The sequence below is a fragment of the Gossypium arboreum genome, chromosome 9 (assembly GCF_025698485.1).
Source record: "Gossypium arboreum isolate Shixiya-1 chromosome 9, ASM2569848v2, whole genome shotgun sequence".
Taxonomy (NCBI): domain Eukaryota; kingdom Viridiplantae; phylum Streptophyta; class Magnoliopsida; order Malvales; family Malvaceae; genus Gossypium; species Gossypium arboreum.
Window position 1 is genome coordinate 75,012,670 of NC_069078.1, and position 71,145 is coordinate 75,083,814.

Sequence of the window (71,145 nt, forward strand, 5' to 3'; positions counted from 1 at the left end):
AAAATTCAAAATATTTAAAATATAATTTTTAATAATTTCAATGATTTTAGTTTTTAAAAATAATTTTTATTTTTAAAATTTTAAAATATTAATTAAATGATAATGTATCATTCACATGTATGTCACGTCAACAAAGTTAAAATAAATTATTTTTTATTTATTTTTGGATTATTTGATAAAAAATTCAAGTTTGAGGGCTAAAATCGAAAATAAAATAATGTTAAAATGACTTTTTTGTAAAAACTTATTAAATTGTACTTGTTTATTCTCTTACTGAAAATTTTAAATTTCTTTTTTTTAATATTAAAATTTTAAATTTCAAAACATCAAAATCAATTAAATAAATTCTTGAATTATTTTATTTTTTAATAATGTCAATTGATTTATAACTATAATATTGAAATTAATTAATTTAATCTCCTAAATTTTGAAAAAATTTACTTTATATTTCAAATTATCATTAATGAAATCAATGTCAAATACTCATATTTAATAATTATTTACAAAACTTTAAAAAATATTTTATAATCTCGAATATTCTATACTAATTTAAAAGTAAAGAAAAAAAACTTTTTAGTTAATTAAATTAATTGTTTATTCATTGTTTATGAAAAAAGTGATGAAAATATTTATGAGTTTTGTTTGGGTATATAAGATAAAATTAGTTAATTTAATTAATTAGTAGGACTTTTTTTTTTTTGCTTTTAGCTTATAATGGAATATTTGATATCACAAAATGTGAGTTTAGGGTTTGGGTTTTGTAAACAATTATTAAAATGAGATACTTAATTTGATTTTAGTTTGGAAACATAAAATAAAATTTAAAATTTTAGAATGAGATTAAATTAATGAATTTCAATTTTATAGTAATAAGTCGGTTGATACTATTAAGGGATTTTTTTAATGTTGACCAAAATGAAAATGTAACTATAATGTGGACATAAATTGAGATGTACAGTTACCATTAATTATTTAAAGCATAGATGATTAAAATGAAAATTGAATGACAAAATTAAAATGATTTTTTTGTATGTGTGAACAAAATAAAAGTATTCTAAAAGTTGAAGTAACCAATTAGATAATTAACCTTTTTAATAAAAAAAAATAACAGCACGTAAAGCTAGGTAATTCAACCAATACTCCCTCTTAATTCGTCCATTTAACTATAAATTTAAGCATGAAATTAACCAAGATAACAGGAAGCATTAACAATAAAAAACCATAATATGAAAATATCATGGTAAAGGTAAACATTTCAACAATTACAAACCCCAAAGCATAGCAATATCAAATATCCAAAGTATCATCAAACATATAAGAAGACAAGAAAGAAGCTCAATAGAAACAACACCAACCAAACCAAACCAACTCCATCTCCCTCTTTTTTGCTCATAAATGCAAATGCATTAGAGTAGCTAAGCAAGTAGTGGAGTGCCCTCACATTTATTTGTTGGTTTTGTAGTAAATTACTTTCTAGGTAAAATTAGGTGATCCAATTCTAGTGGGGCAAACTACAACCATAGTCACTTTTGTTTGTCTCAGATTACATTTTAGTCACTTATGTTTGAAATGTTACGTTTTAGTCACTTATATTATTATTTTTATTACGAAGTGATCACTCTTCCGTTAAGTTTTGTTATCTCCCTAACGGTAATCTTATGTGGCAGTCCAACTAGATTTTAAGTGTCAACTTGGATTTCCTAATGGGATGAGAATAGATTTTTAATTAAATAAATTTAATTAATTAAAAATTTTAAACCCTAAATATTAGTTAAAAAACCGTTCATCTCCCCTCTTGTTTTAGTTTTTTTTTTTCAATTGACTAAAAAAACTATTATCATCAAAAAATTTTATTCATCTACAAAAACAAAAAAGAGGATTCAATGGAGGGTCCAGATATGTCTTCTTCACCGATAAATTTATGTTCTAAGACTTAAAATGAAGTGGTTGTTGACAAATAAGAAGATGGTAATCGTTTTTGTTCCTAATCATTGTATTTTCCAATTCTTCACGTTCTTAAATAATTGGTTTCTTAATCTGATTTTTTCTAATTTGAATCGGCTTGTTTGTTCACAATCCCTTTGTGGGTATCTCTTTTTTCTGATTAGAAATTCTTTTAGTTGTTAATATTCATATCAAGAATTTTAATTTAGGGTTTTCATTAAACAATAAAAAATCTAATATTTTATTTTTCAGTATTGAATAAAAGAGATAGAGGAATGCAAAGAAGACATACCTAAACACTCCATTGAATCCATCTTTATGAAGCAGCCAATTTGATATCAACTATTTTGATCTTAATAATAGTTTTTCCACTCAAATGAAAAAAAAACTATTGAAAAAAAGAAGAGACTGAAGAAAAATAAAAAAGATGAGATGAACAGTTTTTTTAAGTAAGGTTTAGATTTAAAAAATTTAATTTTAAAAATCTATTTTCATCCCATTTAGAAATTCAAGTTGGCATCTAAAATCTAAAATCTAGTTGGACTACCACGTAGAATTACCGTTAGAGAGATAACAGAATTTAACGGTAGAGTGATCACTTCGTAACAAAATAGTAACATAAGTGACTAAAACATAACATTTCAAACATAAGTGACTAAAATGTAACCTAAGGCAAATAAAATTGACTATTTTTGTAGATTATCCATTCTAGTGTCCATATTTATTTTTATTACTAATAATAACTTTATCTGATAAAAAAAAAGTTAAATAAAAGAGTGAGCATCAGTCATCAATTGCTGAAATAAACTTGGCAACGATATTTATTCGAAACTATATAATTCATTTCAAGACCACTTTTGCGACTTAAACATGTAAAAATAAGTCATCAAGATATTAAAAGCTTGCATGACTCTGTTCTCTGATGACCCTGTTTTATACTAGTACATCTAACAGCAATTTTTCCGTCAGAAACCTCCAAACTCAAACAAAAAAAACAAAAAAAAAAGAAGCAAAAATGCCAAGCCAAAGTTCTTTCATGAGGCAAAAGAAAGTTGGAATAATTCTAAGTTTCGACCAATATATCAAACTTTGAAAATATGTGTTCATTAAGCTACTTGGTACCGGCGGCGTACCAACAACCATGGTTTTGATTAAGAGACAGGGAGAACCTTGACATCATCCAAGACAGGCCCACACATATGGCCAAAATCATGCAACTTGGTATGGTAATAAGCACTGTAAAAAGTAATCCTTGTTCTAGCAGAGATAGCTTGGAACCTAAAACTCGCGGTCTTGAATCCACCCTTTCCTTGAGAAACATATGGGACCTTGAGAGTTCCCTTACCAGCAAAGGCTTCGACCATCATTGATCCATGGCAATCGTTCTTGGCATCTCCGACGGTGAAAGTGAGGGTATAGTCTTTGTTGGGAGCTGTTCTGATGACTTGGGCAATGGCGCTCTCTCTTCCCGCAACCATCTCGATGGCGAACTGTCCTGAAGGAACCGAGAAGTGCTTCTTGTCGATGAATTTTACGGGTTTTAGAGATTCAATGATCCACCCTGGGAGTGGTGAAATGGTGTCTTGCTTGTGCGGAGGCAGGAGGACCCCTGTTGAGAAGTTCTTGAAGGTATGGGGACCAGTCTCAAACCCACTGTTTTTTACTAGGTTTCCTGCTTTCGGAGACATCAGGATATTAGGTACTGTTGTAGGGTCAAATTAAACTAGAGTCGAAGGCCAAAATGACAATCCACGTGAAAATTTAAATGGAAAAGGAATCCAGTCACATAATCTATCTACTATCAACATAAGAGGAAAAAAAAAGACCAATTGATATTGATGCAATGAATTGAGAAATTAAAAGGGGTAATAGTATAATATAAAATAAACCATATATTTATAAAGATGTTTATGTTTTGTTATTATTTTAAATAAAATCTTAGAAAAAAGATGTATACTTAATTTTTGTAATCACCTGTGTCGTTTGAACAGGGCACATTTATTCAGACCCCTCTGCTCTGTGTAAAGGGAGCTCATTAAAAACTGCACCTACTTTAATTAATCGCCTTTGTAAAGGGCACACTCCTTAAAAACCGCGTCCAATTGCATGATAAATCGCAGTAATTATATATTATGTACAGAAAGAGAAAATGCCTAGCCTAGGGGACTGCCCGCATTAGACTTCATTTAACTTACGGATTTGTGGTCATATTTGTATGTTTCTGTTTTGGCTTCAAATCAAAGACTGTATTCTAGTGATTGTGGACCAAATGCAGCAATTAATATAGAGGTTGAAAGACATAAAAAGAAGTCCATGGATTTACCTTCGGTATAAGTTAGAGGAGGCATTTCTTTGATGGCAATGGCATCCAAGAGAGGTCCACATGTTGGATCTTCTTGAACCCCAGGGTTATGGAAGGTGACCTTGACTACTTTAGCGGTAGCCTTGAAAGCAATAGCCATGGTGTCACCACCATCCGTGCTGTAAAGGGTCTGAATGGAGATGTCAGTGGTCTGAGCAGGGACAGAGATCCTGAGCACCTCATCTTGGGCGCAAGTCCTTGTGGTACCAAATGTTATGGAGTAAATGAAGCCAGGCTTGACATTCACATTCTGAGAGATGGACGCCTCGTTGCCCAGCCTCACAGCATGGGCACCACGTGGAATGGGGAAGTAAAACCCACCAGGTTGAGGTCCCCCTGACATGAACTCCACCGTGCCATCGATTTCCCATCCTGGAAGCGAGTATTTCCCCAGTATCACTGTTTTGTTGAGGTTCTCTTTCTTGGGTGCTTGCTCGAAGTTACCATTGGTCAAAAATCCTGCACATAAATATTACTTAAATCATAATACCATATAATAAGAAGAAGAAAAGAAAAAAAGTAGCAAAGTTGAGTATTTACCATCAAGGGATGGGGAAATGGGTGGCGTACGAGAGGCATTACACAGACAGAAAACGAGAGTAAAGCAAAGGGAGAGTAACCAAGCACAAGTAGCCATTGTCTCGATGTAGAAGAAAAAGCAGCTTCTAGACAAGTCTTAAATACAAGAAAAATGGGAAAGTAGGCATGTAAAAAGGGTTGGCAAGAAATAATATTTACACGTAAAAATACAAGGATAAGGAAGGAAGCACCCATGTTAAAGAAGCGCCAAATTAGCCGGGAGATGTGTGGCTTCGGCTCTATTTTCAAAACCCAAGTTGCAAATTTTCTACGTACTTGAGTTGGACCCCATATGATGATACTTTACCGTGATTTGCTCTAATTTTCTTTTCTTTTTAAGACTTTAGAATTTTGTTTTTTGAAAATATTGGCTCTGATTTTGGGTCTGGTGTATTTTTTTGTTTGAGGCCAAACCCATTTGGTATGTCAAGAGTTCAAAAATCTTACTCATTTTCATATTCATTATAAAATTTGAAAAAATTAGAGAGTAAATGAAAGATGGTTATTGAATTTGGTGATATTAAGAGGAGTGTGAGTCATGTGAGATGGCGAGGTGATTCCTTCCTTGTGTTGGAACATCAACAAATTAGGGGCTATTAATTGAACAAGATGTACATGTTTCCTTATAAGGTTTGACTTCTTAATAGCGCCACGTGCCGATCTACAAGCAAGCACCCATTACAGCGATTTATGATGTCTGTTGTGCTTGCATCCTCCTTTCTTCCTACCGCATTAATCACTTCAAACAATTTTAAATGCAAATTACGATTAGTGGTTGTCTCGTAGGCATACATACGTTTTCTTCTCTCTTTTTTTTTTCCCCTTAATTTTGGTAGTTAAATATGCCTGCATTATTTTCACTGTGTTCACAAAAATAAATTTACAACGCTGTTTTGTCATCTAGATTTTCTTGTTCACAAAATTAAATTCATAGATCTGATATACCACTAACTTCACCCAATCCCACCCCAACCCTGAACCAAATATTAATTTATCTCAACTCAAAAAATTAAACCTATATTTCACTCCTCATAATTTTTTTTATATTTTTATCGAAATAAAATGAATTTTAATTTTTTATTTTTAGTAACACTATTAATGATTTTCTAGGTATAATTATTTTTGAGTAAATATTAACATAAAATTTATTATCATATATTTTAAACTAATATTATATATAGAAAAAGTATTTTGGTAATTATTTTAAGGCAAGGCAAGGTAGATTTTTCTTTATTCTAACTCTCATCCGACCCAAAACCTTATATTTAAAAAACTCAAACTCTATTAAATCAGATCGGGTCGGGTCGAAACCCATTAAGTATGATTATTCTTGCCATCCTTATGTGAAGAGATTGTTGTGTAAAAAGGATGGCGAAGTCTCTAAGTATACTCACTTGACTTGTTATAAAAGTTGGAAATCTCATGACAATAGAGTAGCGACAGAAGTAGTTGTCTACTTAGGGTCAATGTTGTATTAGACGGTGATGATTGATGGTGGTGTGTAACTAAGGTATTTAGGTCAGACTTATGTTGACTCGATTTGTAACACCCCTAACCCGTATCCGTCACCGGAATAGGGTTACGAGGTATTACCAGACTTATACGAGGTATTATCGGACTTATACACTAACATTTATACAAAATCGAGTCATAAATTTACATTCCAGATCAATTCTTTTCAAATTTCACTATAAAGTCCCTAATATGGGCCTATGGGGCCCAATACATGCTTTGGAAGTGGTTCGGGACTAAACTGGCAACTTTGGAAAATTTTCCTTGAAGATAGGGGCACACGCCTGTATGGCCTGGGACATGGCTGTGTGGCCAACCCATGGGGTTTCCATGGCCGTGTGGCCAGCCCGTAGGCCGATCTGACTTACAAATTCTTAGGCATCAGAGGGTCACACGGCCTAGGCACACGCCTATGTGGCTAGGTCATGTGGTAATCTGATTTTTCACCATTTTTAGGTCATTGTCATATAATTTTGACGCACGACCATACTTAATACCCGTGTCCTTCACACGGCCAAGACACACGGCCGTGTTTTTTGCCCATGTATTATCCTGACTTCACATTTAAGGATGTAAGGGACACACGGCCTATCAACTTGCCCGTGTGCAAGCCTGTGTCTCACACGGTCTGATCACACGCCCGTGTGCCAGGCCGTGTGGACTCAAAATGAGCCTTTCGTCTCAAGTTTACCAACCCTGCATAACTTAAGCTTTAAGCTAATAATTTCCTCAACTTTTAATTCAACCAAAACTCAATTAAACACACTTAATACATGTCCAATTAAACATTAAATCATCTAACCAACGTACCGTCATGGATACCACAATTCATATTGAAATTATACTACATTATCATACTAAACAAATTCATATAAATTTACCTTCCAAAATATGCATATTTCATACCATGCTTCAACATCTTTCATGTTCATTCACTATCATGTACAAAATAACACCTTAACAACTTAGGTACATGCCATTTTACCAAAAGAAAAGTATTCACCACTTTGAGTCCGGGATTGGCTTGGATGCTGAATCTTTAGCTTTCTTTCGTACCAAGTCCTACGCACAGAAACAAACCGTACGCTGAGTATGTACTCAGTGGTATTTCTATAAACCAATACTTAATTTATGCATTTATACTTAAACCTTAGATTTCAATGAATAAACACATCATGAACATTCAATTAATTGTCTTCATGTCATAATAACATTTATGATTAGAATCGAAACCAGTAAGATATACAATTCAGTCAGTATCATTCAGTCTTCAGTGCAGTAATTTACCCCTATTAATATAACTCGAACATGGACGGATACACGGATCCAACCCACACACCGGGATAATGTACAATGTTTCATTGGCTGAAGCCGGAATACACCGTAATGATATGATACTTGATAAGATGGCGGTACGAGTACCTCATCGAACGAATCCGAACGATGAATAATGAAGGCGGCACTTATAGTGTCTCATCGACACAAAGTCGGAATATCCCTAAACACTTCCAATCCTATGGCATGCCAACTATATCCGACTAGCCCGACACTGTTAATAGGGTTTTTATTTCACTTTCAACTCATCATCAAAAATCAATATACATTTCAATTCAAATATTCATAAATCAACACAATACCACAATATCAATACTTACCTTAATTTCAATAGCCATACATAATATCAATAATATGTATCAAAATAACTATTAAGTTTGGTTATAGAAATACAAACCGCAATTCTCGAGTTTATTCGTTATCTTCGCTCACTTTCTCTTTTCCCTTCTTTGATGACGTTTCCGGTGCTACGTTAGCTACGGAAAAATTAACATTTAAAATCATCAATACATATTACTTAATAACACTCTCTTCAATTTTCCAAGTAACTTTTACAAAAATTCCAATTTAATCCTTCCACCATAACCATTCTTTTTCTTCAAATAAATCTCATATTTTCATTTAATACCTACTTTAAACAAGTTTCAGCTCTTCATATTCAATATAAAACATCAATTATACAATTAGACAATTTAGTCCCTACTATAACAAAACTTATATCTCTTTTTACAATTCAATCCTTCTCCTATTTCTAACTTGAATTTCTATCACTTTATAACATAATTCATCTATTTATTCAACTTATTTAACATCTAAAAATCCACTAACTTTCTAAATTTCAACATAATTCAAGTAGAGCTTTGTTCTAGGATTCCAAAAACATAAAAATTACAAGAAAAAGGATTAAATTGACTTACCAATTAAACTTGAAACTTCAAAGCGCTAATTTTCCCTTTTCTCTTTCTTTTCCCTTTTCCTTCTTTCTTTCCCTCAATTTTCGTTACTTCTCCGTTCTGTTTCTTACTTTTGTTTCTTTATTCTTTTTATTATTTCTTTTATTTATTTTACTTTATATTATTATATATATAATTATAATTATTATTTCTTAAATAATAAGCAAATACATATATATACATACATTTGAACCAATTAAAATAATACACATTTATTTATATTTACCACACACTTGTCACATAAGGCTTATTTGCTAATTTAGTCCCTTCAATTTTCTTTAGCCTATAATTAAACTTTTACCTATATTCAATCTAGTCCTTTCACTAAATTAGCCTTAATTCAAGCTAATTCACTTAACCAAAGTCTAATTAACTACACTACTAGCTTCGTAAATATTTCTAATAAATATTTATGAATTTATTTTGTGGAAAGTATGACCCGAAAATTTAAATTTTCGATACCCGTAAATTTTGGGTCGTTACACGATTAAATAAAACTCTCAAGACCAATTATATAGATTGACATGAAAATTGTCAAGAATATTCAATTGGTCAAAGTTTCATTAGGTAGGCTAGATGAAATGATATGTTTTAGTTAGGGATTGTAGAAATTCCTTTCATAAAAATAGGAGAATGATTTTAGAAGAGGGTAATTTTAAGTCATTATGTAATTTTTTTTACCAAAATGCAATAGAAAAATAGGACTTTTACAACAAGATTGACATTGATGGTGATTAAAGATTGAAATTTTTTATTTTTATCCATCCACAAAATAAAACAACTTACGATGGCTTCTATGATGTTATTAATTTTGACATGACTTATTGAACATATATAAAATTTCATTTACTTCATTTGTGGGAGTTAATCACAATAGTTAATTTATCCTACTTAAATGTGCTTTGACTTTACTCAAAGATGTTGGGTCACTTGGGTGATTATTTACAATAAGATTGTCTACTTTAGAGACATTCACCCTCACTACACTTTAGCAATCTAATGCGAAAGCAAAAGTGCAGTGATCAACGAAATGATGCCTAACACAACCTTTAGATTTTGCGTATGGAACGTCTGCACTAAGCTATCTATAAAGTTGGAGGGTCTTGATGATTATAATGCAACAAAGAAGGCATTCAAGGCAATTGTCCAAGCAAACCTAACTATAGTTGAATTCGAGGTTGGCTAAGTTTATCACTAATCATGGCTTGAATGACAATGAATTACTCTTGAAATTGTATGATGAAAGGGAAATTCAGGTTCCTCTTTATCTTAGAAATCTTTTCTAAGCTGAAATGAAATCAACTCAAACAGACGAGAGTATGCATGCTTATTTTGATGGGTTTGTGAACAATGGAAGCACACTCAAGAACTTTGTGCACCAATACGAATTGGATCTAAGAGAAGAGCATGAGTCTAAGCTGAAAGTTGAGTTGAAGTCAAAGTAGAATGAATCCAATTGTGACTATGAATTCTCACGGGAAGTGCTGCTGAAAAGTTCCCTGACATAAAAATATATTTAAGTAGGGTACATAAGAATTATTGAAATGATATCATTGTGAGTTGAGTGCTCTCATGGATGGCTTAGGAAATACATTGTGTGCATTGTGGATTATAGATCGATTGATCAATATTTTGACTGCTACTGATAGAGGAATTATGCGCTAGTACACCATGAAAGTGTCGGTCCACCAAAAGGATTCATGAACCGGATGATAAGTATATAAAGAAAAGATGGAAACATTGGTGCATTCACCTCACTTAAGTAAATTCTTTAAAGAAGAATGCTTTAAAATATATGTGGAATATAAAAAATACAAATAGCTTCTCGATTACTTTGACAACATGTTGGTGTTAGACGAACATAATATACGGATGCAACAACGGTTTCCACCATGACATGAATTCTAGTATCTTTATTTCTAAAAAAACATACAACTATTGCTTTTTATATCAAAAAATAAATCTGCATGACATGAATTCTAACATCTTCATTTCTAGGAAACATACATCCGGTTAAAGTTGGTTTGTTTCCATGGGATTGAGAAAAAGATGGTAGTAATGGTAGCTTAAAACTTTATATATTCAATATGTTCATTGTAACACTTCTAACCTGGATCCGTTGCCGGAATAAGGTTATGAGGTATTACTTGACTGAACAAAACTTCTATAAGGTCAAAGATACTTACCAGACATAAATTATCAACAATGCAAACATGTCTCATTGATTTTCCATAAGAGCTCTTATAAATTTCCAAAATGACTCACTATCAAAACATAACCGAATATCTAATAACAAATTAACTACTATCAAGTTATAACTAAAACATTTCACCACATTAGTTCAATTATAAGGCTTTTCTAAACAAAATGAGCAAGCCATCTTCGCATGGCTATAATGTATACAAAGTCGAAATATCATTCTACCTATAGTCTATCCTATACATGCCTTAAACCATAATGATATACAATCTTCTCAACTCACATAATGACTCGATAGTGTGATGATATCTCCGGCCCTTCCAACTCGAGCTAAAGTATATACCTATAAGAAATGGAAAAGAGAACACGGAGTAAGCTTCAATGCTTAGTAAGTTTTAAGCAATGCAAACAATTAATTTACTTATAGATCGATTATTCAAATTTTCAAGAAATCATTCCTAGATAATTGCCATTTTGGCCAAGTATCCATGAACATAATGCATATTTAGCAAATTCACCTCACTTGAATCTGAACTCAATTAAAACCAAATATTGAAATTACAAATAAGATCATAAGAACTCGAAAAGCATCTCATTAACAAGTTTTAACCATGTTTGCAACAAAATCACAAATTCACTACAAGCTGTCTTCCTGAGCAATAGTCACTAAATTATTTATAACTGGAGCTAAGAAACACCAAATCAAGTGCCGTTAATTTTTCCTGAAAATAGACTCATATATCTTCCATCCATCAAATTTTCAGAATTTTTGGTTTGACTAATCAATACCAGATTTTTATTGAAGTTTCCCCTGTTTCACTATTTGACTAATCTGACCACTCTTCACTACGAATCAAATTTCTCATTATACAGAATTCGAAATATGTTATCATTTATTTCATTTGAAACTATACTCATTAGGGAGTCTAAGAATATAAATTTTATCTTATAACCATTTTTGTACCATTTATAATGATTTTCTGAAAACAGAACAGGGGACCTCGAAGTCATTTTGACTCTGTTCCACGCCACTTCAAATATCTCATTATTGGCAACTCTTTTGCTTACACGGTTTCTTTTATAAGAAACTAGACTCATTAAGATTTCATGACATAATTTATTCAGCCTCTAACTCAACTTTCACAATTTATGGTGATTTTCTGAAATAACGTTACTGCTGCTGTCCCAAGCAGATTTATTACCCTTTCTTTGGATTCATATTATTTAACATGTATATCACCAACTCAATTTCATATAACCTTTCACCATAACCGAATACACACATACACATATGAGATTTTCACATATACTTCTCATTTCGCATTCATAATTCAATTTCGATCAATCTAACATATAAAAGTATATAATACATACCTGACCAACTTAATGTATTGAACATATTCAATGGTAGTTTACTACGAACATTCGAAATCATAATCTTACTCCAATCATCGGCATTAAGTCTGCTAGATTTAAAACCCAAATCCAATCACCACCACAAAGCATGCGGGACTTTAAGCCCGGATATAATACCAGCACAAAGCCTGCGGGACTTTAGCCCGGATATAGCACCAGCACAAATGCCTTCGGGACTTAGCCCGGATATAACACCAGCACGAATGCCTTCGGGACTTAGCCCGAATATAATACCAGCACGAATGCCTTCGGGACTTAGCCCGGATATAACACCAGCACGAATGCCTTCGGGACTTAGCTCAGATATAATTCTCCATTATCATGCACACATATATATATATATCATAACACATTAGCATTTCATTTACATTATTTGAACACAAGCACAACATGCTTATCAACCATTCCACTTTCGGCTCAATAGCCACATACAAAGAACACGATTTCGTTTCGCTATCCAACATGATTTCTATAACCATTCGGCTACAAGTCATATGCACAAATTATTTATCCCACTACGTAATTCAAGTAGAACCAATAGGTCACAATTTATTTATTATGCTTATATACCATGATTTTATCAAATCATAAGCTAAGTTTCATTACTCAAAGACTTACCTTGACTGTCGTCGAATAACTACAGATATGCTATTCGGTTAGTTTAGCTTTTTCCCTTATCCGAATTAGGCTCCTTAAGCTCTTGAGCTAGATTAAACAAATTCACTTGTCACTAATTCATTAATCATGCCTTTATTCGGTTATATTATAATTCGCTCATAACAAGAATTTCAAACTATTACTTAAAAATGCATTCGGCAGCACATACATTTCAAAACCAATATAATTCTTTCATTCATGAACACATTCGGCTATGTTAAAATAAATTTTTAACAATTTAAGCATCCTCTTCTATCAACTAATATGAGATTTCGTACATTAACATTTCACTCAATTGGCCTATTAAATATTTTAACCCTCCTTCACTACATGACAACAAAACCTCAACCATTTAACATATAACAACAATTTTCCTCAATTCATCTCCTAAGTTCACTTTCGGCTCTTACACAACAAATAAATAATTAACTTTTAATTTCAATATTTAGCAAACTCAAACATTATCTTTCATCCATTACTAATTCAAAACATTAAAATATTCAAGATCCAACACATAGTAGCCAAAACCGAATATCATAACCTAATGACTTTACCTTAAACTAACTTATTAAGCCTTTAAATCAACTTCTAACCATATCACATTTAAAATTATCCATCATCTAATCTTCATGCTTACATGCCATAATCGTATGGTTCTTATCACACTTGGACCACAAAATGCATAAATTTCACAAATTCTAATTACTATCATAAGCTCAATTTCGGCTAACACTCAATTAAATACTTACAATTTAGCACTAATTTAGCATTTCAACATAGCCGATTGTCATTAAACAATTAAGCCACAAATATTAAATTTATCAAACTCAACCAATTCAAGAATTAACAAGCTCAAACCTTATCCTTCTACCATATCTATTTCAAAACATTAACACACTATCCATGAAGTAGAAAACTTCCATGGCCGAATATACATGACAACACCAAACTTAAAATTTACACATGGGCTAAGTAAAAGACTTAGCAACTATCTCAAATTCACTAAAATTTTAAAAGCAAACTCATGGAACATACCTTAATTCAAGATATCTAAAGGACCGAATGCTTAGCTTCAACCTTTCTTTCACTTACGGCAATGGAAGAAGGAATATGGAAAACATTGTTTTTTTTTGTCACCCTTTTTCCTTTTATTTAATTTTATTTTCATGTTTTAAATTCATTTCATTTAATAATGTATATATATATAATACATATATTTAACTCAAGCAATCAACATGGTCGGCCACTAATTTGGAAATGGCAAAATTGACATGCAAATCCTCATCTATTAAATCATATAATGTTTGGCCATTAAAAAAAATTTAACCAAGCACATTTTCTAAGTTTCCAACTTAAGTCCTATTTAATGATTTCACATTCAAATGATAAAAATCATTGCATCAATTTTTCACACATGCATTATCTCATATAATAGACATGAAATTTAACATTTAATTATTTTCATGACTCGATTTTGTGGTCCCAAAACCACTTCCCGACTAGGGTCAAATTAGGGCTATTACATTCATGTCATGGCTAGTGAGAATATTTGGATAAATTTGAATTTTCCAGCATAGTAAAGTGGTCATCTTCTTTCTTCTAGGATAGTTATAATTAAGCCTCTTTTAAAATAACCATTGTTCCTTTGGGCTGGAAGTAAGTGTTGTTGATATGGTATGCTTGTTTTGATTCTTTTAAGTAGTCAGATGGGGATTATTCGATTTTACACAATACATGCTTTCTCGGTATTGCAACGTGAGTTGATTTGATTTGGGTTTCACATGAGGTGTTCATTGCTCGAGGGCCTGCTTGGCCCAGTAGGCTAGGAGTGATTTGGTCAAGAATTTTTCACTTCAACTTAACTTGATTTAAAATTTTAAATTTAATTATGAAATTTATATAAATATTAATATTTATTAAAGAGAAAATATTTGTTAAGTGTCCTATAAGGATATAGTAAAATACTAAAAAGAATAGATATGTGGCAATTTTTAAAACTGTTTTAAGAATATAAATATATATATTGTCGTATATCAAATACATGTTGTAAATGTATCAAATATTAATCATTTATTAAATATATAACAGACCTTAATTGATTAAGTGATAAACAGTATAATTTTTAAAAGAATGTTGGTATAGATGTCAAGCAAAATCTTTCAAGTAATAATTTGACAGATATTAAGTGAAAAGTGATATTCTCATGAGAGAAAGTAAATATGAGTTGTATTAGTTTTCTTTTACTCGATTTCTTTTTATTTTAATCAGATTCTCTTGAACCCCACCATCAAAAGTGAGGATAATTGATCTTGTTTCTCTTGCTTGATGATTACATGTTGCAGAATCATCACACTTTCAGCTAACTGTTTGTTCACAAACATTGCATTCATTACATACAATATCAACTCTCAAATAATTATAATCACCATGGTCAATTAACACATTCATTCAATAATGTCTTTTAGTTCAGCCTGGTATCATCAATCACCATCAAAGATATCAACTCCGAAATAGTTAGAATAAACAATATTTGTACTACAAGTACTTCATTCAAAGGAATGAAATTCTCTATTCTTCCTTCTTTCTTTATTTATATATTTCTTGCCCCTTGTATAACATATTCACAGTTTATTTTCTTTTCTATTCTTCTCTTTTCTTTCATATTAGACTTATGTGTCAATTAGTTAGAATGTTTATGTTAATAGGATTAGCCTAGAAAGTATTATATGGTTATATCCTACAATATTACATATTGATTTTCTCTAACAATAAAGATATAATTTCTCAAAAAGAGAGATTAAGTCGAGGTAAAGATGGCTACTGGGTTGAAAATGCTCCAGTGTTGGTAAAAACAGTGGCTGTAGACTATCGTCTTTATGAACCTCCATAGAAAGGTTGGTTTTCTTGGAAGGGTGGTGAGGATTTGCGTTCTAATGACTTCAGTTCTTGTTTGATTGTTTTCTATCCAATATTGTTAATGATCTTGTTTGAGTAATTGCCGGTAAGACTCTCACGATCAAGAGATTCGTTTTAGTATTTTCCTTGTAATTGTTAGTTCTTTTAATTGTTTTTTTTCGTTCCATTCTTTAATAAAGAGGTCGTCTTTTGAGTTAAAAAAACTTCTCAAAAAGAAAATCCTATCTTTAAAAAAATCATTTTTCATGAAATTTTATATTTTTTTAAAATAAAAACCTTGAAAAAATACTGAAAACGAACTTTCTAAGTCACAAACGGAGCCTTTGTTGTACAACATTTTATGTTTATATATGAAGTTTGAAAGTAATAAATGGTCGCCAAGAGTAGCAAGTAGCAACGTTGAGGCAAGATAACAGGTGAGATCGGGAGGTGTAAAGGGTATTGGGCTTTTTATCTCTCTACCTTGAATCTCTTTCTCCCTCGTCGGAAAAACTCTTCCCCTCCACCGTTGACTGTACGATGGCCTCACACCATTCGGACATCCCAAATACTAGTAACCCCCAAACATTGCTCATCTTGTTCTTTCTTCTTCTTGTTATTATTATTTTGGTTTTTACATGATTGAACCCTATTGTATTGCTATTGTGTTTGCTTGGATCGTTTTCTTACATGATTGAACCCTATCTTGGATTGCAACAGAATCTTTATTTGGGTTCTTTTTTCCATGAAAAATGATCGATCGGATCTTGAACTCCCAATATGTTCATTTCTTTTTTTTCCCCTATGTATGCCATAAAGATAAGTAGAAAACTCAATATTCTCAGTTTTTTTTAATGGAGCAAGAGCATGATATGTTATGCAACATGGAATCCTCAGGTGCAGCAGTGGTCGGCAACGATGAAATCCAGCTCCCAAGGGGAAATCAGGTTTTCCCTTCCGACGAATTCCTAGCTGACTGTTTGATGAAAAGGTTTAACGGTGAACCCAACCCTGACCACTTTCATGACATTGATCTCTACTCCAAACATCCTGCCCAGCTCACTGGTATTTATCTACCTAAACCCTACCCCTTAACGTAATTACTTTCCATGCATTTCTTTATCTCTCTCTTTATTATCTCTATCTAATGGTTTCATCAATTTGATTAGGTTTTACAACAGTTTGGATGTTCAGTCTCTATACACTTATTTCAGAACCATTCTCGTTTTATTTTGATCCTAAATAAAGTATATGTACTTACTAATTTTTTCTTTGAAAGATATTCTAGACATTGACTTAATAGTAAATTTTGGTTTTCCAGAGTAGGGTAAAAATGCAAGTTAGTACTTATAATGATTGAATTTATACTGGAAATTACTGATTGAGGGTTAACTAGTTTGATATTAATATTGTTAGTATAAAAGAATGTAAATTTAAATGCGCTTAAATACAATTTATCGTTGTCATTATATAAAAACAAGTTGAAAAATATAAATAAAGGAATATATAAATTCACAACATGTTACAAAAGATTTTAGTGAAGTTGATAATTTGACCGTGTAAGATGGTGTTTAGGTTTAAATCTCAATATTTATGTATTTAGTTGGGTTTAAATATTTTTATAAAAATAAAATCATCCAAATTGATGACTATAAATATATGGTGATCGATCAGAAGAGTTGGAACCAAGTACAGACAATAAGTGGTATATTTTCACTCCGAGGTTTAAAAAAACTCTAGGTACAAAGTTAAGGCCGGACCGTCGTACGCCGAATGGATATTGGTGTACAACCGGAGTTGATAAAGCCATCAGCGTTGAAGGTTCTACAAATCCTGCAGCATTAAAAAATTTCCTTGATTTCTACGAGGGAAACCGCCCCGATAGCACCAAAACTGAATGGAAAATGCATGAGTATAGGCTTAGCGACGCTGTCAAGAATACCCTAATCAACTCTAAACCCAGGGGTGACATGACCGTAAGATCTACTCATTGCCTACTCATATTTATGTTACAACTTTTTATTGTAGAATAATTATACGGTATTGCTGTTCCCCCACAAAATCTAATGTAATAGTTGGTGTTGTAGCTGGATAATTGGGTTTTGTGCAAGCTATATAAGAAGAGGGAAATGAGTAGCAGAAGCGAAGCATCAACCCCTACAATTATAGAAGCGCAGAATAATGAAGACAAATCTTCACCGCAGGCGGGAAATATGATAATTTTTCTTTGATGTCTGGAAACCATGAATATCAGCCAATGCAAGGGAGTTTCTATCCCTCGAGACCAAATGAAGGAGCATTCGACGACAATGAATAAAGGTTTTGACTTTTTTTGGGGGGAGTTGAAATTCTATCTAAATACAAGTGCTATTTGCATGCCTTTAAGTGAATTTCAATCGTCTTATTTAAGATTTAGTTTTTTTTTTTCCGAATATTATCTTGAATTTCACATTAAATTTGAATCAATCCATTTAAAAAAAATTATTTTGATTTGAAATTTTAAAAACAAAAGTTATATTTTCATCTGGATGTCTGCTTATATATTGAAAGTATATAATTCATTGAACAGGTACACGGGAAAACGTCTATCAAATAATACAGCCATAAAGTAAAAACAAAGACTGATAATCAAGGTAGAAAAGGCCACCCCTCAAAAGACAATCACCAACAGCGAACACTCACAAAATAGAGAGGATGTCATGGCCAGACTCGACACCAGCCTTGGCCAAACTGTCTCCTTCCCCATTCACCGATCTCGGCACATGCGTAATTAACCATGTCTCATCGCTAACCAGCCTCGTAAATGAGAGAATAAGCTCTTTGAGAACACTCAGGGCTCTGCTAGGACTTTGAAACCATTCCACTGCAACCTTGCTGTCAGACTCGATGATAAGTTTATGCGACATACCCCAACTCGAAGCCTTAACATGTTCTGGTGAAGTTAGATTTTCTAAATGGAGCGGTAGGCTAGGCCGAAATCAACAGTTCAATATTGGTAAACCCAACCCATCCACTATCGTCCAAATCATATGATTAGGCAGCCCACGGCTATGGCTTAGTACAATTTTATGTTTGATTTTGAGTTCTATAACTTCCAAAACACTATCACTGCTCATCAGATCGTCCTTTCTTACCAAATCAATGCATACAGTTCCTGAGGGTGGGTGAGTTTGATATTCTCAACTTTCATTCAATTTCCACTTATTTGATAAGGGTTTTACAAAATAATATTATGGGTATTATGAGACTTAAAAAGGAAACAAAAACTTAACAATTCCTATTTGTTGCGATTAATTCTCTTAATAATATTATCTCTAATAATTAAATTTAAATTTTCTTTCTTTAGAAATAAAATGTGTTTTACCATAAGTGTGAGTAAAATTCATATATAATATCAAACGATATTATAAAAATAATTTTAATAGAATTGAAAGAAATTATATAAATTGTGATTTAAAAACATTTTTATGTTTTAGCCAGGGTATATTGAGAATAAGAAACTCTCATATATCTTATTAAATAGCTTTTAAGATTATATTTCATCCTATTAATCTAGTTAAATGGTTGTGGAAAATAATTTCTTGTTTCAGAATGAGAAGCTTGGTGATGGACTAATTTGGTTTTTCTTTTTTTCTTTAATTCTAGTGGAAAGTTGTGATATAAACTTGAAATAGACAGAAAGTAAAATAAAAAGAAAAGGTAGGAGAGTGAAAAGAAAAAAAAAAAAAAAGAAGAAGAAAAAGGACCATTGATTGATGCCCCCAAGAAGGAGAGACAGTCCATGATACAAAAGTCATCATCATGTCCTCTAAAGAGAGACCCCAATCTCAATCAATATTCAATACTGATCTCCCACAGTGAAATCCTAATTTGCGCCATCTTCTAAAACCTTATGTACTCAATAGGGTTTTGATTAAATTTGAAGATAAATTGGATTAAATTTTGAATGGAAAAAATATTTTTTATTATTTATTTTAGTTTAAAATAGGGAATATCAAATCTTAAACCTTAAGCTATTATTAATGGAGATTGCTATATTAGCATCGAGTGAGTTGGTCATTATTAATAATCATGTCAGCATAATAATAATTAAAAGTGATTTTTATCGATGAAATGTTAATTCGGAAACATTTTTAACATTATTTTGGTGGTAGCATAAAACTGAGAAATACCAAAAAGAAAGTTGGGAGGTTTACCCCACAAGCCATCTCCACTTGCGCATGCCGTTAGTTGGAGTATGGACGGTGGGGCGATGCCGCCCTTGAAATGTTTCGAACAAAGGAGTGGAGGAAAAGCCAAAAAGGAAAGTGTAGCTATGCCTGATTTGATACGATTTTCTACTACTTTTGAAATTAATGTAACTCTTATGTTAATGAAATATTTATTTAGAATCTGCTATCTAATTTCAAGTAGAAGACATACGGAGTTTATGCATGTACTGACATATACACCCAAGTATTCCACCGGCATGCAAATATATATATGAAGAAATAATGCGATTATTGTTGTGGCTTTAACTGAAGTTGATAATATATTTGGATAGAATTCCACAATAGGAATAGTGTTAAGAAGGGAAAATATAGATTTGATTGTAGGGTAGGGTTGGGTTGGGTCTGAAATGATGGGTTACAGTTGAGTTGTTTGTAAATTGGAGCAGATTGAACCCTCACTTCTCCTGCACTGCACCACCCGAACGCGGCCGCACGCACCTGACCATGCCTTGGATGCTGCTACCGCCCTCCCAAAAGTGTTTTGTTTCCTAGTAAAATTTCAGAACAAAGAGTCACTTTCCACCCTCCCAATACCAAGACTGAAACAAGAAAAAGGTGAAACTAAACTTCAACACTACTGTTCATTCATGATTCATGTCGTTGACTGTTCAAGCCTCGAGGGATTATCTTCATATCAATAATTACAACCATTTTAATTATGTTAAGCCTATGCATCTTTAATCCATAAACCTTTATTATTGTAATTACAATCTAATAAATATAATCATGATTAATTATGATTATTGATGATATCTATGTAAAATAAAATAAAAATTGCTGGTAGCTGTAATTAGTAGATACATAGTACCATTTAATATTTGTTTAATTATTAATTTATTTTGCTTAATTTAAAATAATAATAATAAAAAAGCTTTGCATAGTTGGAGACATTGGCTTTACAAGCAAACATTCCTAAGAGAAAAAGCCTTTTTTTCTTTAAATTTCTTTTTTTCATGTGAAGTCAAATATATGGTGAGAGGCTACAATTGAAGCCATCATCACCCCCTATTGATTTTTCTTGACTTATTGCTCCTCTATAAATCACACCATTATGCCAAATTAGAAAATTTTATCTGCTCATAAATCTCGCCAACTTTTTCTTTAAAAGAATTGAGAGTTGAAAATTGTGACTAAAAGCTAGGGAGGGAGAGAATTGTTGTTTTCTTTTTTGAAGGAATAGTATTTTGATATTTGTTTTTCAACCATATGAGCAAAAAAGTGATAAATATTATATGAATTTTATGAGAAAGTATTGTATGAAATTGTGATTTTATATTATTTTTATTTTTTTAATAAGAAAATAATAAATTAGATTTTTTCTGATTTTCAATTTTTCTTCTTGCAAGAATATAAATTCAACTAAAATACTAAAAATTAAGAGAAAAAATGTAATTTATCATTTTCTTATAAAAACAAGGATAACATCAAATAATAATTTCATACCATTTTTCTCGGTGTTGTATTTGGTTTTTTTTTTTTTTTTAACCTTAATGTCTATCTTGTTTTAGAACGAATTTTGAATGTTGGTGACATTCTTTATATATATATATATATATGCAATTATCTAATGTAACACTAAATCTATGATGTTTACAGAAGATGGTGGGTCAGCTTAGCGTCAAGTAGACAAGTCATGTCCCCACTTGTCTGAAATATGTCGCAATTAAAAAACAAAAACAAAAACAAAACCCATTTTTGAGGTCCCACTTTCCTGATGAAATAATTCATCTAGCTTAGGCTTTTCCCTCTTTTTTTTTTTTTTTAGGAAAAAAAAGGGAAGAGGTTTCAATTTCAAGGGGACATTAGCTTCATCAATAATTTAGATAGTAACAAACAAGAAATCACAATATTTGACCACAAACCTGTTGCCCAAAATATATATTTGACAGGGAAATAAAAGTTTTATTGTTAATTTCACAGCTTTATTATCTTGGATTTTTTATATAAATAACTCAAAGATATTAATTAATTATAAAAATAATTTAGAGAAAAATTATATATAAAAATAATTCGTTTATTATATTATCAATCAGTGTTGCCTGATCAATCAATAGCATCATTTCTTTTTTCCTAATCATGATCCAATCATCAATTAAAAAAAAATATATCTTTACTGTGTCGAGAGGCACCCTATGTTTTTTTAAAATATCCACGAAAAATACGGATATTCATGATGAAGAAAAAATATATTTTTTACGTGGGCGTTGTCGATTTGTTAGGCAACCCAAGTCCAGTTTTTTTTAAAAAGAAAATTGTATCAATGAAAAAAAAGAAAAAAAAATAGGCAACCAATTTCTAATTTCATTATAAGTTCAATTAACATTTTATAAATGTCAATTTCATAATCAATTCACCATTCCAATACCTTATATAACAAATCTCAACTCAATTTTATATATCAGGTAAGCCATGTAACTTTCTATTCTTCTTAATTCAGTTCTTTATCTCGATATATCATATCAATCATCTCAACTTAACTTATACAAGTATTATATTCTTACCTCATGACTAAGTCATGCAATTTAACATGAATAAGCAATAATTATATTGAATCAAATCATACAAATACAAACTGAAAGCTTGCGTCACTCGTCGTCGACTCTCTCCTTTCCTTTCTCTCTCGACAGTCCTGCATCGTCTTTAACTATGAATAATAGTTCAATATCAAATTCCATATCAAAATACATTCGATTTCACAGTATATATTTTACAATTTATTCAATTTAATCCATAAAATCGGGACAAGCATAACTTCCAATTTAAAACTCCAAATTGAAATCCGATTTCAATATTACCCATTAGAGACCTCTTATTTCTTATTCCTACAATAAATTTTATATTTTATTCAAATTGGTCCTTATGAACAAAACTAACAATTAAATTTTACAATCTAGTCAATTTTCTCATCTAAGCTTAAAATCTATTAATTTAACACCAATTTCTTTAAGAAATCAACAATGAAAACTTTTAAAAATTTTAACAATTCTACAAATTGATACATGAGCTAGCTAAATCAAACTCTCACATTCTCAAAAACATAAAAATTTTAAGAAAATGACTTGAAAACTTACCGATTTGAAAGGCTGAATAGTGTGAAACTCAAAACTCTTTTCTCTTTTTTTTCTTACACATGAATGGTGGAGAAGAAGAACATGACAATTCTCCACCATTTTATCTTTTATATTATAATTAAAATCTTAATTACTTAATTAAATTAACTTGATTATTCATTAACAATTATGAGTGGATTCAAACATCATATTCCACTATCTATTAATAAGAATTGCTTTAATTACCAATTTAGTCCTTTAGCTAATTAAAATTTTATAGCGATAAAAATTTTATAATTTAGTCCCCACACATTAATTAACTGTTAATTTAACAAAATTATTGGACCAAACTTTAATATATTTCTATATTAACCTCCTAAATATAAATATTTAACATTTACGTACTTTCGAACTACAAAATGGGATTTCAAAACTATATTTTTAACATTTCTAACTTTCAAAGCGTTACATAAATTTAGTTCTCAAAACCTCAAATTCATAAAATTACAAGAAAACGACTTAAATTTACCTACCAAATCATGGTCGAATGGTTTTAAGCTCCCTTAGGTTTTTCTTCTTCATGGAAAGCAAATGCGATGAAGATAAAGGATGAATTTCACATGTTTTCCCACTAACTTGTCTGATATAGTTTTATTAAGGTTTAATTAATTTAATTTAATTAACATAATCATGGTTTAATTAACTTAATCTTAACTTTAATCAACTTTAGTGGATTTTACCATCATCATCCATTTTCTCTTAAAAATGGTCCAATTTCCATTTAAGACCTTTGACTATTTGCTATTTTAATCCTCAAGTTGTTTGTTAATTAAAAATCTGTAGTGATTGGAACTTTACAATTTAGTCACTAAACCTTAATTAACTATTAATTCGAAAAAATTATTAGACCAATCTTTAATATATTTTTATATTATCTCCATAAATACTCATATTAAATATTTGCAGACTCAATTTACAGAAATGGAGTTTTGAAACCGCATTTTTTGATACTACTGAAAATCGAGTCATTACAATATTCACGTCCGTTTGATGCAAATCAAAGTCAAAATGGGCAACTAATGTCATGATGGTATAAAAGAAATCCTTTTTGGAGATAAGAGAAAATGGTTCTTTATAATCAATTGTTTTTTTTTTGAGTTAATCCATTAGCAACAAGTCTAGCTTGGTGTCTTTCAATGTTGCTTGTTGAATCCCTCTTGGTCTTAAATATTCATTTACAACCAATGGATTTCTTTCCTTAAGGCAAATCAACAAGGTCTCTAACTTGATTATTTGACATGAATTCCATCTCATCATTCATAGCATTGTATACAATTTAGATTTACTAGTTTCCATAGTAACAAATGTAATCACATAAATAACCTTGTTTTTTTTTTTTTCTAGCCAATTGCGCAGTGACCTTAGGTCGACAATCGACCTTCCTTTATCCCTAACCATCGTCCTTCTATTTCCCTTTCCCCTTTCTTTTCCTCCCCCGTTCCTTTACTTATACGTTTTTGTTTCCTTCCTTTCTTGTCTGACGACAAGGCTGCTAGAACACCTCTAATGACACTATTTCGTTGGTAGCAACCTTGTCCTTCCCTCTTCCCTTTTCCACCCTTTCTCATTCTTTCTCCTTATTTTTTGTATATGTTATGTTTGTTTTATAATCTATATTTGGATTCGTGATTGCCCCTTCCAATAATATCATCTTCAAAGTATAAACTTACATTCTCTTCTTGAAAATGCAATATGCATTGAACCCAAGATGTGCTGATTTTATGGCTTTATGTCTTTGATTGTAAAAATTTCACATATCAATGAAATTTTTTCTAAAAAAAAAAATCACAATTAATTAGGTGTTTTATTGCCGGAAAAGTGTTTGTTGTTTTTGAAATAATTTAAAGGTCTTATTCACAATTTAGCCTCCAAACTATATTCATTTTTTATTTTGGTACATAATCTTTTTGTCTCATTTTGATACTTAAACTATTGCTCCATTATATTTTTTTTTTGTCAAAAAGTTCATGGTGTTAAAAATATGTGGCAAGTTCAACCAATCAGATCATGCCATGTGTCCAACTTTGACAGATGATGTGGCTAATAACCATCGTTGACCACTGTTGACCAATAGTTTAGCTAAAAATGGAAAAAAATTAGGAGAAAAAAATTATAAAATAGATGTTTTTAATAAAAATGACATGATAATCCATAATGTAAATTGTATGTGCTTTATAAAATTATTAAAATTAAAAAATTAATAAATGTTTTTAATAAAGGTTTTACTTTCGCAGATAAATTGTTACATAAATTGTCACGTTAATATTGTATTTTAATAGTTTAATTAGTTTTTGCATTAAAAGATAAATTTATTAATTTTTAAAAATTAAAAACTAAAATAATCTAAAAAACTTAGGACAAAAATAACATTCAAGGTTAAATTAATGATGATGAAAGTAAAAAAATTAAAATTAAAATTAAAATAATATTGTTACTTGTGATTAAAATTAAGAGCTTTCATAAATAAGGTTATTTAGTTAGTAAAGAAACAAAGATTTAGTTTGAAGAAAATATAGTAATTATAATATATTAACATTCCATATTTGAAGACTGACCAGACAGATTATCGAATAAAAAAAAAAAAAAGAGACCTTGGCAGTATCATGTCTGATGACACTTATTCAGTTTTCAGTATGAGAGAGAGAGAGAGAGTGCAGTGCAGCCTCATTCACTCACCCCTGCTCTTTTCTCGTGACAAAGCCCTTTACGTGAACTCCTCGTTTTTCTTTTCTTTCTCAGACCACCTCTCCTTCCCTCTCTTTTGTTTCTGCGCAACAATATTACAAACCATCTTCTTCTTCCTTCTATAACCAACATGCCCATCTACCCTCTTCTCTCTTTTGTTTCTTTCCCTTTCTCTCTCATTCAACCCTTTCTTTTCCTAAAACTATGGGCTCCTCTCCTTGGATTCTGATACTATCTCTACTGGGATTTCCTGCAAAAAACCTTTCATCTTTTTTCTGGGTTTTCAATCTCCAGCTTTATCTCCATTCTTTTTCTAAGCTGTGATGTTTTTAATCCATAAGAAAGTTGCTTTCTTTAGCTCCAACCTCACTGCTTCTTCGTCTAAAATTTGAGATTTGGAGCCAAAATTGAAGGGAAAACGTAATGTGGGTTCTAATCAGCAAGTGATTGTATTTGTTGTTGAATTTTCATTTGATAAAAAGATAAAGCTCATATAATGGCATATTTGTACTTGTCATTTTTGCTTGTTTGGTTTCTATCGAAATCATTTCTTGGGGAGGCTCAGCTCAATGACCAAGCTACATTGTTAGCCATTAAGGAAGAGCTTGGGGGTGTAGCAGGTTGGGGTGATAACGAAACAGATTACTGCCGCTGGGAAGGTATTCGTTGTGGCTTGAACCATTCCCTTGTTGAAAGACTGGATCTTTCTAGGCGTATGCTTAGAGGTAATGTTACTCTCATCTCTAATCTTAAAGCATTGAAGGAGCTCGACCTTTCTTTTAATAACTTCCATGGACGGATTCCTTCAGCTTTTGGGAATTTATCTGAGCTTGAATATCTGGATCTGTCATCGAATAAGTTTGAAGGTTCTATTCCAGTGGAGTTGGGTGGCCTTAGAAACCTTAGATCATTGAACTTGTCAAACAACTTTCTTGTAGGAGAGATACCTCAAGAACTTGAGATGCTAGCAAAGTTGCAGGATTTTCACATTTCTAGCAATAGATTGAATGGTTCTATTCCCCATTGGGTTGGCCGTTTGACCGATTTGAGAGTTTTTACAGCCTATGAGAACCAGTTAGTTGGTAAGATTCCTGATAATCTAGGTTTGGTTTCTGAACTGGTGTTGCTAAACCTTCATTCAAACCAGCTTGATGGGTCAATACCAAAAAGCATATTTGCCATGGGGAAGCTTGAAATTTTGGTTCTCACCCAGAATGGACTTACTGGTGAGCTTCCTGAAGAAGTTGGTAATTGCAGAGGCCTTTCTAGTGTTCGTATTGGGAATAATAAACTTGTTGGCACCATTCCCAGGACCATTGGAAATGACACTAGCCTCACATACTTTGAGGCAGATAACAACAACTTCTCTGGTGAAATTGTCTCGGAGTTTGCGCTGTGTACTAATCTTACACTCCTAAACTTGGCCTACAATGGATTTACAGGAATAATTCCGCCGGAGATTGGACAACTTATGAATCTTCAAGAGTTGATTCTTTCTGGAAACAGTCTGTCTGGGGATATTCCGAGATCAATTCTGGAGTGCAAGAATCTTAACAAGCTTGATTTAAGCGAGAACCAGTTTAATGGTACCATACCAAATAAAATTTGTAATATGACAAGATTGCAATACTTGCTCTTGGATCAGAATTCATTCAAAGGGGAAATACCTCATGAGATTGGGAATTGTGTGAAACTGCTTCAATTGCAGCTTGGCAATAACTTTTTCACTGGAAGTATTCCTCCTGAGATCGGTCATATTCGCAACTTGCAGATAGCTCTAAATTTGAGCTTCAATCGTCTCCATGGTCAATTGCCATCGGAATTAGGGAAACTAGATAAGTTGGTCTCTCTGGATGTCTCCAGTAATCAGCTTACTGGTAATATTCCACTGGCACTTAAAGGCATGTTGAGCTTGATAGAGGTCAACTTCTCAAATAATTTTCTCACTGGTCCGATCCCGACATTTGTACCATTCCAGAAGAGTCCGGATTCAAGCTTTCAAGCAAATAAAGGGCTCTGTGGGGAGCCATTGAGCTTCACATGTGCAAACTCTGATCCCGCGGACTACCACCATACTGTCTCTTACAGGATCATACTAGCTGTGATCGGTTCAGGTCTTGCGGTGTTTGTATCGGTCAGTGTAGTGGTGGTCCTGTTTATGATGAGGGAGAGACAAGAGAAGGCCGCAAGAAGCGTAGAGATTGAAGATGAAGGAACCAGTGACCAGCCAACCATCGTAGCAGGGACTGTGTTTGTCGAGAATCTCAGACAGGCTGTAGATCTAGATGCTGTAGTCAAAGCCACTTTAAAGGATTCAAACAAAATCAACAATGGGACTTTCAGCACCAGTTACAAGGCAGTTATGCCTTCCGGATTGGTTTTGTCGGTAAAGAGACTGAAGTCGATGGATAGGACCATAGTTCATCATCAAAACAAGATGATTAGAGAGCTGGAAAGACTAAGCAAGCTTTGTCATGATAATCTCGTACATCCTATTGGTTTCGTCATCTATGAAGATGTCGCTCTTCTGTTACATCATTATTTACCAAATGGAACACTTGCACAACTTCTTCACGAATCGTCGAAGCAGTCCGAGTATCAGCCAGACTGGCCCAGAAGACTATCAATAGCCATTGGAGTAGCAGAAGGATTGGCTTTTCTCCATCATGTGGCTGTTATCCACCTTGATATATCTTCGAGCAATGTACTTTTAGATGCGGACTTTAAGCCATTGGTTGGGGAGATTGAAATATCAAAGCTCTTAGATCCATCCAAAGGTACTGCAAGTATTAGCGCTGTTGCTGGTTCCTTCGGCTACATTCCCCCAGGTAAATTAACCTTACTGTATTATCCTGTTTCCTTGTCGCCATTTTTATGTAATTTTGAATTTGTTTATCTGTTTTTATTTTTCATCCAGAATACGCATATACAATGCAAGTCACCGCTCCAGGAAATGTGTATAGCTATGGTGTGGTGTTGCTTGAGATCCTCACCACACGATTGCCAGTGGATGAGGATTTTGGGGAAGGAGTAGACTTAGTGAAATGGGTTCATGGTGCTCGAGCAAGAGGGGAGACCCCTGAGCAGATACTTGATGCAAGGCTTAGCACGGTTTCCTTTGGGTGGAGGAGAGAAATGCTTGCATCTCTGAAAGTAGCTTTACTCTGCACTGACACCACACCCGCAAAACGACCCAAGATGAAGAAGGTAGTGGAAATGCTCCAAGAAATAAGGCAAAATTGATCCACAATTATCTTATCTGCTTTCTCAGCCATTTAAGACGGGAATATATCCATATTGAGGCTTGGATATGTATGTCCCAACCTACTCCATTTTGAGTAATTCATTTATCTAAACAAGTGGGCAAAGGGGGTGGCAGGAGGGCGGCTCAAACAAGAACAACCTACCTTAAGATGCCTTCGATTGTAATATCCAAAGTTTTTGGTTTCCGAACTTGTTAGATATGATTTTCTTTTCTTTAACGGAGTTTCACTCGTATACTAAATTATCAAAATCAACATCCTCTGATTGTCGCATTGCAATATGCTCTCTGTCAAAATACCAAACAGTTGAGACATAATGCAGGGAGTGACTTAACTTCGGATCAAACCAACTCGAAAGTGTTGTACAACTTAATATTATAAACAATTAAAGTAATAAACAACCCAGCCGTTGGGTTGTCCACCTCGATCTACTCAGACAACTACAATTTGTGTCCAAACACAAATGGGAGAGTTGTAATTGATGATAGATGAGAATCCGAAACAACCCATTTATATTCATTCATTGACTATATATTTAGGAGTGATCCCACATGCCTTCATTAATGCAAACCAAACTGCAAATGATTTTTTCCAGTAAACACACTCCAAGCATTTGATTATACGAGGCCGAAGGTCATTATTTATTTGCCTTGCAATATAAATGGAAGTAATCAGCCTTCTGTTAGAGAGCAATTTACACCATTAAAATTTGTTTTGTCAATGAAACATGGAATGCCAAAACAAAAGTTTGGTACTGCTTTGCAGATGTTTATTGAGATCTAGTACGATTGACATCATCTGGTCGATCTGACCGAATTTTGACCTTTAGAAAGAGTACAGACATATTTAGGAACCAAGAGCTACTCTTAAATGCAAAGCCGGATTAACCCAAGTCTAATACAACAATTTCTTCACAGCGAATGTAAAATCAAACTGACACTTCGACTAAAATACAAGCAAATATTACGTCATTCAGAACCCGACTTAACAATGAAATTCTGGCGGCTGATGGGATTCATCACCACAGGTGGACCGGCAGTGCGTGGCCATGCCTGAAATTTCTTGTCAGTTTCTTCCCACCATTCCTTGTTGGAAACAGTGTGGGGTGTAGTCCCTGAGTTAGAGCCGAAAGCAATCATTAAAACCCTGGAAATGAAATAGCCAATAACAAAATCTGCAAAAAGTAAACAGCCTACCTCCAAAAATCTTCTCATCAGCAACAAGTTTATCAATTACATAAGCAACAGCAAATGATGCCACAACAGAACCAATAATATATTTTGCTGCCATTTTCAAGCTGCGATGGTAAGACAAGAAGCTGTGAAAAGAATGAGTCAAAGTTGCAACTTGCAACTGTTGTATGTAACAAAACTTATTGCTCAATACTGTAGTCCTAGTTTAATGCCTTTAGACTAAAATTTAAGTAGCAACAAACAATTGACTAGCTTACCCAAGTTTTCCTATGCATATAACTGAATGATAAAAGGTTTTAACACCCCAAAAATATAGAACCACCAAATTTATGAAAGATAACTAGTCACAGCATTATTTGACCGATAAACAGAGCCATTGGGATCAACTGTAAAATGTGACAACTAGGTCTCTCAAACATATTAATTGTGATCTTTTATATCTAATTCCACATATCATACACAGCTATAGCAACCAACCTCTAATCACAACTTACGAAATAGCAAATCTCAAGTTCAGAAAGGGCACTATGATATATGGTGAGGTGAACTACAAGACCTCCAATCAATTATTCAATTTATAGTTAATTTCAACAAGTTTTTATTCAGAAGAAAAAATCAAAGTATTAGGTTGGATCCTTGCAAAGATTGTCAAGTTACCCCGTAAAGGAGCAGACAGGCAGCAACCTCTACCAGCTTTCAGAAGCATGCTAGGTTAGGTGCTTAAGTAGGCATTATTATAAAGAATTTTATCACTTCAGATAGTGGGATTTGAGTAGTCATTTTTAGTTAATTTTTCCCCTTTAAATCACCATTTCACATGTCTTTTAAGTTTTGCAGAATATTTCTGAGTATTAGTAAATCTCATTTGCTAGAAATTTAAAGTTTCTAACATAGTTCGCTCAGATGCTTTCCAAGTTTAAGTTACGTCATCCATGGTAGTCCTCATCGAAATAGGAGTGTTGGCTCTTATCAGATTAGGAGCTTTATAGAATCTATTATAAAACAATTTCTATTGCTCTCCACATTGTATGATCCAATCAATTCTAACAGTGAAACTCACTTCTACATGAAACCCTAATTACCTAACCGAACCTTTAGCAATCCCATTCCTGCTCCCTTTTTTAAAGAGGAACCAAAACAAGAAACCCAAAAAGAAAAATCGAACTTCCAAAATGAAATTCAGAACACGAACAATCAATTAGACCCAAAATACTACTCTTCTGGCCTTATTCGATCCAATCTGAATCACATCCATGCTAACCCAAAACATAAAAAGAAAATCCTTTACCCAAAATCAATAATAATACCAAGAAAGCAATCATTTCTTTTTTTTTTTAAATAACAAACTCAAAATGAATTAAACAAAGCCGAATAAAACCGAAGCATCATCAAAGACGTGAAATAAACCCACAAATCTAAAATAAAAGCGAAAAAAGTGTTTCATAGCCGTTACGAGAAGGGATGGAACAAACCTGGACTGCTGGTCGGGGATCAAGGAGATGCAGAAAAGTCGAGGTAAAGAAAACGTATCGGCCAGAAGGAACACCAATTTCGGTAAGCAATAGCTGAATACACGGAGGTCTAATTTATACCATTTAGATCCAAGGGCTACATTCTTTTCTTTCAATCCGACGGTTCAAGAAGGTTCTAGCGAATTTAGTGGATAAAATTGGGAATAATAATTTAAGTAAAACTTCACCAAATTCTTTTTAAAGTAAAATTAATTATAATTTTGAACATAATATCAAATTTAGTTTTTAAGTTAAATTTGATAATTAATTTTCAAAAAGAAATGAATTGATATTTTTTAATAAAAATATTAATTAAAATTTTAAATTTTAAATATGAAAGTTTATATGATAATTCACGTTTACTTCATGTTCATTATTTTGAATTATTATGAGTTTTTATAATTTTTAAATATTTTTATATTTTTAAATTACTTATGTGAATATAAGATAAACAATGTCATATTAACATGAAGTGCATATGGATCGTTATACGAGTTATCATGCTAACATCATTAAAAATTAATATTTCAGTCAATATTTTTATTAAATAAAATCAGTTTAGTTTTTTAAAATTCTAATAATCAAATTTAAATAAAAAATGTGAATCAAATTAATAAAATATATCAACATTTGACAACTAAATTATTATTATTATTCATTTTTATGAGAGCATAAAAGTTGCCAAGGGAAAAAAGGTTTTTATAATTATTATTATCATTATGTTTGATAAAAAATTAAGGATTATAGATATAAAAATTTATTAATAAAATATCAATTAAGTCCCTCCATTTTGTACTTAATTACATTGATAATTAAAATTAAGTAATAGACCAATTAAATGGTAACAAGTGACAGCTCATTAATATTTCATTTTCCAATAAAAATCATGATTAAAAAATCATAAAACTATTAAAAACTTATAAAATTTATAAAAATATTTAAAAATATAAAAAAATAAAAATATTTAAAATTTTATATAAACTTGTAAATTACTATTTCTATTATCCAACACTGATCTAATACCACTTATTTATTCTGATTTTATAAGTTTAATTTACAAAACGAGGAAGCAATGACTTTTATAATTTTTAAAAATAATTTATATTTTTTATAACATAACTTATGAAATATAAGATTCATAGATAAAACAAAATTAATAGAATTAAATTATATGCGAAGAATTAATAAAATTAATCAGTTGAATAATTTATATACAGCAAATCAGCAAAATTATCATTTTGCATTCATGTGACTTACGAACAGCAAGGTTATCTTCTATGAACACCAAATTCAGAAAATTAAAATAGAGGGACTAATTTATTAATTTTTGTAAAGTAGAAAGATGTGATTCAAAATTAGACCAAAATTGACTCAATACTCAAGCCCAATTCAAATCGAATTTACTCAATCTAACAAATAGGTTTCATTAATCAGAGTAACGAACAAGTTAATGAGATTAGTAGTGTAAGGCTTAGCCTACTTCCTACCTGTTTGTATGCATATGTATGCATATATCCAACATAACTGAAAGGCGAAACCAAAGAAATAAAATAACAATGGGAGGAGACTTGTTGAGTAAATTGCCATGGCTGAAACCTTTGTTGCGAACTAAATTTTACAGTTCATGTGAATGTAATAGTGCAAAACCGTGTAGTTTCTTTTGTAGGGATTGCATGGGATCTGCTTTCTGTGAAGATTGCTTATACCACCCTCATAAACATGTTGGCCATCAAAGTCTCCGAGTAAGTAATCTTTTTTTTTTTTTTTTGTTGATTTAAGAAGAATGCTTATCATTATTGCATAACATGCATGGTATTAGCATTATATTTTTGGGGTTTTTTTTTTTTTTAAAGGTTTACAAATCTTCAAGCAGAGTGGGACTTAGGGTTAAGAGCATAAGGAAATTAATGGACGTTTCAGATATCCAACCTTATACTTGCAATTCTTCAAAGCTGGTTTATATTAATAGAAAAGGAAGGAACGATCACGTAAATCGCATCAATGGTCGAAAAGTTGATAAATGTGACGTTTGTGGCCACGAACTTCAATGCTACAGTTCCAAGTTTTGTTCTATTGAATGCAAAGTGAGAAGAGAACCCTTTTCTGTTGAATTGTGAATGAATTTTCTAATTATGGGAAAAAAAACAACATTTGTTTTTGGTAATATTTTTATAGGTCCAGAGTGAGATAGAAGTGGAGGAAACAGAGGAGGAGGAGGTTGGTATTTCAATTTCAACAACTCGGCTTCTTCAAGTGGACCCTAAATCTTTTAGGAAAAGAATGAGAAAAGGGACGCCTCTAAGGTCTCCCTTCTTTTAGACCCTTCTTTTCTTTTAGATTCTTTTAATGTGAAACCAGTCAAGATTTTAGGGCAAAGATATAGAAATATTTATTTTATAGGGTTTACTATTGAAATCAAAATCATTTGTATCAATATACTCAGTACTATGCACATCAAGTCCGAACATTTAGCTAAAATTTACAATCTTAATGTTTTTTGCTCATCTATACTCATAGGATTATTGTACAATTTTGATATGAATCACATTGGATATGAACAAGCAGATGAATTAATGTATTCCCATAAAAACTTGTAATTAACCTTAAAGTTTTAAGGTTACATGAAACAAACTAATTGAAAGTTGAAAAATCATTTGACCTGAAGTTGGGTTCTCAAGAGCAGCTTACCAGTTTCCATTTAATTTTGAGGTATAAAAAATTCAAGCAACACAAGATGACACAATTACATCTCCAGCAATATGCTGTTTACAATTTGCAGTCGAACCCTCTTAAGCTTTCGAAGTGCCACCGTGATCCCTTTCAACATGCTCTACAAGCGCAACTGGATCACGAAACCCTTTACTACACTTGGGGCAGACATCGATCGACATCTTAAAAACTCGAGATTGGTTGTTCCTTTCATGTACCTTCTCCACATGATCCACCAATGTTGTAACTGAGGCAAACTTCGCTCCACATTGTGGGCACTCCTCTACTTGCCCTGCATTCCCATTGCTGCTGCCGCTGCCGCTGCCGCTGCTGCTGCTCAGCCCAACTCCGTCCCTTGCAATTTGCAACTTTTGGCTTATTTCACTGCCCAATTTGGTCATACCTGCTTCAGCTGAGGCTCGAACAGTAGACGCTGCATTAAGAAAACTTGTAGCCCACTTGGAAGAAGATGTTGCAGGAGCTTGGTTGTTTTTCGATTCTTTTCTACTCCTGCTTAAAAGACCCATAAATGGAAAACCGGGGTCGGATTTCTTAGGCCCGGGACATTTGTGATCTGGCCCAAAACGGTGCTTTAAGCAGTGGTCTAGAGTACAGTCCCTACATTTGATTGTGTTTGAGAATGTTAAAACTTCCCTGCAGCCTGGAACTGGACATTTTTTCTTCTTTGTGACTTTGTCATAATTTGAAGGATCACATTCAGTATTAACATGCATTTCCCAGGTGATGTTTGGATCTTCATCTGGAATCAGGCGAACTCCTTTAGCACATAACGGACAAATGACAACGGTAACGTCTTTTTTATCAGCTTTTGGACAGTGATGTTTAATGTAGCTTCTATGTTCCAGGCAATATACCTGTTGAAAGATTTTTCACATTTTATAAGAATGAAAAAGAGAAACTTCACTTAAAGATTTTAAAAAATAATTGGCTGGAAATCAACAATCCATTACACAGAAAATCATTCAAAACAAGATCCAAGCTTTTGGTTGATATGAATCCCTTGGAAGTTCTGCTTGTTCCAGGAACATAACAAAAGAAACTACAGAGCAATATCTCAAGCAGGGTTGCAATAGAAGAGCACACTAGTTCTCAGTTAATCTTAGCCAACAAATAATTATAATAGCTTATCCATCATCGAAAATGATTAGATTGGATACTGAATCAATATTAGTTACTAGTTAGACTAATTGCAGATGATTCTTGCTTTTACTATTCAAAGTAAATGATATTTTTGACGATTTAGATATAAAAAGGTAAATTTCTTGAATTGGCATAACCGTCCTACGTATTAAATGGAATACAATGATTTACTTTGGAGGGAAAGAAACAGCAGGATTTTCAGTCGGACCAAGCAGAACAAGGGCAGATTGCTGGAGCTAATTAGAAAAACTGTTTCCCTGTGATTGCATACTCTTTATAAGATTAGAATTGATTCTATCAACTTAGCATTGTATAGGAATTGAAAATTAAATGCTGATTTTTTTACTTAAATGTAAATAACAGGACACTGTAAACTTGGATCTAATTCCGAGTTTCATTCCAGTAATTTTCACATGGTCAATCAATTTCATTTAGCTTTACCTTTTCAGAAACTTAAGTCAAAACCAAATAAAATCACAACCAGAAATAGCCTAAATTGTGTGCGAATTATCAAAATCTAATACACTCTAACACATATAGGCAGTATAACGTATAAATCCTTATGTACTAATTTTATTTTTTGGGTCCATAGGAGATTGCCAATATAAATCTAAAGTATAAAGCTGCAATGGGTTCAGAAGAACAAGATATGGAAGCTAACAGGAACATATCAAAAGGAATCAATGAATATAAATATTGGGAAAAAAGGGGGGGAGGCGGATGAATTGAAATGCAGTGATATGAAGGTAAAGCAAGGTCCGAGAGATAGAAAAAGAAAGAAGAAAAGGAATACCAGGTGGCAACGATCGCAAGTGAAAGGCAAGAAGTCGATCTGTTTACAATCTTCGACGGAGCAATGCTTTCCAAGATCAGGGAATTGGGGAGTTCCCATTCTAATTCAATTATCCCCAGCTGAATCAAACTGCAAAAATATAGTATTAGTATATATGCGGATAAGATTAGAAGAAGAATTGAGTTTTGGTTTCTTTTTGGGTTACCCGAATTTGACGCGAGGACCCGGTCGGAAAATCTTTCAAATTCCGCGTATTCTGAAAGCGGAATCGAAAGGAAAACAAAAAAGTCGTCGAAGCTTCGCCTTGTATTCTTTTTCCAAGTCAAAAAAGAAAGTAGGACAAGGAATGTAAAACAAACATGGGCGGTCGGATTTTGTTTCTTTGGGCCGCCTAAGCCTTCACGTCCGCCGCATATGGTATCATAAATTTTGGTTCATATTAAATAATAAGTAAATCATTAATTCTGATGTATGAATATATGTTTTGGGCAGTGACCAGCTTAGCCCATTTCCAAAATGGAGAAAGCTACTTGTTGGTATTGTATCAACATGCCGTAGGCCCAATTTGATTTAGATAACAACATTCCAATCCACTCCTTCACGCTTTTGAGGGAATATACTCAATACTAGACTTGTTCTTAGGTCGGATCTGGTGGTTCAACCCAAAGATCCGTCTTAAAAGTGGAAAGATTTAAAAAAAAATATAAACTTAAAAAATGGGCTCGGACAGAAAATAATGCAAGTTTTTCGGGCTCAGGTGAAGTTTTTTTGCTTGGGTTTAGCTCGGCCCAAATTTGTAAAAAGAAATTCTGTTATTTTGTTGTTGTTTTTCCATTGTTTTGCTGTCATTTAACTATTCTATTGTTATTCGTCTTAGTGTTATTTAAGTATAATTTTTTTAAAAAAATTTAATTTGTTGAGAAATATTTGTTTTATTATTTTTTGTGTTTTTATCCGAGTCAAACTTGGACAAAAATTTAAGCTCATTTTTTAGGTCAAGCCTATCAATAAAGCCTAAAATTTTATTAGAGTCCAAACCCGATATATAGACAACTCCAGTGAAGGCTGCAGCAGCGGTTAAATGATCAGAAAGCTTATCCATTTAATCCAGCATCAACAAATTTTATAATAGATGAAGAATATAATTGAATCGGATTACTTGAACCAGTTACAATTATTAAAAAGGAGAATTGCGCAAACTGCTTAAATAGATTAGTATTTTTTTTTTCTATCAAGTGATTCGACATTGTTATTTGATTTCTAATCCTTTCTTAAAATTTCCAATCCAGATAACGACATTGATATTTTCCCCCCTTTCCCTCTCTCTGCATTAACGCATGATGTGGTCAGGCTGGCTGAGGCGAAGGCATTGGGTCAAGTGACTCTTTTACCTGCTTTATGCCTGTCTTTGTCCTTGTGCATTTTGACAAACTACACAACTGATGAGTGGGCTCAGGACCAGGGGGAACCCTAAACTCCGAGACGTAAATATTATTATTAATATTGTAAAGTTTCCTACTTCTACAAGACACAACAAAATAGCTAATAACTAGGAAACTCTCAATAACCTAAACTACTTGCGCATTTCATCTTGGGAGTCTCATTCTTTAACATTCACATGTGATACCAATAGCAACAAATTGGGAACACAAAAATGACTACAATTTAAATAGAATAATATACAAAGCAGATAAAAAGTAATGAAAAGCTGGACGAGAAATAATCACAGCAAAGAAGATCCAATGTGCCCAAAATTGAGACTGCAAATACTTTTTTTTAATTTTTTTTTATTTCTGGAATCCTATCTTATTTCCGTCTTTCCCACTTTCAAATATAGTGTTCCTTCTCTCTTCCAACCCAACAAACATCACTGCTCTCTCTTTCCTCCTCCTCCTCCTCCTCTCAACTGCTTTTTAAGCCTTGGTAATCTGCTACTTCATTTGCTTTCTTGGTTTCATAGTCTGCTCACCTTTTCACCCTTCTTTACTCTCAATTATCTATCTCTTTTTTTGCCTTTTACTCACATGTATGCAGGCTTTCCGTGAGTGGTCCTTGAGTTCAGTCTTACACCGTTATTCAGTAACCAAAATAGAAATACAAAGTGTATGAGCATTTAGTTCAGTTTCCATTGTCATCATAGATATGGAAACAGGGTCAAACAATCAATATGTACCGGTAGTTGAGGTGCCACCCACAGTGAGGGAACCAAGTCGCTATTCGCATCGATCAATCGAAACACTGATCGTAGTGCTGGCAGCTATAACTATCATAGGTGTTATTGCAGGGATCATTGCTCGGCTATGTGGTGGAAGGCATTTCGGTGGAAATGGGGAGAACGACATTGAAGGATGGATAGAAAACAAGTGCAGAAGTTGCATTGATGGTGGAGTCCCCGCTGCAGTTCCACCTCCCAAAGAAGAACCGAAGCCAGCAAGAGAAGAGGAAAAGAAATGAAGATTTATACATACATGAAATGATTTGATGCAAGTGTAAGAGTTGTTATTGATTACTTCAACTATATGATGTGGAACTGTTGTAGTGAGAACACTATAACAGTGTATTAGCATGAACAGATAAAGGGGAACTCTCTTGGCAGTGTCTAACAACAAGTTATTACTGTATTCTTTACCATGGCAGCATCACAGGAGAGTGCTTTTAATGGAAACTTAAATCATGCATGTTACCAGTTTAGTTACCCCTGTGATTTATTTACATGTTATTCTTAGCTAAAGTGGTAGTGAGGTTAGGTCTTAACTCAAGATATCAGGTCCCTCTCAACCATCCTACCAAAAAGCCATCAATGACATTTTTCATATGTGCTATATGTTGGCAACTTTAGGATAAATTTTTAGCCCGGAAATCATGCGTGCATGCTTCCTACCATATCTACAGTGGTCAAAAGGCATTGCAACAGCAAGGCACAAAGGAGGCCACCATCTGAAAAAGCATATCATATACTCTAGTAATTACAGCCTTTTGAATTTAAAACTCAATGTTGCTTTTCCAAAAGCTAATATTTCACAAGATTTTATGAGATCCGACCATGAAAACTTACCGTTGCTACTTTTTCATAAAGAAACAAATTGATACTAAAAGCATCATGTAAAACATGTTCATCCGATCAAGCAATGTCCAAAGCTTGATTGATCAAAGGACAAGTGATTACCTTTAGTTTAAGCTTTGCTTTCACTGCTACATTTGCAATCATAGCTCACCCCCACAAGCTTAACCTTTCCCTTTTTATAATTTACTTTCATTGCTACCTAATATAGGGAAAAACTCGGGCAGGATTTCTACCCTTGCACTCAATGTTATGTAACGCTGATGAATCTGTTTTTAGGAATGGTTGAGAGATCTTTTAATAAAATTATTTTCTTGCAGCTGCAGTACTCCTCATGTTTAAAGATCTAAATGCATGGATATACTCTATGTTTTTATAATTATGAATGGTTTAAGTGGATGGATTGAGATTGCACTCGGGTGACATATGAGTTTTAAGTGATTTAATTTTTCGTGCGGTTGACATCATTGATTAGAGTTAGGTTGTTTTAATTAGCAAGGCTGTTGGCGGATCAAATTCTGAAAGTGTCTTTTGGGGTTATTCCTTCGGTGAAGATTTATTGTAAGGTGGTTCTTATAGTTAATTTACGATTAAGGAAATTGGTGGTTAAGGTATTCTTGATTACTATAATTAACTTAGTAGTGAGCGAGAAAACATTCGTAATATGTTAATTAATTCTAAAATCAAGACTGATGTTGTACCCAAGGATAGAATATTCATCAATTGAGTCTATTTTATTTGATTTCAGAATCGATTTTTATTTACTTATTTAATTTAGTATTACTTTAACCCTTTTATTTATTTTATGCAAGATTTGCAAGAGTCATGGGCATGAAATTGCTCAAGAAGTGTCCTGGTTGTGAGAATTTCGAACACGGTCAAACCAATCCCTATGGGATAGACCTACTCTTTATATAATGAATTTTACATTTTGCTTTTAGACTTAGAATTTATTTTTGGTGGATTTGTGTACAATTGTTAAATGTATCAAAATAAAACTTACTTGAAAAATGAATTAGTGGAAAATGACAAGTAGGGGTTGTATCACAGGCACGATAATAATTTTATTTCTTTAATTAGCAAACAAGTAAAATAAAAATAAATAAGGCAATTTAGAATTAAAATTAAAATTAAAATAATTCAGCTTAAAAATAAATAATAAAATAAAATATAAGAAATTAATAAGGAAAAACTTTAATCAAAGTAAATTATTCAATTGATTCAAGGGTTTGATCATTAATGCAAAGATGATTTCAATATTTTTTAAAAAATTAGTTATAGTCACCGATCATCGCCTAATAACCTAATTTATTTTTACCTTCTCGATAATTAAGACGATCACCATTAATTACTTCTCTTATTGACTAACAACCTTATAATGATCGGTTAAGAATTTAATTTACCAATAGTCTTAAGAACGAAAGAGACACAATTCAAACCAACAAACACATTATCAGAGTTTATTTAAGTTAGATCGCATGTCCATACTATACAAATAATCATGCAGTGGTCGCAAATGTTAGAAATTAATCGATCGACTAGTTATCTATTGACAAAACAATAATTCTAAGCTATCAATTGATACTAGCAGAATATTTAACAAACCTGAACAATTATAATTAAACAAGAAAACATGCAAATACTAAGGATCAAAGAAAGATTAAAAGCAATTCGATCTCACAATATTTTAGAATCAAACTTCGAATATTACTTTAACTAGAAAAGAGGGTTTAGAAAGCCATAAAATATAGAAAACAAGATAAAACTAAGAATGACTAGGTCTGAATCTCCTAATCTTTCACTTAATCATGTTTATTTATAGGACAAAAATAATATAATAGAGAAAATATAAAAGTGACATTAATTAAATAAAGAAGAATTATTTTTAGGTTTTATTTTTACTATTTTTTCATTAAACTTTCAAGCCGTTTTTGGACGTCTTTCTAATATTTTTGGGCTTCATCTGTGAAATAATTTTAGATAAATCTTTTAATTTTCTTCGAACTGATTTATTATGAACCTAAAATGAAGGTCAGTAATTCAAGTTATGATCAAAATATTAAAACTATACTATTTTCAAAATCCAAATCATAAAAGTTGCTAAAAATAAAATTCCGTTTTCTCTTATTATTTTCTAAATTAATAATGAATAAAATATAAATTTAAATAATATAATTAATAACATAAATAGTATAATAGAACGAAAAAATCACAAATAATAGATGTAGCGACGTAAAAAAAAAATTTTAGCTTTCGGTCGCTAATTGAGGTAATTTATTGGAAATTTGAAAAACCGACTTTCGTTTTTTTTTTAAAAGGGGAGTCGCCACCGATCCTTTTTTATAGGTGTGATCGGACACCTAATAAAATTATTTTAAAACAAAAAGAAGGCCAAATTTAGGTCTACGTGAAAGTCTAGAGAAAAATTGGGGTTCGAGTCGATTCTGCGAGGAAGGTATTAGCACCTCGCGACGCCCAAAATTGGTATCTCATAAACATGTGTTGACTTGATTTTCAAAGATACGAGTTCAATATAATATTTAATCGTGATCCGATTGAAAAATGAGAATTTTAGTTTTGATTTTTTAGAAAGGGTGTCCTGTTTTTTAACACAAGCCATTTAATTTCACCCAACATAGCGATGAAATCGATGGCTTAATATTAAATCGGTACATTGCCTTATTTTTGAAATTAATTAAAACATGAGAAAAATATTCCTAAAGTGAGAAATTAAAAATAGATAAAGGACGCAAAAAAATGATATCATTAATGAAAAATATTAACATGGAATACTAGAATATTAGAATAACAATAATAATGATATTTACAAAATAAAAACAAATCATGTACTAATAATAAAATAGAAAAATGATATATTTGGTAATAATAATATAAAATAATAATATGTACATAAAATACATATATATATATATGCATATAATAAAAGTATGTAATAATAATAATAATAATAATATCTATAATAAAAGAAAATATTAGGAAAGCGTACATAAAAAATATATACATAAAAATTTACAACAATAATATAAAATAATGATATGTACAAATATATAAATATATATATATATATACATATGTACATAAAATATACACTAATATAATAATAGTTATAATAATACTAGCAATAGTAATAATTTGTAATAATAATATATACACAATGTGGTATTTAAAATATATATATATATATGTATATATAATAGTATTTAAGAATATATACATAAGAAATATATAACTAATGGCATTAAAAATATATACATAATATATATAAAATACCTAAAAAAAAAGAATGGGGAAAGAAGAGAGAAGAGAGGGGGGAAAAGAAATCCGGCCAAGGGGGGCTGATCACCGGCCGATTGTCGGTCGCCGCTTGTCGCCGGCTCCGGCCACCGCCCATGGTGGCCGGGAAAAAAAATTCTTAACAATATATGTATATATAAAGAAAGAAAAAAAAACAACACAAAAAAAGAAAGAAATAAGATTCGAAATAAGAGGAAAAAAGAAAAAATGCAACCTTTTTATTGATTTTTTTTTTGTGTTCAAAATTTGAAGGGATTTTTGTGTTTTTTCCTTTTTCAATCTTTCTAAAAATCCCCTCCTTACATGATTTTGAATGGCCTTTTATAGCCATCTTTTACATGATTTTCTATTATTTCTTTTTCTATTTTGTAGGTGGTGGTGGTAGACAATGGATATCAAAAATGGGAGGAAAAATGGGGCAAGTTGGAAAATGGCTAGGTGGCTAGGGTTTCTTGGTTTTTTTTGGGGGGTTAGGTTTTTCTTTTTTTTTTGGAGGGGGTTAGGTTTTTTTGGGGGGGCTTAATGGGTTTTTGAATTGGGTTTAATATTTGGGTTTTGTAATGGGTTTGGGTAGATGTAAATGGGTCATAGGTTAAGGGTTTTAGTGGGTTTAGAGGTTTGGTTGGGTTTTGATATAATCGGGCCTGGGCAATTTGGGCTTCTACAATTGCCCTCTTTGCTCATTGTCGTGCAACGATAATAGAGCAAAGACTTTCAAGGAAGACCAAAGTTGCCCGGTCTTGCTAGGTCTTGACTTGCTTTGGAACTCTTCTTGTTTAGTTAGTCCCTTTTCAGTCCACCGCATCTTGTAGCTTTGGTTCAATCCACTGCAAATTAGGAGAAAGGCCTTGTAGCTTCAATCTGTTCCAATGTAACTTCAAGGATATGAGATTTGTGGCTTTGATCCGCTTCACTGTAACTTCAGAAAGATAAGATCTACAACTTCAATATGCTATTCTATCGCTTCAGTGAGATAAGGTTTGTGGTCTTTTCTTCTGCGACTTGAAAGGCAATATCGATGCCTCGATCAACTTCTTTGCAACTTTAAGGAGCGAATCGGCGTCTTGATCGACTTCAATCTTTATTCTCTACTCGGCATGTGATCTTAAGCTCAACTCATTTTTCACAATATGAATTGACTCTCTAAAAACAGACATTAAAAACAGAAATTGAAAATAGCTTAGAGCGTGAGCCAAGGCTCAACTCACCTCTCGCAATATGAGTTGATTTTTTGAAACTTAACTTGAAAAGCAGATTTTGAAAATACCTCGATATGTGACTGGAGGTTTAACTCACCTCTCGCAATATGAGTTGATTTTTGAAAAATAGAAATTAAAAGACTCAACTCAACTCTCGCAGAAATTAAAAAGCTCAACTCACCTCTCGCAATATGAGTTGAATTTTTTTGAAAAAAAACAGAAATTGAAAATAGCTCAGCACATGAGCCAAGGCTCAACTCACTTCTCGCAATATGAGTTGATTTTTGAAAACAAAATTTGAAAAACAGATTTTGAAAATACCTCGACATGTGACCCGATGCTCAACTCACATCTCGCAATGTGAGTTGATTTTTTTGAAAAATATAAATTGAAAAATACCTCGGTGTGTGATCTGAAGCTCAACTCACCTCTCATAATATGAGTTGATTTTTTGAAAGACGAGAATTGAAAATAGCTCAGTAGCGTGAGCCAAGGATCAACTCACCTCTCGCAATATGAGTTGATTTTTTTTTGAAAGGCGAAATTGAAAAGCGGAAATTGAAAATACCTCGGCGTGTGATCGAGGCTCAACTCACTGCTTCATAATCTGAGTTGATTTTTTTACAATGAAATTGAAATTACCTCGGCGTGTCACGAGGCTCAACTCACCTTCGCAATATGAGTTGATTTTGTTTTTTGAAAGGCGAAATTGAAAACGGAAATTGAAAATACCTCGGCGTGTGACACGAGGCTCAACTCGCCTCTCATAATCTGAGTTGATTTTTTTACAACAAAATTAAAAATACCTCAGCGTGTCCCGAGGCTCAACTCACCTCTCATAATATGAGTTGATTTTTGAAACATACAAAAATTGACAATACCTCGGCGTGTCCCGAGGCTCAACTCACCTCTCGCAATACGAATTGATTTTTTTGACAACAGAAATTGAAAATACCTCAGCGTGTCTTGAGGCTCAACTCACCTCTCGCAATATGAGTTGATTTTGAAAAAGTAGAAATTAAAAGGTTCAACCCACCTCTCGCAATATGAGTTGATTCTTGAACAACGTAAATTGAAAACAGAAATTGAAAATACCTCAGCGTGACCTGAGGCTCAACTCACCTCTCGCAATATGAGCTGATTTTGAAAAAGTAGAAATTAAAAGGTTCAACCCACCTCTCGCAATATGAGTTGATTCTTGAACAACGTAAATTGAAAGCAGAAATTGAAAATACCTCAGCGTGACCTGAGGCTCAACTCACCTCTCGCAATATGAGCTGATTTTGAAAAAGTAGAAATTAAAAGGTTCAACCCACCTCTCGCAATATGAGTTGAAATTAAAACATAAAAATTGAAAATACCTCAGCGTGCCCCGAGGCTCAACTCACCTCTAGCAATATGAGTTGATTTTGAAAAACAAAAATTAAAAGGCTTAACTCACCTCTCGCAATATGAGTCAATTTAAAACATAAACTAAAAATACCTCGGCGTGCCCGAGGCTCAACTCACTTCTCTAATATGAGTTGATTTTGAAAAAAAATTAAAAATACCTCAACGTGTCTTGAGGCTCAACTCATCTCTCGCAATATGAGTTGATTTCCTTGAAAAGCATGAATTAAAAACATCAAAATACCAAAACACGTCCTTTGGTAGAACTCGGTGTCTTTTCCTTTGATTCGGTCGACTCTCATTCAAGATTTCTTGCTCTCATTGGAGTACTGTATATGCCATGTATGATGTTATCATGATATGCACATGTTTGTCTTAAATGCTTTTATGCCTACATGATTATGCGGTGCTCCTTAAGCATGTTTTTCGTATGTCCATTTAGCCACGATTGTTGAGGATCGTGTTCATTGCTTTGATTCTCGACTTTCTCTTGAGCCTTATAATTGTCTTCAAGCTTCACGAGTAATCGACGTTTCTCGATATCACTCTTACGCCTCGATTGAACTTTGTTCTTACTTTGAGACTCTTGTGCTTATCAAATTTTCATCCAGGTAATGCTTAACATTTCTTTTGTTTAGAGTATGTCATTTCACCATTTATCATATAAATAAACACATAATGAGATACATGAAAAAGGTCAGATAGGGACAAAAATGATATTTCATATTCATCTATTTCAAATGTGGCAAACAAAGCAAGTTAAACAATGAGAGTAAAAAATGTCAAAAAGAAAGAAAGGATCGTATTCAATGGATACAAATGCTCTAGATATTCAACACATGAGCTCTTCCTCGTTCCTCAATCAAAAATCTTTTCGAGTGCAGCTTCTTGCGTAGAAGATTTCGAGCTTTCAAAAATGCTTCAAATATTGTAGCCTCACTGCTTGACCTATCATTCGACCGCCAAGTTTGTTTCATTAGGACGCCCTCTCGGGTTTTCATCCTAATCTTTTTGTACTAATCAAGACGCCCTTTTCGGGTTTTCGCCTTGATCCCTTTTTTTTTTTTTTTAAGATGCCCTTTTCGGGTTTTCATCTTAAGCATAATATTTCTTCACAACATCTGAGTTCACTGGATTCGACAACTCTTTCCCATCCATCTCGGTAATGATCAAAGCTCCTCCTGAGAATGCCTTCTTTACGACGTACAGTCCTTCTCAGTTTGGTGCCCATTTCCCTCGCAGATCTTTTTGTATTGGAAGAATTTTTCTCAGCACGAGTTTTTCTTCATGGAATTCTCTTGGTCGTACCTTCTTGTTATGGGCTGCGATCATTCTTTTTTTGGTACATCTGCCCGTGACAAATTGCCCTGAGACGCTTTTCTTCAATGAGGTTCAGCTGATCATATCGAGCTTGTACCCATTCTGCTTCTTCTAACTTCGATTCCATTAAGACTCGTAGAGAAGGGATCTCAACCTCGATAGGTAGCACAGCTTCCATTCCATAAACCAGAGAGAAAGGAGTTGCTCCCGTAGATGTTCGTACAGATGTGCGATATGCAAACAAAGTAAATGGAAGCTTCTTGTGCCAATCTTTAAACGTCTCAGTCATTTTCCCAATGATCCTCTTAATATTTTTATTGGCTGCTTCAACAGCCCCGTTCATCTTTGGGCGATAAGGCAAGGAGTTATGATGCTTTATTTGGAATTGCTCGCATACTTCCTTCATCATCTTGTTATTCAGATTCATGGCGTTATCTGAAATGATTCTTTCAGGCAAACCATATCGACAAATGATTTCCTTCTTAAAAAACCTGCAAACTGCAGTCTTGGTCACATTGGCAAACGAAGTGGCTTCTATCCATTTTGTGAAGTAATCAATGACCACAAAAATGAATCGACATCCATTAGAAGCTTTCGGGAAAATAGGCCCTATGACATCCATGCCCCACATAGAAAAAGGCCACGGAGAAGTCATGACGTGAAGGGGCGAAGGGGCTACATGAATTTTATCGCCGTAGATTTGACATTTGTGGCATTTTCTGGAAAAACTAATGCAGTCGCTTTCCATCGTCAGCCAGTAATATCCGAGTCTCATAATCTTCCTGGCCATAGTGAAACCATTGGCATGCGTTCCGCAAATTCCCTCATGGACCTCTTCAAGTATTTTTCTGGCTTCAACATCATTCACACATCTCAAAAGCATCTGATCTTTTCCTCTTTTGTACAGGATGTCCCCATCAAGAACGAATCCTGCTGCCATTCTTCTGATTGTTCTTTTATCGTTCTTGTTTGCTTGTTCGGGATACTTTTGATTCTTGATATATTCTAAGACATCATGGAACCATGGCCGTCTATCTGTCTCTTTCTCGATGCTGAAACAATGTGCAGGGGCTTCATATATGCTCATTTGAAGAGGCATTATTCGCATTTCAGTTTGCTTTGAACATTGAAGCCAAAGTGGCCAAGGCATCAGCCAATTGGTTTTCTTCTCGTGGGAGGTAATTAAAAGTTATTTCTTCGAATTCTTTAATCAACTCTGTCACTAGATCTCTGTATTTAACCAGTTTCGAGTCTCTCACTTCCCAATATCCACGGATTTGGTAAATCACCAAGGCTGAGTCTCCGTATACCTCTAAAGCTTCGATGTTTCGTTCAATACCTGCACTGAGTCCCATGATACATGCCTCATATTCCGCTATGTTATTGGTACAGAAGAAATTCAGCCTAGCAGTGAGTGGGTAATGATTCCCTTCTGGCGATATTAAGACTGCTCCAATCCCATGCCCCAATGCTTTCGATGCACCATCAAAGCTCATCTTCCATGACTTCTCTTTTGGTGACTCGCATTCTTTTTCCGTAAGTCTTCATCTGGGAAATTAAATCTCAATGGCTCGTAATCCTCCGTTGTTCGAGTTGCTAAGCTATTGCGCTCCCTTTTATTGACTTCTGACTTACATAGGCAATGTCATATTCCGAAAGGAGGATCTGCCATCGTGCCATTCTTCCTGATAGTGCCGGCGATTCCATCATGTATTTTATTGGGTCCAGCTTTGAAATTAGCCATGTCGTGTGATACAACATATATTGTCTAAGTCTCCGAGCTACCCAAACCAGAGCGCAACAGTATTTTTCAATGGATGAATACTTTGCCTCATCTTCAGTGAACTTTTTACTGAGGTAGTAGATCGCCTTTTCTTTCTTCCCTGACTCGTCGTGTTGCCCCAGTACGCAACCCATTGAATTTTCAAACACGGTCAAATACAATATCAATGGTCTCCCCGGAGTTGCCGGTACTAGCACTGGAAGACTAGACAAATATTACTTTATCTTATCAAAGGCCACCTGACATTCCTCATTCCAATTTCCCGGGTTATGTTTTCGAAGAAGCCGAAAGATTGGGTCGCATTGGTTGGTAAGTTGAGCGATGAATCAGGAGATGTAGTTTAATCTCCCTAAAAATCCTCTAACTTCCTTTTGCGTGCGTGGAGGTGGTAACTCTTGAATGGCTTTTACTTTATCTGGATCAACCTCGATACCTCTTTCACTGACAATGAAGCCTAGCAATTTCCCCGAGGTAGCCCCAAACGTATATTTGGCTCGATTAAGCTTTAGCTGAAACTTTCTCAGCCTTTCGAACAACTTCTTGAGGTTCACTACATGCTCTTCTTCTCCTCGAGATTTAGCAATCATATCATCGACGTAGACCTCTAGTTCTTTATGCATCATGTCATAGAATAATGTCACCATAGCCCTCTGATATGTTGCCCCAGCATTCTTTAACCCGAATGGCATCACCTTGTAGCGAGCGTTCCCCACATTGTTATGAAGGTAGTTTTCTCCATATCCTCGGGGCCATCTTGATCGATTATACCGAGAATCCATCCATGAAAGAAAACAATGAATGTTTTTTTGTGTTGTCCACCAACGTATCAATATGTGGCAAGGAAAATTATCTTTTGGGCTTGCTCGGTTCAGTCACGGTAATCCACGAACATTCGTACTTTGCCATCTTTCTTTGGTCTTTGGGACTATGTTAGCCACCCATTCGGATATTTGAGGCTTGTAGGAAGTCGACATCAAATTGCTTCTTGACTTCCTCTTTTATTTTTAACATTTCGGGTCTCATCCGTCTTAATTTTTCTTTGGATGGGCTTGCATTCGCTTTAATAGGAGCTTATGGACCACTAAATCTTCATCTAGCCTGGCATGTCCTGGTATGACCATGCAAAAACATCTTTGTATTCGTGGAGTAAGGTGATCAAATTATGCCTGGAACTCTCTGAAATAGAAGTCCCAATCTTCACTTCTTGTTTCCTCTCTTCAGTGCCCAAATTTATTATTTCCACAGATTCTTCGTGAGGCAAAATCTGTTTATCCTCTTGTTCCACCATTCTTAACAATTCAGGAGACGAGACGTAATCTTCAGCATTTTCTTCGACTTCAAATTCTCCTAAGCGAACAGCCTTCTCAAAATCAATTTCAAGATTCGTAACGGGCTTATTCATGTCGTCAATATCTGAGCACCTGAAAGTTGAATGGAAAAGGAAGCTATAGAGGGGCATCCAAGTATTGGAACCAACAAAGAAATGTCATGTCATGGCAATGAGGCAAATGTGAGTATAGGCTATGAAATGAGAAAATAATTATGAAATTAGCGATAATGCGAAAAAAATCGTGACAAAATGCATCTTCATTGATATTCATTTGAATGATAAAGAGCGAATGCACGCTCTTACAAAAGAATTCTATTATATCTAAGGACACAATAGAAGGTTACTGTTTGGCATTACTCTGAAGACTTATAAACTACAAGAAGCTTCTCGGCAGTCTAATTGTTCAACATGAAACCAGGGGGACAAGGGCGTATCCTCGAGACGTCTTTACTCACATCAGCCCCTTTGTCAATAACATTTATACTGACATTTTGAAGACCCTTTTCAATTAACCATAGCGTGTTTTGTGGACCATCTTGCCCCGGGTACATCATTCCCGCAGATGTAAATATTTTTGACAAAGGAGGGTACTCTATTGGTTCCCATTCGGTTCTCGCCCAAAGTTCTTGCAATCCTTCTTTCCCGATCTTTTTCCTTTGTCTTCTTCTTTGACGCATGTCATTTGGAACCCCAAACCGTATCGGGCCCTGTGGTGCACTGGCTTTAAAGCCCTGACTATTCCTTGCAGATATCTTCCTAAACCTCTTCTCGCTCGAGCTCCCCTTTCTACGGTCAATTTGACACCCATTCTAGTATTTCTCGACAGTTTTGGCACCGAAATTCTGTTTCCCTCAACAACAAAAGTGGCATTGACGAATTCAAAGGATCGGAAGGAACATTCCAATGCGTCTTTGTTCACTTCCAAGTACGGTGCATCGGCAGAGACAGATGCGACAATGTCTTCTTCTCCCTCGATAGTGACCAAACAACTGTCCATGATAAATTTCACCTTTTGATGGAGGGATGATGGGACTGCTCCAGCAGAATGGATCCAGGGTCTTCCCAAAAGGCAGTTATAAGAGGGTGTAATGTCTATGACTTGGAACTCGACATCATAAATGTAAGGGCCCACTTCCAAAGGGATTTCGATCTTTCCTATGACTTCGCGCCTCGTCCCGTCGAATGCCCTTACCGTGGAATGACAAGGCCTTAAGTAGGACAAATCCATCGGTATTCTGGAAAGCGTGGCCAATGGCATAACATTTAACGCTGAACCATTATCGATGAGCACGTTCGGTATTATGTAGCCCTTCCAGCGAGTCGTGATATGCAGCGCTTTCACTGAGCCTCTACCATTTGGCGGTATCTCATCATCACTAAAAGAGATGAAATTGTCCGCATTCAGATTGTTTACCCACCTATCAAGCTTCTCAACGGATATGTTGTTAGCTATGTAAGCTTGATTTAACACTTTCAGCAAAGCGTTCAGATGTGGCTCTGAATTTAAGAGTAGAGATAAAATTGAGATTCTTGCTGGCTGCTTGCTTAATTGTTCCACCACACTATACTCACTGTACTTGATAAATTTTAAGAATTCCTGAGCTTCTTCCTCGTTCACAGGCTTTTTAGTTTCTTGCACGGGTGGAATTTCTTACTCGACTTCGACTTCGTGCAGCACTGCTTTCCCTTTTTGCTTCGAGTCACTACTTTTCTTTACCGGTTCAATTTCTTTAGAATAGCACCGTCCACTTCGGGTAAAATGACCTACCTCTCCCACATCTTCAGTTATGGCTTTGGAATTTTCAACTTCTAGTATGAAAATATTAACATCGTATCTCCACGGTACTGTTTTATTGTTCTTATAAGGGAAAGGAGATGGTACTTCGATTATCATTTTGGGCTTCACCGGCTCTTTCTTCGCGTCATAATAAATTATTAACGGTCGGTCAACGCTATATGGGAAACCTGATGATTGATTGTCAGAAGCGCATATTTCTCCTCTATCGGCCTCCTTGCTTTTATAAAAGATCCCAATCTCCTTATTATCCATCATACTTTGTAGTAATCCTCTGAACTCATCGCAGGACTGAATGTCGTGCCCTTCAACGCCATGGAACTCACAAAAACTGTGACCTTTTGCATCTTTTCCTTCGAATACTCCGTCAAGACGATAGAGCAACTCTTTTTCAACTAGTACCTCCCAGATTTTCTGCAGAGGTGTTCTTATTTTAGAAACCCATCTTCTACTTTTCCGTTCGTTTTCCTCTCCTACTGCGCTCACATTCCCTTCAGTGTAGTTTGGGAATGGATTCCCGGTTGTACCGCCAGTACCATCAAATCGCAAAATGCCCGCATCAATGAGTCCTTGAACTCTCCTCTTGAAAGCAAGACAGTTCTCAGTAGAATGCCCCTGGTTCCTGGCATGGTATGCACAACTAGCGTTTGGATCGTACCATTTCGGGTATGGAGGTTTAAGGGGTGCCATGTAATGGGGGGATATTAACTGTTTCTCCAAAAGTTTTGGGTACAATTCCCCATACGGCACAGGGATGGGAGTAAACCGCGGTCTCTCGGGATTAGGCCTTGCTGGTCTTAGTTCATTTCTGGGTTGGCTTTGAACGGGTATAGTGTTTTGTGGGAATGAGGTGATAGGTCTTTGGCTGTTCGTGGCGTAAACGGGATAGGAATGAGGTGGTGCTTGGTAATAAGGGGTTTGAGGAGGATAATAGAAATTTGGAGGTGGATAATTTCGAGGTCGGGGTTGATTTGGATATGGATTAGGGGCATAACGGTTTCCCATTCCCACCATATGGGCTTCTGGTTCTTTCTTCTTCATAGGCGCTACCCGTTTTGAACCTTCTGAACCTTCCATTCTACCGCTCTTGACGGCATTCTCTATGAGCTCACCAGATATTACAATATCCGCAAACTCCTTCGTGGCTCTTCCCACTAGTTTGTCATAAAACGGCGCCTTTAAGGTGTTGATAAAGAGAACGGTTATCTCCGTTTTTGTTAGTGGGGGTTCCACTTGGGCCGAGATGTCTCTCCATCTCTGCGCATACTGTCTGAATGTCTCTGATGGCTTTTTCTCCATTATTTGCAAGGTCATCCGGTCTGGCACCATATCTGATACATGCATGTACTGCTCGCAGAATGCAGACGCCAAGTCCTTCCAAGATCGAATCTTTTCTCTACTAAGTTGGTTGTACCACCAAAGAGCTGACCCTGTTAGACTATCTTGAAAGCAATGTATGAGTAGCTTATCCTTGTTCACATAACCGGTCATTTTTCGACAGAACATGATGAGATATGCTTTTGGGCATATTGTCCCATCATACTTTTCAAAATCAGGCGCCTTGAATTTCGGAGGCAAGATTAGATCAGGTACCAAACTGAGTTCTTTGGCACCTAGTGCGGAGAAGACTTCAGTGCCTTCTATTGCTTTGAGTCTTTCCTCTAGACTTCTATATTTTGCATCATGATTATCCAATTTCAACTTGGCTACCTCTCATTGGGTCGTCCGGATCCGGAACTAGTGGATCGCAGGGCTTGCCCCGGTTCGACACGAATAATCATTGCCCTGATTAGTGGGTGGAGCGGTGGCATAGGTCGTTGTTCCAAGACTGTGGGTTCCCTTGAGTATACCCTCTTTGTGTTGTATATGCGGGTGGTGGAGTGAATCCGGGGATAGAGTGGATCCCGATCGTGGTGAATTCTTGACCGAGGTTCCATAACATCGGGTTCTGACGGGTCCTTTTCCTTTGACCAAAGTTGTCATCATCTCCATTATTTTGGCCATCTCGATCTCTTTGCTCGAGTGATTCCTCTCGAGATCTCACCATTAGGTCTCTCGTTTCTTGTTGCGATTTGGCCAGTTGCTCTTGTAATTCCTTTTGAGCCCTTTCCATCCTTTCAATTTTCTCATTGAATTCAGCCTCCATTACTCTAGCTTGTCGGTAGCGTTTTATACTGGATGACGTGGTTCCGATCTTGTGGTATTACAACTGCGAATTATATATTTTATCTTCTACGACCGAGTATGGGATATGCAATGTATGAATGAATGCATGAATGAATGCATGAATGTCAAATGAATGTCATCATGAATGAATATGCAAAATTTGGTGTTAATTTCAAGATAGCCCCTATTTAGGCATTTCCTTAATCAAAGGAGTATTACACAACGTTTGGTCACTCGTATAATTGACTCCTCCATTAGAAACCCATTTTGGCAACCAATCTCTAATCAACACCTTCCTAACAAGATGCCTTCGATGCATGATGAAAAATAAAAATACAGACAAACGACATTGGTTAGCGCAACACATATAAACAGAGAAAAACTGTGGAAAATCTAACAAATTAAGCTACTTGGTCCAGTGGACTCGATTCCCTTGCTTAGAAAGCACAAATGTAAAAGAAATAGAAGGTAAGATGTGCTTTTCCCGTGTACTTATTTCGGTGACTACTAAACGAGTGGAGGTTCGGCATGGCTCTAGTTAGGTGGCTCGTATAGTTTATTATATGCGGTTTTCGTTCTAGATAGGTACTCGAATTGTCCGTACTGTCATCTGCTAAGATTAGTACGAAGCCTCGGTCATAGCCCATCACAGACTCACGAGTTCAATTCGAGGGATTACATTTACTTATGCCTATGCGGAGGGACAAGTTAACTCACGAAAGCATAAGTCATATGTAACCCGAAAGTATTCACTAGCCTGTGCGGAGGGACGAGTTAACTCACGAAGGCGTAGCGTTTACTTTCACTTAAACAGAGACGAAGCCCGGGTATAGAGCTCATGTTATGCAACAAAAATGCACGTGCACGGTGTGTGGGGAGAAACTTGCAAACCTTTACGTTTTATTTAAAAAACTAAACCAAAACTAAAATCACAAAAATTTAAAGCTGAAAAACAACACGATGCAAATGCATGATTTTTTTGAAAACAAAAAATTTGAAGATCACGACTAAACGTTAATTTGAACAAGGAACTTTGAAAATTTTGACAACGCGAGTTTAATTCGACTCGACTCTCAAATAGGCTCCCCAGTGGAGTCGCCAGCTGTAGCGACGTAAAAAAAAAAATTTAGCTTTCGGTCGCTAATTGAGGTAATTTATTGGAAATTTGAAAAACCGACTTTCGTTTTTTTTTTTAAAGGGGAGTCGCCACCGATCCTTTTTTATAGGTGTGATCGGACACCTAATAAAATTATTTTAAAACAAAAAGAAGGCCAAATTTAGGTCTACGTGAAAGTCTAGAGAAAAATTGGGGTTCGGAGTCGATTCTGTGAGGAAGGTATTAGCACCCTCGCGACGCTCAAAATTGGTATCTCATAAACATGTGTTGACTTGATTTTCAAAGATACGAGTTCAATATAATATTTAATCGTGATCCGATTGAAAAATGAAAATTTTAGTTTTCGATTTTTTAGAAAGGGTGTCCTGTTTTTTAACACAAGCATTTAATTTCACCCAACATAGCGATGAAATCGATGGCTTAATATTAAACCGTACATTGCCTTATTTTTGAAATTAATTAAAACATGAGAAAAATATTCCTAAAGTGAGAAATTAAAATAGATAAAGGACTTAAAAAAATAATATCATTAATGAAAAATATTAACATGGAATACTAGAATATTAGAATAACAATAATAATGATATTTACAAAATAAAAACAAATCATGTACTAATAATAAAATAGAAAAATGATATATTTAGTAATAATAATATAAAATAATAATATGTACATAAAAATACATATATATATATGCATATAATAAAAGTATGTAATAATAATAATAATAATATCTATAATAAAAGAAAATATTAGGAAACGTACATAAAAAATATATACATAAAAATTTACAACAATAATATAAAATAATGATATGTACCAATATATAAATAAATAAATATATATATATACATATGTACATAAAATATACACTAATATAATAATAGTTATAATAATACTAGCAATAGTAATAATTTGTAATAATAATATATACACAATGTGGTATTTAAAATATATATATATATGTATATATAATAGTATTTAAGAATATATAAATAAGAAATATATAACTAATGGCATTAAAAAATATATACATAATATATATAAAATACCTAAAAAAAAAAGAAGGGGGAAAGAAGAGAGAAGAGAGGGGGGAAAGGAAATCCGGCCAAGGGGGGCCGATCACCGGCCGATTGTCGGTCGCCGCTAAATCATGGCGCCGCCACCGCCCATGGTGGCGGAAAAAATTCTTAACAATATATGTATATATAAAGAAAGAAAAACAACACAAAAAAGAAAGAAAAAGATTCGAAGAAGAGGAAAAAGAAAAATGCAACCTTTTTATTGATGTTTTTTTTGTGTTCAAAATTTGAAGGGATTTTTGTGTTTTTTCCTTTTTCAATCTTTCTAAAAATCCCCTCCTTACATGATTTTGAATGGCCTTTTATAGCCATCTTTTATATGATTTTCTATTATTTCTTTTTCTATTTTGTAGGGGGTGGTGGTAGATAATGGATATCAAAAATGGGAGGAAAAATGGGGCAAGTGGGAAAGTGGCTAGGTGGCTAAGGTTTCTTGGTTTTTTTTTTTGGGGTTAGGTTTTTTTTTTTTTGGGGGGTTAGGTTTTTTTGGGGGGACTTAATGGGCTTTTGAATTGGGTTTAATATTTGAGTTTTGTAATGAGTTTGGGTAGATGTAAATGGGTCATGGGTTAAGGATTTTAGTGGGTTTAGAGAATTGGTTGGGTTTTGATATAATCGGGCCCGAACAATTTGGGCTTCTACAATAGAAAATTACGGCTATTGGTAATTCTACTAACCGTGGACTAAACACGATGTGGAGGCCATATGATATCTTGAAAGGTGGACTTAACAAGTCCTTATCAATATTATTTCAGGATATGCTACACATTGATGGAATCTACTCCTCTACGCAGCTACCATTGAGGGGTTCGCCCCAACCTAATCTCTACTTCTAGTAGCCCTAGTGCACGACACTAAAGTAGTGACCCCTCTTGACATTTCGTTAGGTTTATTCACATCTTCTAGGGACATCTTGCTCAACCTCTTCAGGTTTAAGCTTATTAAGCATGGAAAGGAACTAAGAGCACCTTTAATGGTCTTAACTTCACAGAGTTGTTTTTACTGCAACACCACAAAAAAGATGCCCAAGGCATTCCATTGACAACCTCACCAGAATTCATCGTCACGGCCTAAAGCCCCTTGTTCTCCAATGTGTCAACTATAACAAATTAAGGGAGCGAAAGCTCGCCAAATTCTCCTTAGACTTTTCCAACAAAATGAAGCTCCAACCAAAAGGTCTCTTCATCACAATCATCGAGGAGCTACCCCCTCCTTGATGCCGAGAGAATGGACTCAGTCCTACTTTGCTCTAATGGTACTCTTCAAGTGACCTCGAGGGATGCGAGACAAAGATACAAGTAAATCTCCCAAATGCTCCCCCTATGTAGTGGACTATGGTTATCTCCCTACTATCAATGAAGTGACTCGCCATTTTAGATCTCCCTTGTGCAGCAGACTATGGTTTTCTCCTCGCCATTAATGAAACTGCTCACCATTTTAGTTCTCCCTTGTGCAGTGGACTAAGATTATCTCGACATCAACGAAGTTGCTCTCCACTTTAGTTCTCTACACTGAAAAAAAGATCATTCCTTAGTTCTCCCCAATAGATGCAGATGCAAGACTTATAACAGAAACTATGCAATTGCCATTGCCAACACATTTTAGGGAAGACTTGATGGGGGAAATGGGGAGTCGGCTAATAAATAGCAATAAGGATACCCTATGCCCATCCTCTGACAAGTAATCAATTGAAGGATTACTTGACACCACAACACCACCCCAAATGCAGTTCAAGGCACGCACCCAGAAGTTTCCAATGCACCAATAAGAACGCAAAAGCAAAAGCAAAGGTGCCTTATAGGCAGGGCACCTAGCCTTTTCAGGCAAAACTACCGCAGAAAAAGCAATAGCAAGCATACACCATAAGCATAAAATAAATTGAATTCAAATTTATATATCAAATCCAATATAAAAAGTTCCCCTTTCAAGGAAACAACTTATGAGCACATTTGGCAAATGCGTTGAATATTTCTTAAATCATCCAACATGATCTCTCTACGTCACATAACATGGTTCACCGCATAAAAAAAAAAAGGATTTTGCGAACCACATGTGTTACCAACCCAACACATGCATATATATAAACAAAAATAAAACACCAATATATGCTAAAAGCAAAATAGAATGGTATGCAAAAAAGAAAAAAAAATGTTATTAACTTGTAAAAGATTATAAAAAAATGATTCAAGGGGAATCGATAATATTAACAATGTTTCCAGTAGGGTGGACTCCAGCAACTTCCTCGATGAGAAAAGTAGTGCCATCATCAATAGCTTGGGGAGTAGAAGGCAGATGATAAAGTACACTAGAGTTTGATAGCTGAGACTTCAGAAGCTCGCATTCTGGACCAGAGGGATTGTGCATGTCAACTCCGGGCAAAAACTCTCTAATGGCGGTAAGATTAAACATCGCTTACATCAAAAGGATCATGGTTCAATTGAAGATGCAACGTTGTCAAGTCTTGGATGAAATGAACTTGCTTCCCTTTATTAATCTCCCCCTTTAAAATAACAGCCCAACATTAGTATCTTGCTCAGCAAATTGCTCCTTAAGGGATTCCTTCCTCCTTTGCCATTCACTTTTCAAGATTCGCGGCTTGCTGAAGATAACAATCATTCAACTCTAGCATCTTTTTCGCGTGATCTTCCTTGACATCCAAGCTCCATTGAAGGTGTTTAGCCTCCTCCACTTGCAGCTTTTTCCTTCACCAAAGCCTCTTTCACTGAACATTTGTTGTGAATGTGTGGTCAAAATTCTCCAATAGCTTTTTCATCTCCAGGTTGGCCTTAACCTGTATATCATATGATCACCTTAACTTGTCAAAAAAAAGCCATCCAAGCCTCACAATCCTTCTTCAACTAGTCTTTCTCCCAAGTCAACCTATGGATATCTGATGACTTCCTAGTGTACTGTTAAAATATATCAACTTTAAACATAGTTCATTCCCAGGATCGTAACCATGAAAATTGAGTTTAATTCACAACTTTGTTTAACCAACTCTAGAAGTACCAATTAAGGATGGTAGTCAATGCTAACATTAAGAAAGGATATGAAGGAATAAAAAGTAATTAACTAAATTAAAATAGTAATCTCAAAGTTAACTTCTAATTAGATATAGTTAATGGAGTGTAACGAATGAATTAATGATATAACACTTAGCCTTAAGGATAAAAGATCCACCCCTTGTTGATTTCTTGACAACTAATTTTCTTATTTACTAATTAATAAATTTATTATTATTGTGTTTTAACAAAATTCTACAAATATGCAAAATACATTATTATTCCAATCTTGATGATTTAGTTAATTATTTATGTACTACACATGGGTAAGTAACATCGTCTGTTTAATGAAGAGAATTTGCGGTCCTTGTGACATTAGACATGGGGATAACTGATAAATTTGTTTGCTTAATCAGCTTGAAAGTGAATGAGGATTTATCCTGTAGAACGTAAACAAATCTCACGATGTAGGAATTTAATTTTATTCATAAGACAGAGAGATATACATAATTAGATTTTACAACAATGTTATTACAGTAGATCCGGCCCCTATCAAATAAACAATCTGCCTTGTCTGTATTTCTAAATAAGACGTTGTTTTATTGTTCTTCAAATATAGTACTAATTTACAGAATCAGCCTAGTCCTTGTAATGAGAAACAATCTCAGTAGCTTTGTAAGTGAGTCCTCCAAGCACTTCTAATCCCATATATATAAACCTGAAATAATTAGCAAATCATAAGACAGCAAGGGGAAATGAAGGATCTCAAGCTCAACAAATGAAGCAATTGTCTCACCTAAAACTGATTTCTTCATTTCTCCACATCTATAAACAAATAATCTAAGATTCTACTATTGACACACATTTATATATATTGTATATCTATTATTCCACATGTGAAGGCCAATTTAACATTGTGGGAAAACAGTTCCCTTTTCAGTCAATTTAACATTGTTGCAGATAGCTTTGGCAGTTCTATCTCCTTGTTCCTGTAACTTAACATTTTGCAGCAAAATTTCTTGGCAAGGATGAGTCTTGCTGCAATCAAATTTGATTGCTACTTCAGAAGCACTAGTCCCATTGATGTTCTTATACACCACATCTTTCACTTTAACTGCAGAGCTCTGCACAAATTCAACATAATCGAGTTCATATATATTAGAGTCAACAGTAGATTACTCTTTTGCATACATAAACAAACACTTAGCATAGGTTTGCGTCACCTGTTCTTTGCATGGTTTATCTTGGTCACAATAGTTTTGGTCTATGATGATGGGGTTGCTGACGTTATTCATTTCAATGTTCTGGAATAAGATGTTGCTTGCACTTCCTAACCCTCCCTGCTCATCATTAATCATACAATATTGTATTAAAACACATCTTGAATGGATATCGTAGATATTATTTAGAAAGCTTCACTTGCCTGCCATGTCTTGATCCTCACACCATTTGTGGTTCCAGAAAGCTTAGCTCCATCCACAGTCACACCCGAGACATAAGCGTTTGAACTTTTAGATCCCAAGCTCCCAATACTGGCCTCCCATCATAACAATCGGATAGATGTAAGTAACGTATATAGAAACATAGTAAATCTAAAAAAGAAAAAAGGGCGATAAAATTTAGGGTTAAAGACCTGATTCCATGACCAGGGCCACAAGTTATGTCCATGGCTTGCACATTTTTGGATCCACTTACAATGGAGATACAATCGTCACCTTCAGTTAAAAACATTAAAAACAAAAAACATGCAAGGCAAAATCAATATAGAATAATAATAATAATAATAAATTGTAGAATTTTGGGTGGGATTCTGTTAAAGGTGTCCATGGGCCAAGACCATATATGATTGTTCAAGTTCGGTCCATGTACAGTACCTGTTCCTATGACAGAATTTGTGATCCATATGTTTTGAGTACGAGTGATATGAATCCCATCGGTGTTGGGGCTGCTCTCTGGGGCTGCCACCGCAAGACCAGAAGCTTGAACACCGTTGCATTTTTCAAAAGAAACATGAATTTGTTGTGCATCTTGGATGTTCAAGTTTTGAACTTTCAAGTTTTTGCTATTGTAGAAGGTGAGAGCCTGAAACGACAGTTTATATTTTACCCCACCACAATTATGTTATAATTAAAAATTTTCGAGCTCGTATTTAATAGAGTGACAATAAAACTTTTTTAACTTCACTAGACTCATGTTTCATTTTCTCAGTCTTTCTTGTAACTTTAAAAGCTGGATGATAAAAGAAAAAACGACTCATTTAACCTACCGTTGGTGCATCCTTGCATGGCTGCAAAACAATAAAAGAAAAGAAACAAATAATGATTAAAAAGTTGATAAGAGAAAGGAAGAGCATAAATAAAACCTGAAGCAAATATAGAGAAAATTTTTTTGGGGGGGTAAGCTTACAAGAGTTTTATTGATTTTGCAAGAGTTTTGCCACCATATCTTCCCATTACCATTAATTTTTCCAGTTCCACCACCTTCAATTAACAGATTATTAATACTATCAAAGATAAGCCAGTGCCTTGTATCTTCCTTGTAGTCTGACATATCATCAGATGCTTCCATGCTTCCATATATCTGCAATTTTGGTCGAAATGGATTATGATCCATCATTGGCTTGGCGTTGAAGTTGAGGGGGATAACTAAATTAATGGGGGGGTTTTCAACCTCACCTGGATTGTAAGATTAGACTTGCAGGGACCTGAAAATCTAATAGGCTTGAGTTGATAGCGTTTTCCCTGAGGCACCTCAAGCACAACTTCACCCTTGGACGAACAAGCTTCTTCCCAAGCCTTCTCAAATGCCTGAAACCATCATCGATTATCACATAAAACACCCTTTGAATTTTATGAACGCTATGAACTTTCACATCTATATAGATATTTCTGTGTGATCTAACCTGAGTGTCTTGAGTGGCATCACCGGTGGCTCCAAAATCATCGACATTAACTGTTTTAGTTGATGGTGCTGATATGACACCTAACTTCTGGAGCTGGCTAATAACTTGAGTCCTTTGTGAGATCAAATCCTTAAAGTGCCCATCATCAATGGTGGTGGTGAAATATGAAGGGTAGGCTTGTGGATCATATCCAGCGGATACAAGGTCTTCAAAGTAATTATAAGAGGGAGGAGGGGGGTCCTTTTCCAAAGAGTTGTAACGTGAGAATAAAGAGAAAATGGTTATGAAATATAGGACGACTACTTGTCTAATTTGTCCATCCATTTGCGTCTTGTTTTGTAAGAGAAAAGAATAAAAGAAAAAGAAATAAACTAATCTTATGAAAGGTAGGGGAGAATTGGTATGGTTGTGAGTTAGTTTAATGATGAGATTCTATATTTATAAAGAAAAAAAGAAATACTAAGAGAAGGGAGATTGCTTGGTGTCTTTGGGCAACACTCTTTGAGGTATGGTCTACGATATGAGAGATTGAGACGAAATAATCTCTGCCTTTTCTAACTCCAACATCATTCAATGTTGAAGATTAATAAAAAATTATTTGGAGGTAATTAAAGTCGGTTTTATTTTTGTTCATCTTAAATATTTAAAATAATTTTAATAATATATCCAAATTTCATATGAATGTGTAATTTTTAAAATCGTCATACTTTAAAAATCATTTATTAGTATTTGGATTGTTTATATTAAAATATTGAATATTATTAATTTATTTCCATATATTGTTGAATTATACATGTATGATGTACTTGGTGAACTTATGTTTGACAGATATACCGAAATATGGATAAGGGTACCTACCAATCAAATGCTGATAAGGTCAGAAAGAAGAATGTACTGTGTAAAATAGTTTGGCAATCTTAATCCATGAAATACTGAAATAAAATCTTTTAACAATTTAAGTGTAATAAATAATTGACTTTAAAAAGAATTGATTGCATGACATTATAATGAATGAAAATGATACATACCAAGGTGAGATAACTCTTAGATACGTCCAATCTTTCACATGCCTTGTTTTGGGTGCTCATTTTATCATCTTGTTAGGAATGATGGTGGGGAACGTTGGAATATTTGATTCTGTGTTTCAATTTATTATGAATGTGAAGTTTTAAAAGTAATTTTCGTCCAATATATTTAACCTTATTCTGTCGACTTGATTTTTGGTAGTGCCAGATGTGCGTTCTAGATACAACATTAGTTGTAATTAGGCATCCGCTTGAATATATACATTCATTTCTATTCTGCACTACTCTGTCTCAATTCGAGTTTCGTTAGTTGTTTTTGTTATTGTCAATTGCATGTCTCAGATGCAATATCAGTTGCAACCGAATGTTATGCAACTTATTTGTTTGATATTATAATTGAGAAGAGACTAAATCAAGAAAAATTTTCAACAGGTCTGGTGATATACTTACCTTAATTAAAGAGATACTAATTTTAAAGAAGTTAAAGTCAAGAAGATCTCTTTTATTTTATTCCATAAATAAGAGATTTACATGAGGTGGAATTTTAGAGATTCATTCAAATCACACTTTTCATTTACAAAGTATTACAATGCATATATAAAGACATGTGTTTCTACTTTTGAAGAAGAATGAGAGAGCACTTATTTGCTCAATGTTGTTAGGAAATTTTTTTACGAGCTATTCTAAAGTGATCCTAAATTAATATATAAGAGTAAGGTTATAACTTGTTAATGTATTATAATGATTCCATTTATATAATAAATTATGTGTTTGCGTTGCTTTTGTATTGTGTCTTAATTAATCTCATATTTTGTATAATTTATTATGGTGATTGAATTAAATACAAATTTATATATTGGTAATGTATTTAAATTTTTATATAAATTTTGACACAATTATATATTTATGTTATGATGATGTAATTTTGTAAAGCATGAAAATGCTTACTTTGGGATTTTAGAGTTCTTCCTTCATGTCACGTAATTAAGATTGTTAATCCTGATCGTAAGTTATAATTTTAGTGGCCACAGTGGCATCTATGAAAAAAATTAAGATTGTTTTTGATTATTTTTGTACAATTTTTGAATTAAGTAATTTTATTTTCATATAATTTTGAGCCATATCAAGCTCAAATGTTTTTTAGTCTGGGTTTATAGATGTTGACATGCTTATACATTTTGTCATGTTCATTTTATTCTTCATGACATGATATATCTTACTTGTTATCAATATTTTTTTTTTGTTAAATTTCAATTAAATTCATAATTTATATAGTTTATAATAGTACTTCAATTTTAACTCTAAATTTGTCTATGGATTAGGTCAAGCCTCATTTTCAAAAAAACAATTTAAGCCTAAGCTTGTTTTTTGGTTGGCCAACCTAGTTCGGGCGAGCTGCTAGGCCCTTGAACAACTCTAGTCTTAGCCTATTCTCTTTTATCAACTTAAAAGTATTAATGAGTTAGGTGGGTATATTTTGGTGAAAGAATTGGTGAGGAAAAAGGATAAAAACATACATGTTTTTATTTCTTTTGTGCTTCATTGTAAAAATTTGAGGAAAAAGAAAGTTGAAAAAGAAAGAACACTTAGAAGAGAAAAAGGGAAATCAAAAGAAAAAGTGCTTGTGCTTGATTGTTGAAAATCTTTTGTTTTACTTCTTCCTTTTTAAGTATGTTTTATCATTGCAAATGGAGAAATAAGGGATTAGTGTAAAAAGGTACAGTTGAAAAGAAAATATCAAGTCATCATTGGGAGAGATGGGAAATTAATACTTATTGTTTATTTTAATCATTAAGTGACTTAAGTCTAGGTCGATCCTTTCTTGTCAATTTCCTTGAATTATCATACCTTGACCTAAGCCCAACTACAAGCTTTAAAGATTCGGTGACTCTATTACATATTGGAACTGGTATAATGGAGAAAGGATGAGTATTGTTTATTACATTTCTAATGTACTGATGAGATTGCACAGGTGTGATTTGCACACACTTATATACAAAAGCTTCAATGTTTTAGTACTTTCAAGCTATGTAAGTTTTTTGAAAATCATCTGTGACATTAACAACATCCTCTTTAGACATATTCAATGAGTTAAGTTATTGATAGAGTTACTTTGATTTTTCTTCATAACTTTGTATTTTGTTCATTGGATTTATGACAAGTACCTTAGGTTGAATTTGCATTTAGTGTCTTTGATTTGCTTTAGGACAAGAAAAAGTTTAAGTGTAGGGTATGATGGGTGCTCATCATATTTATATCTTTAGGCCTTTTCACTTAGTTTGTTTTATTCTAAAGAAAAATTTTAAACATTTAGAGTAATTTTTATTATTTGCATTATTTAAATTTTCATTATATTTTATTTGTCTTTAGGTATTTAGAATTTAATAAGTGTTTTATGACTTTTTCATAGGTTAAACTGAACTTAAAACACAAGATCGAGCACGAAGGAAGGAAAAAGAGGAAGTGAAAATGAAGAAAAATAAAGTCGAGCATGATAGATTAAAGAATAAACTAGGGGAGAGTGCAACAAGATTATGGCTTAACCTAAGTGATATAATTGAATAGATACCCAACTCACTAAGATATATACCAATTACGAGGCTACTTATAAGATATAAACCAACTTAGGTAGTGGGAGATCGATGATAGTGACAATCAACAATTTAATTAATTCCTATATGCCAACTTAGGAATTCCTTAGATGCTTGTAAGTTATACAGCAATTGAGAATACCTCCACCTCAATGACCATCTTAGTTATGAGCCTTAAATTCATTAATAACTGAAATAGATTATTAAATTCCACTAACGGAAGATTTCTTCACCACTATATTTATGTGAATTTTTATTAACAATTACTTTCGATTTACTTTTATTGTTTTATTTAGATTAGATTAATTTAGTAAAAGTCTTATTTCCTTATGTTTTAGTTAATTCTAAATTTAGTAAGTGGTTAGTTTAATTAATTAAATTGTATTACCTATTTGTTCATTCTCTACGTGAGTTTGATCCTCAAAATGTTTTCTTTAATGGAATTATTTTATTTTAAGTTTATTACTTGACAACAATCTTGTATACTTATGAGTAGATGGGGAAAATAGTTACTCTTTTGAGCTTTAAAATTATTTATCTTATTTTATTATTATCTCCATCATCATTTTTCTTACACCACTAACCTATTAGTTATCTATTGCTAATTAGTTACACAAATGTTGATTCAACATTTGGTGCAGATGATGATGAGGTTGAACTATATTGAACTTAAGAAATAGTAAGAAACAAAAAATTCATCTTACAACAAAATCATCAAGAATCATTGGTTACTTGTAACCCAATATTTATCCATCATCTACTTTCCTTCACATAAATAGATGAAGACGTTGATGATAGATATCACCAACGAAAACAAATAAATTTGTAAATCTCACTATAAAATCAAGAAGAAAGCATCAATTAAACCACACAAAAATATATGTTAACAAGTGAAATGATGAAAAGAAAGAAAAATTGGAAAGGATGAGAGAAAAAAACATTTTATTATTTTATTATTTAAATCTAATATCTTCAAATAGAGATATACAATTGGTGTGTCAGAAGAGTAATTAGCACTAACAACATTCTTAACTAACTCTCAACAAATTTCAACGAAAGAAACAAACTTTCAACTATATAATAATATTAAATAAACTATAACAGCAAGAGCAACAAATTAACTAATTCTTAAACTTAAACAACAATGTTTAACACATACTATATTAACAAAATATATATAGATAGATAAATAACTTTATCAAAAATTCATGTATTAAAATTATTTATCCATTATTATAAATTTATCTAATATTTGTATTGTGTATTAAAAGTGCCCATCCATAACAAAATACTAAAGTGTAATTTATATTGTTTTAAGACTCTAGTACTTAGGTTGTAGGGTAATTAGGTACATGATAATATTTAAGAGTTAAAGCAAATGTTGTTTCCGTGCATATTGGTTATTAAAGGTTGTCACAATTTATGATTTTTTTTTTTTATATAATCGTTTGAGCATAATGTTATTTGGGTCGAAGATCATATTCAGATAAAACTCTTTTAATAATGTCTAGTACTCAAGGATTTGAATTTAATCCAAATATCTGGTGAAGAAGTCTACTTCCACTTCTTTCAACTATTTTTTGGTTTATAATTTTTTTTTTGTGGTAGAAATTTATAGTGAGAAAAATTTTGATTGCAACCAAAATTTTGTGGTCGGGTATTGATATGGTTACTTGTTGGTCAATAGTTTTTTGAGTCAATATGTAGTTTGTTACTTGAACTTGTTCAAAAGTACTTAGTTGCTACTTAAATTTATCTTCTGCCACCTAAGTTAGTACCTCCGCACTCGTATCGTCACTTTATCCTAACGTGACATTGATGACCAATTCAATGGTAACAAGTGGTAGCCTCTCAGTATGACATGTGGTGAATATAAAATAAAAATCTTTTAAAATATATAAATTAATAAAAAATATTTTTCACATCAAGAATAAATTTGGTCATATGATTGTCCATATACATCTGAAGTTGGACATCTATTTGTCTAAATTCATTTTAGATATATTTTAGTAAGTTTATATATTTTATTTTTTATAAAATATTTTTTAGGTTACTATCATTTTAAAAATATATATAAAATATAAATTTATAAAAAGTAGTATATAATATTTTAAATATATATAAAAGTTTACATTATATAATATAAATAAAAATTTAAATTTTTATAAATTTATAAAACTTTATAGGTCCATTCTTGATAAAAACTAAAAGCACATCTACAATTAATTTGGATAACCATCTTTCTAGGTTCATTCTTGATGTAAAATATTTTTTATATTTTTATTACTTTATATATTTTAAAATTTTACATATTTTTAATTTCAAAATATTAATAATTTGATATTTTATAATAATAAAAAGTAAAAACATATAAACTAGCTAAAAAAAACTGAAATAAATCTGGACAAATGGGTATCTAAATTCAAATATATCTTGGCAACTATTTGTACAAGTTCATTCTTGATGTAAAAAATATATAATTTTTATTAATTTATATTTTAATTTTTTAATATATGTATGCTACATTGCACTATTGGATTGACCATCAGTGCCACGTTAACATAAACTACCAGGGTAAGTGTGGAGGTACCAACCTGAAATAAGGAATACAAGTTCCAGTATAAGCTAGATAAAAAGAATTTATGATACCGACTAGATACTTTTAAACATATTTAAAAAGTAAACTACATATTAACCCTAGCCTATGATTTTTTTTTTATCTATAAAGTGTGGTTCTTATTTAAAGTTATATTGGTGGTCGAAAATTGTAACAAATTTTTTTCGTTCAAATAACCATTTTTTCAATAGTGAGCGTTACAATTTAGTGCGAAATTGTCTTAATATTTTTATTATTTATTAGTTTAATTAATTATGAAAATTATATAAAAAAAATAAAAAAGAGACAACGTCCAATCGGGAGTTGCCACAAAAATTTGTGGTAACTAAATTAAAATATTCTAATGTTATCTTATTCACACTTCAATGATTAGGGTTTAAATTCATTCTCTTCTATAAAGGAAAGAAAAACCTGTAATGAGTTTTAGTCAATCATGACCATCAAACCCTAAACAGATGATTAAAGTAGGGAATGAAGTATGAAGGGGTAGATGGGTTACCTTGCTTGTACAAACAACAAGAAGAAGCGTGTCAGTTCTATGGTACAAAATGGAAGTAAGAGAAGGTGTTGAGGTCATAGTTTGTTTGAGTGAAGGAGATGGCTTTGGAGTGGATCATACATGTACATATGTATATTGGTGATGCAGCTTGTCATTATGTATGATGAATCTAAAAGACTTTTTTATTGTTAATATTATTATTTTCTTCTTCTTCTTCCACCAAATCATTGTGCACCAAGAATAAGCAATCCCTAACTACTGATTTCCAGTTATGACATTTGGATAACAAATTCGGTACAAGTTCTTGCAGCCCTAATTTGTCATCCAAAAGCAGCTTTATTTGATTTTTTTTTGACACCCAACATGGCGGTATGGTGCAAAACATCACTTCCATACCATTTGTATATCGGATTAGTTTAAGGATTTGGTCTTAGTCCAATGCAAAACGAAATATGTAAAGGTCTAATGATCATTAAAATAATGAAGTAAATATTTTGTTTTTCTCACCATAATGAATCTTATTTCATATCCAGAGGAGAGTGATGAAGTTTTGTTCAAAGCTCAAATTATGAATTTGAGAGTTTATGTTGATGTTTTAATTTTCTCTATTTTATAATCTATACTTATCCTATAACCATTTTCAATTTATAAAAGGTAGATTTGGAGATTAAATGCCTTTGATGGACGTTGCCATTAAGCAAATGTATGGCACCTACATTTACATATATTACGTGCCATGAGTGACAATTTTGGGTTAGGCAAATCACTCAATGGGTTATTGACTAAAATGTTTAATCTCTTCAATTAGTTATGGGAATCATATATAATTATATAATTGATGACAAATGAATTAATAGTTTATAAAATTATCTGTGATTTCGGGAATTTTTTTTTTTGTGTGTGTGTCTAATGTTATCAATGGTACTGGGGGATCGGTATAGTATGCAGGATCATACGTAGTTATACGATTTTTTTGTATAAATAATTAATGTCTCTTAATAAGATGTTTGTGAAGTCCTCTTAATATGATAGTTATCGTTCTCTTAATCTCAAGTTAGTTCTTGGTATCTGCTTTTTCTCCTAACTTTTGCTAGGATGTTGTGATAGTACTCTTTTATTGAAATGAAATCATGTTTGGTAAAACAAAAACAACCTCATAATTGAAATCAAGTGCAAAATGGCTTCAAAAGTTGGGAATAATGACCAGATCACCATAATTGTGCAATTGAAGTAATTATAAATCTGAGGTTCAGATCTTATCCAATACCATAATCATCATTTGCGTTTATATTTCATTTATAGCAAACAAAAGGAAGATATTGATGTTCGATTTCAGTTGGAAGCAACTTCTACCAATTTATGATTAACTGCATTAATGGCTTCCTCTATACATAGCAATCACAAACCTTAGAGGTACCCACACATGTACTCTTATTTGAGATTTTTTTTTTTTGTATTAATTGTGTGGATTAATTAAAATATATTATATTAAATTGTTAAAATTTATAAAAATTTTATAACATTTTATAAATATTATTATTGAAAAGTAAAATAATATAATTTTTTAAATTTTTATAATGGTAAAATTTTAAATTAAGACAAAAAATAATATTTAAAAAAAACTATAACAAAATTCTTTCAAAGATTTATTTATCAAATAGATATAAAATGGTACTCAATAACCCGATTTGTGCCGGAAAGAAAATAAAAGTATAATATGAAAGAAAAAGAAAATTGGGCTTTTCAACCTCAACATTATAAGCCCAAAAATGATGCAGGCCTAAGTATTAGGCCCATATATCTTCACTATGTTTTATTTTCAGTTAAAACTTTTCCCGGGTTTTAAACTTAATTTAAAGACAGCAAAAAGAAGAAGAAAACTGTGAGGTTGGATGGAAGAAGAGAGAATTGGTTATCTGATTGAAAAATGCCCAGATACACGCGTCATCCGTCAAATCCACGCGCATGTTCTCACTCGCCTCCTTCCTATCTCCGCCGTATCCTTCCTCCTCTCGAAAATAGTTGGGTTTTGTGCTCTTTCTCGCCATGGAGATATCAATCATGCTCGCAAAGTTTTCGCTCAAACCCCCAACCCTAACATCTTCTCTTGGAATTCCCTTATTCGGGGTTATTATCTTGTCGGAAGCCAATCGAAGGTGCCCCTTTTTTTATATAAAGAATTGGTCAGAAAAGGGTATCCTTCTGCTAATACGTTTACCCTGGCTTTCGTGCTTAAGGCTTGCTCCAATATTTTGGCTTTCGATGAGGGAAGACAGGTTCATGCCCGTGTGTTTCGATCTGGGTTTGGCTCGAACCAGTTTGTTCAAACGGGGTTACTGAATTTTTATGCGAAATGTGAAGATATTGGGCTGGCGGAGAAAGTGTTCGATGAAATTCACGAGAG

General features: G+C 33.4%; 8 protein-coding genes and 1 long non-coding RNA gene across 11 annotated transcripts in view; 4 read left to right on the forward strand and 5 right to left on the reverse strand.

Moving 5' to 3' along the window:
- Positions 1–2,764: 2,764 nt before the first annotated feature.
- Positions 2,765–5,071, reverse strand: LOC108454508 (protein DUF642 L-GALACTONO-1,4-LACTONE-RESPONSIVE GENE 2). The gene is made up of 3 exons (XM_017752992.2): positions 4,847–5,071; positions 4,268–4,765; positions 2,765–3,616 (listed from the first exon to the last, which is right to left on the reverse strand). Exons 1-3 carry the CDS (start codon positions 4,941–4,943, stop codon positions 3,096–3,098), a joined length of 1,116 nt encoding a protein of 371 aa, XP_017608481.1. The 5' UTR covers positions 4,944–5,071; the 3' UTR covers positions 2,765–3,095.
- An 11,175-nt stretch (positions 5,072–16,246) lies between these two features.
- Positions 16,247–17,946, forward strand: LOC108455500 (NAC domain-containing protein 1-like). Its single transcript, XM_053019535.1, has 3 exons — positions 16,247–16,426; positions 16,750–16,917; positions 17,527–17,946. The coding sequence occupies exons 1-3, from the start codon at positions 16,393–16,395 to the stop codon at positions 17,883–17,885; spliced, it is 561 nt and encodes a 186-aa protein (XP_052875495.1). The 5' UTR covers positions 16,247–16,392; the 3' UTR covers positions 17,886–17,946.
- A 4,566-nt stretch (positions 17,947–22,512) lies between these two features.
- Positions 22,513–23,322, reverse strand: LOC128280526 (uncharacterized). The gene is made up of 2 exons (XR_008270620.1): positions 23,195–23,322; positions 22,513–22,767 (listed from the first exon to the last, which is right to left on the reverse strand). It is a non-coding gene; the product is annotated as an uncharacterized LOC128280526 (long non-coding RNA).
- Positions 23,323–25,731: 2,409 nt separating this feature from the next.
- On the forward strand, positions 25,732–29,432 carry LOC108454200 (leucine-rich repeat receptor-like tyrosine-protein kinase PXC3). Its single transcript, XM_017752578.2, has 2 exons — positions 25,732–28,746; positions 28,836–29,432. Exons 1-2 carry the CDS (start codon positions 26,415–26,417, stop codon positions 29,159–29,161), a joined length of 2,658 nt encoding a protein of 885 aa, XP_017608067.1. The 5' UTR covers positions 25,732–26,414; the 3' UTR covers positions 29,162–29,432.
- Positions 29,433–29,914: 482 nt separating this feature from the next.
- On the reverse strand, positions 29,915–32,009 carry LOC108454451 (uncharacterized). 2 transcript variants are annotated; one of them, XM_017752916.2, is made up of 3 exons: positions 31,847–32,009; positions 30,378–30,478; positions 29,915–30,295 (listed from the first exon to the last, which is right to left on the reverse strand). In XM_017752916.2, exons 2-3 carry the CDS (start codon positions 30,469–30,471, stop codon positions 30,150–30,152), a joined length of 240 nt encoding a protein of 79 aa, XP_017608405.1. In that variant the 5' UTR covers positions 30,472–30,478; positions 31,847–32,009; the 3' UTR covers positions 29,915–30,149. The 2 variants fall into 2 exon arrangements, with proteins under 2 accessions (XP_017608405.1, XP_017608407.1); XM_017752918.2 differs by having other exon boundaries at positions 30,378–30,499; positions 31,847–31,997.
- A 2,428-nt stretch (positions 32,010–34,437) lies between these two features.
- LOC108454560 (zinc finger AN1 and C2H2 domain-containing stress-associated protein 11) lies at positions 34,438–36,990 on the reverse strand. Its single transcript, XM_017753062.2, has 3 exons — positions 36,754–36,990; positions 36,549–36,677; positions 34,438–35,469 (listed from the first exon to the last, which is right to left on the reverse strand). The coding sequence occupies exons 2-3, from the start codon at positions 36,645–36,647 to the stop codon at positions 34,675–34,677; spliced, it is 894 nt and encodes a 297-aa protein (XP_017608551.1). The 5' UTR covers positions 36,648–36,677; positions 36,754–36,990; the 3' UTR covers positions 34,438–34,674.
- A 1,265-nt stretch (positions 36,991–38,255) lies between these two features.
- Positions 38,256–39,239, forward strand: LOC108456128 (uncharacterized). The gene is made up of 2 exons (XM_017754723.2): positions 38,256–38,471; positions 38,583–39,239. The coding sequence occupies exon 2, from the start codon at positions 38,691–38,693 to the stop codon at positions 39,000–39,002; it is 312 nt and encodes a 103-aa protein (XP_017610212.1). The 5' UTR covers positions 38,256–38,471; positions 38,583–38,690; the 3' UTR covers positions 39,003–39,239.
- Positions 39,240–59,575: 20,336 nt separating this feature from the next.
- LOC108456094 (polygalacturonase-like) lies at positions 59,576–62,544 on the reverse strand. 2 transcript variants are annotated; one of them, XM_017754689.2, is made up of 10 exons: positions 62,010–62,544; positions 61,783–61,914; positions 61,514–61,687; positions 61,374–61,394; positions 60,982–61,189; positions 60,741–60,822; positions 60,531–60,639; positions 60,331–60,447; positions 59,904–60,231; positions 59,576–59,825 (listed from the first exon to the last, which is right to left on the reverse strand). In XM_017754689.2, the coding sequence occupies exons 1-9, from the start codon at positions 62,331–62,333 to the stop codon at positions 60,016–60,018; spliced, it is 1,383 nt and encodes a 460-aa protein (XP_017610178.1). In that variant the 5' UTR covers positions 62,334–62,544; the 3' UTR covers positions 59,576–59,825; positions 59,904–60,015. The 2 variants fall into 2 exon arrangements, with proteins under 2 accessions (XP_017610178.1, XP_052875434.1); XM_053019474.1 differs by having other exon boundaries at positions 60,331–60,443; positions 60,527–60,639; positions 62,010–62,542.
- Positions 62,545–70,584: 8,040 nt separating this feature from the next.
- The window catches only part of LOC108457310 (pentatricopeptide repeat-containing protein At1g59720, chloroplastic/mitochondrial-like), a 2,419-nt gene continuing 1,858 nt past the window's right edge, over positions 70,585–71,145 (forward strand). The window contains exon 1 of the mRNA XM_017756297.2: positions 70,585–71,145. This exon is cut by the window's right edge and continues 400 nt beyond it. Within this exon, the coding sequence (XP_017611786.1) occupies positions 70,634–71,145 (512 nt within the window). The 5' untranslated portion in view covers positions 70,585–70,633.

What these genes read in the sequence shown, in the direction of transcription:
- LOC108456094 (XM_017754689.2), bottom strand. Translation starts at nt 62,333, where the DNA reads ATGGATGGACAAATTAGACAAGTAGTCGTCCTATATTTCATAACCATT. An exon ending in CATGCAAGGATGCACCAACG is followed by an intron (nt 61,190 to 61,373) that starts GTAGGTTAAATG and finishes CTGTCGTTTCAG; the next exon opens with GCTCTCACCTTCTACAATAG. An exon ending in ATAAACCATGCAAAGAACAG is followed by an intron (nt 60,232 to 60,330) that starts GTGACGCAAACC and finishes GAATTTGTGCAG; the next exon opens with AGCTCTGCAGTTAAAGTGAA.
- LOC108454508 (XM_017752992.2), bottom strand. Translation starts at nt 4,943, where the DNA reads ATGGCTACTTGTGCTTGGTTACTCTCCCTTTGCTTTACTCTCGTTTTC. An exon ending in CATTTCCCCATCCCTTGATG is followed by an intron (nt 4,766 to 4,846) that starts GTAAATACTCAA and finishes ATTTATGTGCAG; the next exon opens with GATTTTTGACCAATGGTAAC. An exon ending in TCCTCTAACTTATACCGAAG is followed by an intron (nt 3,617 to 4,267) that starts GTAAATCCATGG and finishes CTCCGAAAGCAG; the next exon opens with GAAACCTAGTAAAAAACAGT.
- LOC108455500 (XM_053019535.1), top strand. Translation starts at nt 16,393, where the DNA reads ATGGCCTCACACCATTCGGACATCCCAAATACTA. An exon ending in TTCGGACATCCCAAATACTA is followed by an intron (nt 16,427 to 16,749) that starts GTAACCCCCAAA and finishes TGGAATCCTCAG; the next exon opens with GTGCAGCAGTGGTCGGCAAC. An exon ending in ACATCCTGCCCAGCTCACTG is followed by an intron (nt 16,918 to 17,526) that starts GTATTTATCTAC and finishes GTGATCGATCAG; the next exon opens with AAGAGTTGGAACCAAGTACA.
- LOC108454200 (XM_017752578.2), top strand. Translation starts at nt 26,415, where the DNA reads ATGGCATATTTGTACTTGTCATTTTTGCTTGTTTGGTTTCTATCGAAA. An exon ending in CTTCGGCTACATTCCCCCAG is followed by an intron (nt 28,747 to 28,835) that starts GTAAATTAACCT and finishes TTTTTCATCCAG; the next exon opens with AATACGCATATACAATGCAA.
- LOC108456128 (XM_017754723.2), top strand. Translation starts at nt 38,691, where the DNA reads ATGGAAACAGGGTCAAACAATCAATATGTACCGGTAGTTGAGGTGCCA.
- LOC108454560 (XM_017753062.2), bottom strand. Translation starts at nt 36,647, where the DNA reads ATGGGAACTCCCCAATTCCCTGATCTTGGAAAGCATTGCTCCGTCGAA. An exon ending in CTTGCGATCGTTGCCACCTG is followed by an intron (nt 35,470 to 36,548) that starts GTATTCCTTTTC and finishes ATCTTTCAACAG; the next exon opens with GTATATTGCCTGGAACATAG.
- LOC108454451 (XM_017752916.2), bottom strand. Translation starts at nt 30,471, where the DNA reads ATGGCAGCAAAATATATTATTGGTTCTGTTGTGGCATCATTTGCTGTT. An exon ending in TGATGAGAAGATTTTTGGAG is followed by an intron (nt 30,296 to 30,377) that starts GTAGGCTGTTTA and finishes GCTCTAACTCAG; the next exon opens with GGACTACACCCCACACTGTT.